We start from the raw sequence: 70,970 nt of genomic DNA on the forward strand, positions 1-70,970 counted from the left end.
TCTCCCTGACATTTCGTCAGCATCTGTGGCTGGCATCTTCAGAGAAATCTCTAATACTCTCTAATACATCTCTAATACTCCCTATCCTCTACTGCTCTGCTTAGGTCCTGCAAGTTCATACCCATAACTTCCCTAATAGAGTTTATCCATCTAGCGTGGGATCTTCCTCTCTATCTACATCCCTCCACCTTTCTGAGCATTATTGTATTTTCCAGTGAGCCGTGCCTTCTCATGATGTGGCCAAAGTATGACAGCCTCAGTTTGATCATCTTGGCTTCTAGAAAGATTTCAGGGTTGGTCTGCTCTAGGACCCATTTGTTTGTCTTTAGGACTGCCTGTGAAATATCTTAGCACTCTTCTCCAGCACCACATCTCAAATCAATTGATTTTCTTCCTATCCGCTTTTGTCACTGTCCAGCTCTTACATCCATACATGATAATAGGGAAAACAGTAATAATAATAATAATAATAATAATAATAACAATAATAAGTTTTATTTATAAACCACTATTCCGAGTTGATCATAGCGGTGTACAGGTAAAAATTGCAATATCAAATACAAAATACAAGAAAAAATTGCAATATATAAATAAAACTTCAATAAAAACATTTCAAAATACAGACTAAAACTATACATCAAATCCATACATCAAATCCAGGCCAGCTAAATGTGCTCGATAATGCTGTACATATAGTTACCAAAAATTTTAATAGCCAGCTAGAATACATAAAATTCTGTAGCAATTCTCAAGGCAACCATTTCCCAAGCAAATCACACAAAGCAGAAATACCCCATCCTGAAGACATATTGTGTATCTTGCTATCTAATGGCAGAATATATTCTTGTGCTTATCATGTATATTTCTCATAGCATGCAAATGCATTTCCTTACTCCTTGGACTTTGCAGTCTAAAATGGACATTTGGACGCTGAGAAGATGGAAGAGAGAAGCAAGGAACAAGAATTATGTGCTAATTTATACATTGTTGTTGCTGCATGCCTTCCACGTTGTTTCTGACTTGTAGTGATCCTAAGGTCAACTTATCATGGCATTTTCTTGGTAAGATTTGCTCAGAGGGGTTTTCCTTTTGCCTTCTTCTGAGTCTGAGAGAATGTGACTTGCCCAAGGCCATCCAGCGAGTTTCTGAGTGGGGATTGAAACCCTGGCCTCAAGCAAAATAGTCTAGTGTTCGAACCACTACATCATGCTGGCTCTCTCATGTATACATATATAAGATGAAATTGAACTCTTAAGTACAGTACCCAGCTGCCAGTAAATCAGTAGCAGCTGGGTAAGTTATCTTGTTTCGATGGGTGTACTCTAATTGGGACAAACCATTGGATTTAGCCATTAGTTTTGTGAAGCCCAACCAACAGTCCCCTGAAACTGTGTTGTGCAAGCAGGTAGATGCTTATGGCAAGTGAGATGTTTTCCAAAGAAGCCTGTGTTGCATTATATCAGGCCTTCTTGGTGATGGCAATCTCCCTCTGAACTGCCTACCAGCCTCTGATACCTATGCTAGCAACTGCCTGGCAACCACAGCGCCTCCCTTAGCAACCTCCCTCCCCTAGCAACTCCCCTAGCAACCATTGCTAAGGAAGATGAAGATGAAGCAGTAAAGATCCCCCTCCTTTCTGGTGCTCTTCCATTAGTCCCTCTTTTCCCTGTGTGCTCAGTCTGACACACCCACCAGCTTCATTTGAAGATAAATATCTCCCACTCTCCACTTTGATAAAAGGGGGCAAGATTTGCCCCCTACTCAGCTTTGAGGTGGAAGAGTCTTTTGAGAAGCCTATAACTGCAGGGAGAGCCCATGGCAAGGGGTGGCTGGGGGGAGAAAAGGAGATGATATACAGATATGGATGCAGGAGTTTGCAAAAAGTGAAATAGCAATTAATGGTTGTTAAGAGGGAGGCAGAAGGAGCTGTTTGCTGAAAGACAATAGAATTTTATATCCATCCCACCCCATAGAAAACACCCCAAAAGGGGAGACAAATAAGTCAGGTGTTGAATAACAGAGATATTTTCCCATCTAGAATATTAAACCATTCAGAAATATAGGAGCATATTGAACTACTTTCCCCAGGAATTTAGGGTCTGCAGTTTGCACAGCTCCATAGTGAAGTGGGAAGATACTGCAATAAAGTACAGAGAAATGTGTGGATCAAATAGAATCTTTACCTGGATGCCTGACTTGAGTTTGCAAGAACAACTACACTCATCCCTCCACATTTGCTAGAGTTAGGGGCGCAGGTCTCCCGTGAATGTGGAAAAACCGCAAATAATGAAAACACTTCATTTTTACCTGAGAGAACACCTCTCTAGGAATCTCTAGGTCCTCCAGAGCAACTCTGTGTCAACATCTGCTAGACATTGACCACAGAATTGTGTTGGAGGAACTACAAATGCCTAGTGGAATGTTCCCTCTAGGAATCTCTAGGTCCTTCAGTGTGACTTTTAGTTAAAGTTGACCATAGAGTTGTGCTTTAGGACCTAGATATTCCTAGAGAGAACATATTAATAAAATCTGTGAATAATCAAAAGCCTCAGAAGTCAAAGCCGCAAATGTGGAGGGACGAGTATACATTAACTTTACAACTCTCCTAAAGATGAAAATCAAGGAGGGCTAGCTGTTGTGTCTTGAACATTTACAATCTGTATTTGTCAAAATCCACATCTTACCAATCAGCAGTATACATACAAAACATAATGGCTAACTTTTTCTTATTTTCTTCATTCTGGCAACAAAATAGGAACATACTTTTGCTTTTGCTCCCATTTCCCTGGTTAATTTCTTTTCTATGCATCAATTAAAAAGAGTTGTCAATTTGTCTGTATTTATTCTTTTGCAAATTGAAAAGGTGGCATTATTAAATAAGGCCTCTGTTCTGCATGAGAGCAGGCAGTGCCTTAATCTTTAACAGGATAAAAAAGGATAAAAATGTGTGTGTGTGTACACACAAACACAAATAAAGAGAGCATTTGCAAATCATATACCTATAGGCATCTGCTAGTGTGGGGGAAGATAATCTATTATATTCTACATTCTGCAAAAGGCTACTGTGGCACTCAGCATAATCTGTAGCTACAAAGCAACATTTCCTTTTCTGAGAACGTGCGGACTGCCATCCGTTGCATTTCATTGTCAAGGGCAGGGTGGGGGTGGCGGAAAAAGAGAGAGGTCCTAAGGTTTTATATTTTTTTTTCACAGCGGCATCCATTCACTGCATCCATCTGGTGTGTGTGTGTGTGTGTGTGTGTGTGTGTGTGTGTGTGTGTGTTTTGTAACCCTCTGAAATGCTTTAGGCAGATTGGGCAGGAAAAAAGTGGATGCCATTGGCAAGAAATGTCAAGTCCTTGTAACATAAGAAATGTATGTGTTACTTTCAAGGAGGCATATGATGTAGGTAGCTTGCTCATAGGTTTAGCTGAAGCGGTTTGGGTTGTGGAAGGGCAGAACTGTCCAGTCCCTTCATCTTGCCAAGAAACCAGGGGAGCCAGTGCCTTTTCATATGCAAAGAAATCCATCTCTCCTTTTCTCTGTCAAAGTGAGCTTAGGTGGCTGCTGCTGTATTCTCTTGCCAAAATCATAAGAGAGAGACAAGACAGGAAAGAGAGAGAGAGGGGTCTTTTGTTAAAAGGGGCCTGGAACTGAAGATGCCCTGCTGACCATCTTAAAGAATTTTATTTAAGGAGGATACCTTTAGCATTTATCTTTAAAGAAGAAGAAAAAGAGAGAGAGAGAGAGAGAATCACACACTGTAGGTTTTCAAACATACACACACAGAGACAGTATCTAGTGTACAGAAACAGAGTGGATAGGTAGAAAACTGCTTATTACCAATATATAAAGCTTGGCTTGCTTTATATATATATATAAATATATAAAATAATAACAGGAATAGCCATTGCAAGGGAATCTACTGCATTTTCATTTGCTAAGCAGGCTCCTGGCTCCACGGCTCCCTTGCCTGGTAGGAGAAGGAAATAGCTAGACTAGGTATTCTGCAGGTCTGAAGAAATCCAAAATGGGCTATTCGGAAAAAGCAGCATCCAAAATGCTGTTTCTTCAGTTGCTTTGCTCCTTGCCTCTTCTACAAGGTAAGAGATAGGGAGAGGAGGGGGGGGGGGGTTGTCAAAACTGGAATGGGTATGCTTCAATTTTGACAGTATTTGTTACTGAAGAAAATGGGATTTAGAACATATAACCACCAGCAGCACCACCCGGGTGCAGATGGCAGGTGGGCATGTTTGTGAATGCCCAGAGTTGCAGGCATTTGAACAGTATTTCTAAATGCACCTTTTTTTTGGGGGGGGGGGACTAAAATGTTTTTCTTTACTGTATGGGGACATACAGTATTAAAACATTTATGGAAATGACATTGTGATAGGAGGGAGGGTAAAAGAAGGGTATCAGGGTTAGAACTGGCTGCAGATGAGATGAAGGAATGGAAAATTGGTGCACAGGACTGGAAGATTTCTGTGTCTCAGCGAGAGAAAAATACTGGGGTGCTGCTCTTTGGGGTTTATAGTGGAGAGAATGGAGATCTCTTGCTGCCTCAATAGCAAGACAATAACTTTGGGGAGATGGAGAGGAAAATTTGTGTATAAAGAGGTCTGGGGGTTACCATTTTTATTTTTAATATGTCCCCAAGCAATATTGAAACAAGGACCATGGATTTCAGGGGAATAATTATTAATAAAGAGAGAGGATGTCAAGCTGGTCACAGAATGCTGCAAGTGAAGCAGGTATTTGGGCTTTGACCCTCGCTGGACAAAAGGCTACTAATATGACTAAAGATTTGGCATTTGGGAGTTGAGCTGAATTTTGCAAAGTGGAGGTCAAAGAAATAGGGACCAAAGAGAAGTGAATGGCTATATTGATGAGAGATAGGAAAAGGAAATAGGAAACTGGGTGGTCTTTTATTCAACACTGGAAAGGAAGACAGATTGAGAATTCACCCATGGTCAAAAGGAGTCACAGTTTTGAACAAGATACAGTAACAAAATAAGCACACAAGTATCTTTTCATTTTTTTTTAAAGGTATCTTTGGAAGGTGAGCAAAGGCATCCCCAAATACTGTATAGGAATGATCGTGGCTGTTGTACACTTTTGCAGGGTATACTATACAATGTTGTAAAGGATGCAAGAGATTTGGGGAACAATGTAAAAGGAGTGGGATTTGTTTGGGTAATTCATTTGCAAAGAGGGCTTGAGTACTCATGCGGCATTGCAAATGCAGCAAAGAAGGAGAACTTAAGTGTTGCTGGACATACTTGGGCTGCTCAACTGGGCCAGAGGAGCAGGGAGCTGCATGTCCAAGGGTATGAGAGGGATCATGGCTGCAAGGAAGGTAGATATGGGAAGACAGAGATTCTGTGGAGAGCAAATGGTGATGGACTAGGCCTAGGATTTAATGGAGGCTGAGGGCTGCTGTCAAGTTATAAGCATAACTCACCAATGATTGGGGTGGGGGTCACAAGCACACATACACAGGTACACTTAGTGGGAAGGTTTGTACTCAGACACCATAGTGATGTCTTCCAGCAAGGATTCTCTTGTGCTGTTTAGCAATGGCTGTCTTGCACCTTAAAGGCAGCTGATTCTGATTTTTGACAGGCATTTGGTTGAGTGGTTTTGGAGGGGAGGAAGACCTCGGTAAACAAGATGGGCAAGACTAGCCTTCCCCTTTCCATAAGGTGGCTGCCGCTTGACAATGGGGCAACCAACGGCAGGGCCCACAAGGCCTGCCAGGCAGCTGGCCTTCTTAATGGAGCGAGTTCAGAGCAATTAATGGCTCGCCAGCAGCTGCCAGGATCTCACACGCTGGCAGTTGCCTGCGGCGGCCACGGCTGTCACTGCCGAACTTGTCACAAAAAGGCAGCGAGAGTGATGTACGGGGGCTCATCCTTCCAGGCTCTTCGGTCCATTGTCTGCAGCAGGCATCTTTCCCTTACTCCCAGCCCTCACAATCCCAATCCTCAGCAATCTCTTGGAGCCTGCCAGCACCCATCAGTCAGCATCCTAGCCACAGTTATTTTTCCCTCCCAGCCAACTCATCCCCCCTCCATTTTCCCAGCACCAAGGCCAAGTTTAATGTGTAAAATATGGAGCTAAATGACGCAGCCTTCTGCAGTAAAACAGGGGGAGGAGGGAAGGAGGCATTCACAAGATCACTTAAAACATATGTTTGCTGCTTCCCTTGGCGTACCTTTTAGCCACCCTTTCAATCCCTGAGATCACGTAACTACAAACAAGCTGGCTCTTGTTGCACTGGAGGGATCCATTTGCCAACAAGGCAGCTTAATCTAGACCAGTTACTTCATCCTCTTAGCATGTTCTAATCACCTCTTTGGTTCCCAGGTTCATCTCACTTCTAATGAGATGCCTCTTGTTCTGAGGATTTAATCATCCAGTTAATTCTTCAGGCCAGAGTAGATAAGGAAAAAGGGGGTATCTCCACCTTCTTGTAATGGCATTTATTGAGTTGATCTGGACCTCTTTTCCCGAGAATGCCCAGGTTACTTCTCCAATGTAGGATTATGAGAAAATATGCCAAATGACTAAACAAACTGCAGCAAGGGGGGGTGTCATTTTAGATAGAAGGTAATATAGCGAGCATTTTCATCCCACCCACATTTGAGAGAACCAAAAGTTAGCCAAACATAAACAGGAATGGTAGAACATAAATTCTTAATGAAGAGGCCAATGTTATATACAGTACGTGTGTTTTATGTTCTGACTGATCAGAGCTGGCTCCAAACATTTTACTGCCTGAAGTGAAGGTGCAAATGGGTGCAAATGTGTGGGTAGGGCAAGATGGCATCATCTTGCCCTACCCACACATTTGCACCCATTACTTCATCATGCTTAATAGCAGGGCCTGTCCTCAAAAGATAGTCTTTGATACCAGTTGTAGGAAGTGGCCATGCTTGTATCACCATAGACTTGAAGTAGACTACTAATAATGCCTATCTATCTAGTGCCTATCTATTTATTTCAATTTTGTTGTTGTTGTGTGCCTTCCAAATTGTTTCTGACTTATGGCGACCCTAAGACGAACCTATCATGGACTTTTCTTGGCGAGTTTCATCAGAGGGGGCCTTCCATTGCCATCCTTTGAAGCTGAGAGTGTGTGACTTGCCAAGGACACACATAAATAAATGTATACCCTGCATTCTAGTGTTTACACCTTACTCAGGGCATTTAACAACTGTTGAAAGCAGTAAAATGCAATAAGATAACAAAATATAATAAATACAGGTAGATTATATAAATAGAACATTACATAAAACTCAAGAAGCAAATGTTTGCCTAAACTGGAAGGACTTTGCCACAGGGAGAAAGGCACTCAAAGTTGTCATTGAGGCCTTCTGTCTCTGTCTGAGATATCATTTAAACCGAGGTGAATTGCCAGGCCTTGTGGCATGACTACAAGGTTTTCTGTTGCTTATTCCTCTTGGTGAAATTATGAAGCCTACTACCACAACATTGCCCAGTCATGTACTTGTCCAGGCCAAACCCAAGGTTGGCTGTTCTTCTTCTTTAACTAAAGGCTGTCCATGTTTCATGTCAGTAGGTAAAAGGGGGCCCACTGGGGTGGCCAGACCAAGTCCCACAGTCCAGACCCTATAAAGTTTATTTGGATCTGTGCTGTGGGAGTGGAACCTAAGGAGGGAGAACATGAACAAAGAATTGCAGTGTCTGGGTTCTGGGTGTGTACTGTATTATTACTTTCCTTCTTGAATTTTTACATGGCTAGAGTTGCCAGAGTGAAAATTGGAGAGGCTTGCTGTACCATTAATAGTTGTGTATTAGGGGAATTTCAGCAGGTGTTGCTTGTTACCTGGCTGTGTACCCATCATCACCTGCTGAAATTCCCACTGATACATACCTATTAACGTTTTCCCTCTAGCAACCCTATGGACTATATTATTATTCAGTCTGAGCGAATGATGTGTGTGTTTGTTGTTAATGTGTGCCTTGTTGCTTCTGACTTATGGCAACCCTAAGGTGAACTATCATGGGTTTTCTTGGCAAGATTTGTTTGCCATTGCCTTCCCTTGAGGCTGAGAGCATGTGACGTGCCCAAGGTCACTCAGTGGGTTTCATGGCGGAGTCGGGAAGTGCGTACGTGCCTTCAAGATTCCTGTTGACTTAGGGTGACTCCCATGAATTTCATAGGGTTTTCATAGGCAAGGGATACTCAGAGGTGGTTTTGCCTGTTCCTTCCACAGACCTACAGCACCTTGATAATATCTGTTGGTGGTCTCTCATCCAAGTACTAACCAGGTCTAACCCTGTTTTCTGAGATCAAATAGGATCTGGTGCCCTTAGGATGTTTATAGGCCTTGTTTGACTCTTTTGTTTCTTCCAGGTCTGCCTCTTTGGGAAAATGATGACGTGGCCCCTGCCACCCCTTCCCTGCCGCTGGAGGCCCTGTCGCCAGAGGCTGTGGGGGACCCAAAGGAGGAGGAAGTGGGGCCCTCAGCTGAAGTGAGGGGATCCTTGCCCCCCAATCCTGAAGGCCTCCCTGAATTGCTGCAGGGAGCATTGCTGAGGAAGGAGTTTCTGGGGAGCGAGTTGTTGGAAGACCCCATCCCTGGTGAGAAAAAAGAAGAGAAAATCTGTGGGGGGGGGGGGGGGGAGAAAATGAGTGGGATGGAATTTGAGAGTGTGTGGGGGAGCAAGGACATGGTGGCAATTCTATGGAAAAAGCTGATGCCGTGGAGCAACATTTGTGGACAGGGATCTCTTGGTGGGGGACTGCTACAAGGCAGTACCTTGATTGTGAATCTACAAACATAATTGCAATATTGTACACACTGGTAATGAATATTTACAATAGCTATGCATGGATTTTCTGCCAGAAGAAAGCCCATAGGGAAGACATTTTGGAAAGAGCCATTTTAGTGGGTTGGGGCAGGTTGTAACAAGTGTACCAGAGCTTTCCTCCTTAATTTTCTGATTCCTTTCCCCCTTTTGTTTTTATTTCTTCTCCCTCCCATCACCTGACTGTCCTAGAAGGTAGCCCTTCCACTCTGCCCCCTTTCCATCCTCCCATCCAGCAGCTGGATGGTGGGATGGTCCCTGAGACCTCTGAAGCTATAGCCACCGGTCCTTCTCCCTTGACCACTGCGGCTCCCCCCACGGGTTTCCTCCTCACAACCCCCCCTGCATCAACAGCGGCCGCTCCTCCCCGTCTTCCCCCTCCACCGGATGAGGTAGGATCAGCCAGCCAACACATCTCTGCCACCACCACCGCTTTCATCCCTGAAGGTGATGAGGAGACCACAACCACACTGATCACAACAACAACCATCACTACAGTGCACACACCTGGTAAGTATGTGGCATGTGAGAAGTTTCCAGAATTGGCACATGTGATCTGCTTAAGAAAGTGCTGTGTGATATAGGAAAAAGTGAATTGAATGTTCACTGTCTTGTGTCTCCTCCTCAAGTGTTTTGCAACAACAACATCACTGATGTGGAAGGCTACGTTGAATCCCCAGATTATGCTGGTGCCACTTTTTATGGAGGCCTGGACTGCACCTACACTATCTCTGTTTACATGGGCTATGGGATAGAAGTACAGGTGAGCTCCATGATCTGGTGAAGATAGAACTGTCTTGTCTGGAACTGGCCATTTCTCATGTGGTTTTTAAAAACCTGAAAAGATTTAAGATAAAACAAGAAGAGCAGATAGCATATTGGCCAACTCTTTCCTGTTACTCTTAGTTTATGTCTTCTCAATAAATTATTGTTTGATTTTTTTGGCCCTGCATACCAAGAAGCAGTAAGCAGCAAACAAGGCGAGTTTCAATTTGTGCTTTATCTGCACTATATCAATTCATATCACTTTAATTTCTGTGGCTCTGTCCTCCAGAATCCTGGTTTTGCAATTTGGATAAGATACGTCTTGGATAGAGTATTCAAGTTCTGTAATTCCCAGGACTTAGAGAAGTCTCTGGCAGTGGATTCTTAGTATGTCACTAAGCTACATATCCCAGGATTTTGTAAAGCTAAGGCAGTTGGAATGGCATGTAACTGATGTAGTATAGATAAACCCAAAATTATAACCCACATTGTTTGCTTCTGACTGCTTCTTGATTCTGGAATTGTTAAAACTGTGGACTGAGTACATTCTCTTGACATAAGGAGCCTGATTGTGAGTGAAATATGCTGCTCCTTTCGAAGAAATGCTGACATGTCATATTCTCACTACTGCCCTTTGATTTTGTTTGTATTCTGATTTTTCCAAGACTGTCTGTTCCCCAGCAAATCTTTGCTTTCAGATCTAACTGAAAAATTTACTCTTAACTTCTGATTCTTAGATTCTTATTAATGGTTGAGATAGCACGATGGTTTCTGGGTGGTTTGAATAATTGTTCTTGAGCTAAATTGAATATTTTTTTTCTTATTTTGGGGAGCCACAGTGGTTTTGTGGTTTGAGTGTTGGACAAAGACTCTGAGAGACAAGAATCTGAATCCCTGCTTGTCCATGAAAACTCACCGGGTAACCTTGGGCAAGTTACATGATCTCAGCCTCAGAGGAAGACAAAGGCAACCCCCCTCTAAACAAATATTGGCAAAAAAACTTTGAAAGTTTCACCTTGGGGTCACCATAAGTCAGAAACAACTTGAAGGCAGACAATAGCAAGAACACTTTGGGTCCTTAGGGGATAAATCCAATTTCTTTTCATTTTTTCATCCTTTTCTTTTTCCCCTCCCAACTGACTCTGTTCATCTTTCACTATTAGGTGCAGAGTTTGAATCTATCCAAAGAGGATTCACTGACAGTGGAAGGTCTAGGGGGTGAGAAGCCTGTTGTCTTGGCCAACGAGTCATTGATGGTTGAGGGGCAAGTGATCCGCAGTCCGACCAACCAGGTGTTGATTCACTTTCAGAGCTACCACACCACCACCCCTGGAATCTTCAAATTCCACTACCAAGGTAAGGAATTGACATATCCCATAATCCATGAATATAAGGGATCAGGTTTCTTTAGCAGTGGTTGCTAGTTCTTTAATGCTTGAAGGTAGTTTTAAAAAAAGACAGAGAGGCTGTACAGACCGGCCATTAAGGCCAGCCTGGGGGCGGAGTCGGGGCATGGCATCCATAAGACACATGCACTGACTTCACACCTAGGCCGACGTGACACTGTGCGCTGCACCACACGGCAGGCAGCATCATGGCGCTCCTCTGGTGCTGCATCTATTTATTTATTTATTATATTTATTTGTATCCTGCTGTTTTCCCAGGACTGGGACTCAGAGCGGCTTCACAGCATTAAAAACAGTACAATTAATAATAATAATAATAATAATAATAATAAGGAATTACATTATTACAATATTAAAACAGATAGTTATTAAAAGAATAAAACATATTTTAATAAGATAAAACTATAAATAAGGGGGGGGAAACCTGTAACAAATTTTTAAAATGGTCCAGCATCCTAGCCTGTCCTTATAGCAATTCCTTAAATGCCTGTGTGAACAGGTAGGTTTTCACCTGCCGGCGGAAGGCCATCAAGGAGGGAGCTGTTCTGATCTGTTCCCTGGGGAGGGAGATCCAGAGTCTAGGGACAGCCACCAAGAAGGCCCTCTCTCGTGTCCCTAGCAACCATGTTTGTGATAATGTTGGGATGGAGAGAAGGGCTTCTCCAGAGGATCTCAGAGCGCCGGTTCATACCAGGAGAAACGGTCTGCCAAATAGTGTGGACCTGAGCCATGTAGGGCTTTATAGGTATGGTAATAACCAGCACCTTGAATTGTGCGTGGAAACAAACTGGCAGCCAATGAAGCTGATTCAACAGGGGTGTTGTATGATTTCTGCAATCTGGTGACTATGGTGCCCTTTCTGCAGTGCAGAAAGGAACCACTTTTGTGGCTCCTTTTTGTGCTGCGGAAAGGTGAGATCGGGGCCATGGCATGCAGTTGTCACACCCCCGATCTGGTACTAAAAGGGGAGGCTGCAGGTTCACTGTAGTAAAGTGTGACCAGACTATCAAAACTTAGTAATAGGAACAGCCAGCCACAGTTGTGGGGAAAAAAGAAAATAGAAGTTTATTAGGAAACATTTAGATAACATATTAACCCTGAGCTATTTAATCACTTACAGCTCCCCGAAACCCTATTCTTTTCTTCACCATGCTGTCTTATCTCTATCTCTCTGTAATCCTTTCCCTAGGCCATCTTTCCCATATCTCTCTCTGCAGTCTTTCCCCTATCTGCCCTGTTAGAGACAAGACTTGGTTTTGAATCCTTTCTTCCACATAGGCCCCCTTTCACAACATTCCCAGAGCTATGCTTAGCTAGCTCTCTAACCAGGCTTACCTATCATCATTTCTCTTCTCAATGGCCACATCATTCTGCTTAATGGTAGGGGCAGCCCCGACATTATGACATGTCATGTCACATATTACAATAATTGTCAGCAAAGAGGATTTATGTGTAATTGAGATAGACTTAGAGAGCCAGTGGGATATAAGTGTTGGACTTTAGGGTTCAAATCCCCACTCAGCTGTGGAAACTACCTGGGTGACTTCACACACTCTCAGCCACCGAGTAAGGCAACAGCAAGCCTCCTCTGAGCAAACCTTGCCAAGAAAACCATGTGATAGGTTTCCCTTAGGGTCTCCATAAGGTGGAAACAACTTGAAGACATACAACAACTGGGATAGATGTATTTGCCTAAACATTTATTCTATTGCAATTATAGATACGGTATGTCCCATTTCTTTAATCTCAGCCAGTGGTGCACAATGTCTGACTTTTAGCAGGGAGTACAGTGTCTGGTGAGGAGAAAAAGTGGTCACCTAAGGGATGAGGGACATCACTTCAAGCAGCTATAGAGACACTACAAATAACAGGCCAGCTCTGTGTTGTGGCCCAGGCCAAGTCCCAGAGATCCTTCTCCAAGTTTTGCACTACAGGGGTTCATAACATGGTGGACATCTTTTTCATTTACATCACATAATGGCTGGCCTGCTGGTGCATAAAATTTGATGTAGTGGTTTGGATGTATACATAAGGCTATTGGTTCTCTGTCATTGTTTGGTCTTCTCCAACAGATGGAGCTGTAGGCTTTTCCCACTGTTTTGTTGCTTTATGTTATGTTATGTTAGTTGTTTTGACCTGAGCATTTCTATCATATTTAAGGAATTTGGGGTTGCTTCTAGATAACATTTGTTTCTGAAAGTAAGTACTTGTTAAGTATCCCTTCTCTGGAATTCCAAAATTTGAAATACTCCAAAATCCCACCTGGGTGGCTGAGACAGTGACACCTTTGTTTTCTGATGTTTCAGTGTACACCAACTTTGTTTCATTCACAACATTATCAAAAATATTGTGTATAAAATTACCATCAGGCAATGTGTATAAGGTGTCTATGAAACATAAATGAATTTTATATATAGACTTGGTCCCATCTCCAAGATTTGCACTTCAGATAAGGGATATTTAACCTGTACTATAGTAGCTAGCAAATTAGAATTACTCCTCAGCCACACATACAACATACTGCTGTAGAATTACTGGAAGCTTATGCAAAACATGGGGATCACAGCATTATTTTTTTAAAGCTGTTTCTAGTTATCATGATTTTGGAAATAAGCCCAAAAATGTCTTGGCAAAAAACTATTAAAGGACTAAAAGGAAGGAATATAATTAGATAAAGGTATTTTTTTAAATGTTTACCATTTTCTAATACAAATATTGTGCCCTTCCCCAACTGATCTCAAATTTGACTTATTCAAGGATAGCAACTTCAGAATAAGAAAGCTGTAACAAAAAGAGAAATGCAGTAGGCCCTTGATATGCACTGGGTTTGGATCCAGGACCCCTGTGGATACCAAAATCCATAGATGCTCAAGTGCCATTAAACACAATGGCATAATGAAATGGTGTCCCTTATATAAAACAACAAAATCAAGGCTTGCTTTTTGGAATTTATATCTTTTTGGAATATTTTAAAGTCGTGGATGGTTGAATCTGTGGATAAAGAATCCATGGATATGGAAGGTCAACTGGATGTCAGTTTAGAAAAATGTTACATAATTTTATTGATGTATTTGTTAAAGGCATTCAACCAACCAACCAACCAGTCAGTGATTGAAATTTTGCCTGCTCTCCTCAGTTCTTATAATTTTTTGGCTTCTTTCATTGATGTGGAAGGAGCTGTCCCCCTTTTGTTTAACCAACTTTATCTTTTCTCCCAAATCTAGCTTTTCTTCTCAGTTGTGGCTTCCCCAGCCGACCTGAGAATGGGGATGTTATGGTTACTGACCTCCATCCTGGTGGTTCTGCCACTTTTAAGTGTGAGTCAGGCTTCCACCTGCGAGGTGAAGAGACGCTCATCTGCCTCAATGTCAGCCGCCCTCGCTGGAGTGGTACCAGCCCTGCATGTGTGGGTGAGTGAAGGGGCAAAGTGATAGGACAATCTAGTCTTGGCAAAAGGCCACAAGAGTATAGGCCAGGAGTGGGGAAAATATGGTACATGGGTTGCATTGTGTTCCTAGGTTTTGGCCCCTAAAGTGAACCACAGATCTCTCCAATGCACCCCATTCAAAAAAAAGTCAGCCCCAAAATTCACCTCAAACCACCCAAACCAGGACAAAAATTGTAGTGGTTTGAGTAAATCCACCCTCTGATGCTCTACTTGCACCCCAAAGCCTCCCAGTGGGGGAAAATTGATAGTGGTGTGATATCACATCTTGTTCAAGCATCCCTGGGATTTGTCAGAAGAATGTGAGAGCAAACATTGGCCCCTTTCCCTAGTACAATTGCCAGTGCTAGGTATAGATCTGTGAATGGAGGTCTTTGACCAAGAGGGAACTCTAGAGGACAAGTTTCATGACAGTTTTAATACAGCAAAGTCACAAGGGCAAGGAACTGATACAGAGGAATGGTAAATAAAAACAATTATCCTTTCTCAAGAGACGAGTTTGCTTTCATTCAGTGTCAGTATGTTCTGATGAAACCTGAAGGAAGTATTTCTTTTCACCAGCAGTGGAGAACCTCAGTACTGGGGCTGAATCTGGTCCTCTTGAAGTCTCAGGGCCCTTTTTCACTGCACAATCATAGCATTATTATTCCAGTATAACTGCCATGGTTATTTCCTATGCAATCCTGGGATTGCCATGTTAGGGAAGGGCATTTAACATTATCAGCCAGAGAGTTTTAAAGCTTCACTATTCACTAAACTATGCTAGTACCCCAGGATTTGATAGGAGGGAAGGTTAAAGTGGAACAAAAGTGGAATAATTATCCAGGGTGAGTGGGCACACAGTCTGGCCCACTGGGCTTTTGCTGATGGCTACAACTCATCTTTAGGGTTGTATCTCAAACTTTGTATGGTTTCAGGCCTTTCTAAGAGACTGAAGTGTCTCTTCCAAGGTTTAATTGCCAGCAATAAAAAGTAAACTAAAATATGATGGTATAAAGCATGCTGGTATTAAGCTAAATTGTGCTAGTACCCTTTTTGTTTTTGTCTGATCCACTATGGAAATTCTGTTCCTGAGAATGTGTCTTTGGGTCTTGTAATGGCTTCATGACCATGAATAGAAAAGACAGATACATACATGGAGGATGTGTTTTTCAATGGCTATTGAGCCATAAGAATAGCTGTTCCATGTTCAGAAGGATTATAGCTTTTGCACCAGGCAAACACTGGGCTATTGTCTTTAAGATGTGCCACTTGTGAGTTTCCCAAGGGCATCAGATTGGTCCCTACTTGAAAAAGAGCTAGACAAGTTGGACTTGCTAGTAAGGTGGAACTGTAGATTAATAAGGGATCAGAACCACTATTCATCACACTCAGGATCACTCCATTTTCAGATGATTACCCAGGACAAGTAAGCTTACCTAAGATTCCCCCACATCCTTAAGTGAAAACCTCTTTGTTGAGTGGGAGCCTGAGAAATCACGAATGTTTGCCTGGCCAGACAAACTTTGGTCTCTTCTCTGTAAAGTATATGCAGTGTTTATCACAAGGTTGTGAGGATGAAGGATCAGGTTGGGGTGATGGGGGAGATACTGTTTTTGAAACACTGAATAATGGTAACAATTGGCCTTTGTCTTCACTAGCTTCCTGTGGAGGAACAGTTCATAATGCCACTCGTGGGCGCATTGTGGCTCCTGAAGCACCTGGTGGGCCTCGTGGTGGTCGGAACCTGACGTGCCGATGGTTGGTGGAGGCACCTGAAGGCCAGCGCTTGCACCTGCATTTTGAGAGAGTGGCTCTGGATGAAGATAATGATAAGTGAGGATGGAACAGGGATACTAAAGGGGAGGGAAAGAGATAAAAGTGCTGAGGCATCAGTGAAGTGGAAGAAGACAGGGGATAAGGAGGAAATAATTATTATGGTTGGAGGTGTGGAATGAACCAGAGGGAGAAAAAGATGAGAAAGGTATTGAGGGGAGGCATGAGATTAATATGGTGAGGAAAAATGATGAAGTAGAATTCAGGAGGAGGCAAGTGAGACTGAAGGCATTAGATACTGTCTGATCTTGGAAGCTAAGCATGGTCAATCCTGGTTAGTACTTGGATGGGAGACCATCAGAGAATACCAGTGGTGTCACCAAGATTGGTGTCACCCCAATGTGGTAACTCAGGCTGTCATCCCAGGGTCAGAACTGCCAAACCAATAATACCTCAGAAATAGATTGAGCCACTATGGAAGAAGAAGGCTCCAGTCTACTTGCTGCCAAAGGCTGGTAGACCAAGACACCTGAAGGGCCTGTCCATTTCATGGATTGTTCTGGTCTACCTGCCTTATTCATAGGTCCTGAAGGGATTCAGTTGCTATTTGGCAATGGAAGAAGCTTCCAAAAGAATGCCATGGTGTGCCAACAGCATCATCTTTGGCTCTGGGTGGATGACTGGGTCCTTCCTAGGACTTTCAGTTTCTGGGAGCCCCAGTTTACCCACAGAGAGGTGCAGCAGTACACTCCACACAGGAAGGCAGGCAGCCCCCTGTAAGGTGAGCTGCTCCCCCCTGCAGCCCCTAGAAATACTCCTGGGGAATGCCAAATGTTGAAGGCTATATTTTAGAAGAAGGCAATGGCAAAGCACCTCTGACTATTCCTTGCCTTAGAAAATCTCATGAAATTAATGTGGCTGCCATAAGTCGACAAGCAACTTGAAGGTGTGCACATGCACATACACACACGCAAGTGAGACAGTGGAAAGTATGGAAGGAAAGAGTCTTCATAGAAGTAGTTGGTCTGCTGAGCACTGAAAGAAAAAAGCAGGAGGCAGAGGTGTAGAGCAGCCCTCTAAAATGAAATTGGAGTTACTAATTGGTTAAGTAAAGAGGCAAGGGATGGTGGGTGTCAGGAGAGTGAGCAAGCTAAGTCACCCTGGTCTATTGTGCCCCTCAGACTAATGATCCGCAGTGGGAGCAGCACATTTTCCCCTATCATCTATGACTCTGACATGGACGATGTCCCAGAACGTGGGTTGCTGAGTGATGCCCAGTCTCTCATTGTGGAGCTGACCAGCGAGGGCCCTGCCACGCCTCTCATCCTTAGCCTGCGCTATGAAGGTAAGAACATAAAGCAACAGAAATAGGCAGGCAGGCATGCAATTATAGTGCTACCCCCACCCAAAGCTTGGAAAAGTTAATTTTTGGGGACTGCAGCTCCCAGAGGTCAGTAACCTTTCCAAACCCTCCCCTTCCCCTTGAACTGCTATTTCTGTTTTGTGCAACTAGGAAAACCCATTGAATCCAGCAGGTTTCATAATGTCTAGTAGTGTTTGTGGGTGCTTATTTAACACTTTAAAAACCACTGTCTTGAATGTTTGGTCAAATCTAAAATACGGTAGTTGGTGAACTAAATATAGTATTTAGTGAACTCATTTAATCCTAAAATACAAGGACTATTCTAAATCTGGTAATCATAGAAATAGGTTAAAATTGTGGAGAAGGGTTTAATCTGCTGATCATACGAGGATTCTGTAGGCTACTTGGGTGAAGACAGTTTTCTTTAACTGCTTTAGGTTGAATAGATTATTGGCGATATTGTAGTAATGGAACCTTTTACACTATGCTAGGCTAGTAAGGCAGCATAGAACGTTGAACTGTTAGTATGGCAGCATAGAACATTGAAGGGAGTTGTCAGTTTGGATGGGATGAAAATGTCACTTGTAGCATGGTTGATGTGGTCCTGAGAGGTGGGGAAATTAATGAACAAAGCCCAGAAGAGAAAGGGTGCAGAGCAGAAAAGAAGGGAAGTCAGGGAATGAGAGACTAATCAGAGAGAGGATTCCGATTAATTTATTTATTTAGAGTATTTATACCCTGCTCTTCAGCCACAAAGGCTCTGTGCCTTACAGATTGCTAATTTGACAGTTCCCTGTCTTTAGCTTTACAATCTAAAAAGGCATGATACAAAAGGAAAAGTGAATGGCAGTGGGGAAAGGGATCAAGTCAAACAGATACTGCTGGTTTTTAGAATCCTAGAATCATAAGAGTTGGAAGAGACCACAAGGGCCATCCAGTCCAACCCCCTATCATGCTGGAACTCACAATCTAAGCCTCACCTACAGATAGCCATCCAGCCTGTGCTTAAAGACCTCCAAAGAAGGAGGTCCAAGGGAGTGCATTCCACCATCGACCAGCTCTTATTGTCATGAAATTCCTCCTAAAGTTGGGTTGGAATCTCTTTTCCTGTAGCTTGCACCCATTGTTCTGTGTTCTAGTCTCTGGAATAGCACAGATTTCTCTCTTTCTAAGACCAGGAAGGTGGCAGTTAGGGTTGGGGGCGGGGTGAAGCTCCATCTGCCTCTGGGTCTAGGCATTGTGAAGCTGTGCCTGCCTCTTCTTCTATTCCTCTGGGGCCAGGGTGGTAGCAGTTAAGATGGAGGGAGGGTCTTCCATCTGCCTCTGGGGCTAAGCATGGTGGAACTGTGCCTGCTTCTCCTTCTCCTTCTCTGAGTCCAGAGTGGTGGGAGTTAAGATGGAGAGATGTCGTTTCATCTGCCTCTGGGTCTAGGCACGGTACAGTTGTACCTACCTCTTTTCTCCCTCTAAGTCCAGAGTGGTAGCAGTTAAGATGAAGGGGGGCTCTTTCATCTGTCTCTGGGGCTATGCATGAATCTGTGTCTGCCCCTTCTTCTCTCCCTTTTCCCAAAGAACTTGCTAAAATGAGGAGGGATTGTACTCTGTAGGTAGAGATGGAGGGGAGTTCCAGGGAGACTGATGAATGGATGGTGGACGCTTGGAGACAGAAAAGGAGGGTTGAAGTTCGAGGTGTAAAGAGATGTGCAGTATTGGCAGGTTGAAAGCAACCAACCAGCCAACCAACAAATTTCTAAACAAGGAAATTCCTCCAGTTGTGATTTTTACTCTCATTGCAACATTGTGATCAGACTAGGATGGACAACAGAACCAAGAAGTGACAATACTGTGGCTGAATCTCACATACTGATTTGACCTAACTGCCAGAAAGTTCTTTGCCTGAAGCTATCTAGTCAGCAATAGATGTATTGTTGCTCCCATCTTCTGGCCAGTGGTGATACTGCACCGAGAGGGACCAAATGTTGTTGCTACAATTGGGGAATAGCTTCTCTAACTCTCTTGCTCCTCCTTCTGGTAGCTTTTGATGAAGACCGATGTTATGAACCATTCCTGGCACATGGTAATTTCAGCACAACAGATCCATTGTATCATATGGGGACTGTAGTTGAGTTTGCCTGCAGTGCTGGATATATGCTTGAACAGGGACCTTCTGCCATTGAATGCATAGATGCAAGAGATCCTCGCTGGAATGAAAGCGAGCCAACCTGCAAAGGTAATCAACCTAGCCCTTAACAAGCTTCTGCTTGTGCAGTTTGTGGCAACTTTCTTTTCTTTGTGCTTGTTCATGCTTTAAGGATCTGCACAGAGTTGTTGTCCTGGTTTAGGGGAACAGAAGACATCTTCTAGCTAGAAGAACCTGGCTGTTACTTTCAGTTCTAATCCAAAGTAGATCTATCTCTAATAAAGATCTATTAAAGTGAATGAGACCTGTTTCCAAGTAAATATCTATTGGATGGATGGATGAATTGATGGATGGTGTGTGTGTGTGTGTGTGTGTGTGTGTGTGTGAGAGAGAGAGAGAGAGAGAGAGAGAGAGAGAGAGAAATTAAGCCAAGCATGGGAGCTATTTGGTCTAATAGCCTAGAGTGAGATTTTTCATAATTTTTGTATTCTGTCATGTCTTTCTGATTTGACCATGGAGTCAGAGGTGGGAATAGTGGGGAAGAAGAGAAGCAGAAAGCAGATTATTTCAGGATTTATGAAAGATGGCTCCATAGCAACAGGAATATCATTGAGAGGCATATGTGTCCCCTGCCAAGAATCTTAAGAACACTGAGGTCTAGCACAAAGTTGAAAACTAAATGGCCATCCAGATGTTGTCAGATGCAACTCCTATCAGTCTGACAACATCAGAGAACCTGCATCTCAACAACACCTAGAGTTACACATTCAGGGAGATTGCCCAAATGTGCTTCTTCCATTATTTTTTTCCAAAAAAAATGTCTTTGCATAGAGGCATCTGGTTGAATGCTGGCTTAGGCTGGTAGCGGAGAGGCATTGTTGGGTTCCATATGTAGTCCTTCTGACAGTATGTCTCTTTTCCTCCAGCGTTGTGTGGAGGGGAACTCTCTGAGTCTACAGGCGTCATACTTTCCCCTGATTGGCCCCAGTCCTATGGAAAAGGCCAGGACTGCGTCTGGGGTATCCGAGTGCAGGAGGAGAAGAGAGTGCTGCTGGACATTGAGATGTAGGTACCCAGGCTATCACCACCATCAACCACAGCTCCTTTGTTGGGGAGGATCCCCATGACTCAGACATCAGCATCCCGTCTTGTCCTCATGGTCTTCTGAATCAACCATCCATCATTAAATTGATTGTTGAAGTCATTCATCTCACCCATTAAACCTGGTAAGGTCCTTGTATACATTTGGGGGAAATCTCCTCTGATAAACAGGAAACCTATTGTAACTCAGGTGATGGCTGACAAAGCCACCCAGCTGGCAAAGCAAGGGTGGGCAAAGAGTAAAATATGAGTCACATTTGGTCCACAGGGCCTCATTATTCCTCCCAGTTTTTTACTTAAAATACCTCCCACCCTCTAGAACAGTGTTGGACAACTATTGGGGGTTGGGATTTTCACTGCACTCCCCCCCAGGAGACCTTGGAGGGCTGCAACACCCCTCACTGTCCCGAAGTCCCTAGACAACATGAAAACAATTTCACAGCATTTTTGGTGCTTTCTGCGCTTTTAAGAGGCCTAAATAGCCTGAAGGCACGAGACCCCATATGATCTTGGAAGCTAAGCAGGGCCAGTCCTAGTTAATACATGTTTGTGAGACTGCCATGACCAGGAGGTGTAGGCTATGGCCCCATTCCCATTGGGCTATAAAGCGAATCAAGAATCGGATTATAGGGATCCTTGTTTAAAGACAATCGTTCCCATTTGAATTCGCTTTCGATCCTACTTTAATCGATTTCTCCAGCGAAAACCCAAATCAGTGGTAGATAACCCGGATTATACTGACTGCACTTTTCCAGCAGTTCTTTTTGCAGCTGCTGTGTCGGATCCAGGGCAAACTAATGGGAACGACAGGGTGTCCTAATCAGTATTTTAGGAGAGGAGGAGCAATGTTCAAGGGGCTGTCCCGGGGGTGTCACCCACTTTGTTCTCTTTCCTGCATTCCCGGCGCCATTTCCCCCCATTTGCGTAGCCTTTCCCCCGGTGGAGCGGGAAGCAAGGCAAGGAGATCACGTGTGTAGACAAATTAGTTTTTTTTTAAATTAAGGTTTCGATCACCTAGGTGCGGTAAGTGCATGACGCCCCCCTGCCAAACCCCCTGCTCCACATAGATTGATGTGTGAGGAGACCCACTGCACACCCTTTTTATAACTATTATTTCTTCTTTTTCCTTTTTCTGTTTTTGCTGAGCACCTAAGCACCTCAGCGCTCCAGCGTCTGGGTGGCAATCACATGACACCTAGCTGCCCAAGTGCTCAGGCACTTCAGTGATCCATTGACCACACACACACACACACACACACACACACACACACACACACAAACACCAGAAAAACAGGTTTGAAAGACGCAAATGGAAACAGGGAACAAAAATAGCCCGTGTCAAAATGCATTGAAGTAACTGATGTCACTGTGACGTCTAATCACCTAAGCGTTTGATTGACAGCTTAAAAAAGGAAAAAATGGTTCCAGATAGGCAATGGGAACGGGGAACAAAAATGTCCGCATCAACATACAATGGAGAAATATCAATGGGAACGAGAACATGACTCAAGAAAAACCGAGTCTGTTTGCTCCCTTTTGTAATGGGAACGATGGACGTGATTTGAATACGACTTGGGAATTCGCTCCGAGTCTGACTCACAGCAAGATTAATTGCTTTATAGCCCAGTGGGAATGGGGCCTATATTTCAGACAAAAGAACTGGTGTGTTATAGTGGTTTGAATGTTAGACTACAATTGTAGGAGCCCAAGGTTCGGAATTCCACTTGGCCATGGAAACCAAACTGGATATCTTTGGGCAAGCCACACTCTCCCAGTCTTAGAGGGAGGCAATGGCAAACCTTCTCTGAATAAACTTAATAAGAAAATGCTCTAATAGGTTGGCCTGAGGGTTTCCGTAAGTCAAAAACCACTGGAATACATGCAACAACAAAGTGTTTGCCCCATGAAGATTACAAGAGATAGAAAAAAGATGGATAGGACTAACATGATCGAAAAAAAATAAGAATACGGGTCTTATTTAAATGTGGAAAAGTCTGGGTATTATTTATTTATTTATTATTCTACTCGCTTTTTCTCCTTCAATCTAACTAAATAAAATCTGGAGGCCTGAGGAAGTTTACAGGAAAAAAAAAACCAACTTATTATGCCTGCAGCCACATAATGAAATAATTCTGTGAACCACTCTGAGTAGAATGCAGACGCCGTCTCAGTCAGTAAAACTAATGATGATTGCATTAATAAGCAGAACAGCTATCTATTTGAGCAGGTTCTGATATTTCCTGGCTTGAAAGTGGCTATCCCTATTTTTGAAATGCACTCCCCAGTGTTCACTTCATTTTTACCAAGCTGAATTATGTAAAAAGATTCCTCTTTCTGTGTTAAAAGCCAAATTCCCTTAAAAGACTCAGCTTAATGTAACATTCCAAGAAGGGCTTTGATTCGCTTTTCATCCATCCATTCATTTGTTTATCCATCCACACAATGATGTTTATCACACTATGCTCTTAAAGAGCTACTATTCCAGTGTGACTCCTCTAGCAGCCTCCTGTTGCATGCTGGGATTGGCAGTTTTAAGGAGCTGAACTTCTCTGCCTGAGAATTCTAAATACCCCTCCTTAAAACTGCCAATCCCAGCATGCAACAGGAGGCAGCTAGAGGAGTCACACTGGAATAGTACCTCTTTAAGAGCATAGTGTGATAAACATCATTGACTCATAAATATGGATGAGAGAGACGTATTAGAGCCATTTAAGTGGTCCCAATCATGTCCCATTGTTCTTTATAGTTCCTGCTTATACGTTTCCCTTTTCTTCCCAGCCTCAACATCCGCAAGTCTGATGTGTTGACAATCTTTGATGGAGGGGACTTAACTGCTCGGATCCTTGGCCAGTATTTGGGCCCACACCCTCGCTTCAGCCTGTATTCCTCTGGCCCAGCAGTCACTCTTCAGTTCCAGTCAGACCCCGGGGACCCTCTCTTTGGCCTCAGCCAGGGTTTCCTGGTGCGGTACAAGGGTATGCAAAAGAAACTGTGCATGGGAGGTGGGAAACAACCTGTTGAAAACCAGCATCTTTGTGACACATTTGTGGAAAGCAATTTATGATGCCAGGCAAAAAAAACACACAGAGAGAAGACATGTGGAAGTTGCAGGTGATAACATATCCTCCCAGTTTGGCAGGAACAGTCCTGATTCATCCTCTGTTGTCCTACTTTTTCAACTACTTTAAATATGTCCCATGTTCTTCCTCTTCTTCCCACTTCTCTACATTGTCCTCAGTTTACTTCAGTTGCTGCAAAGTCAGTTCAAATTTCAAAACACTCAACTAGCTCAGCAGGGGGAGGACAAAATAAAGGAGGGAATCTTGCTCTTTCTCGTAGGTTCAGGCAAAAGCACATTGCTTCTGCTGCAGCTTCTCCTAGCTTGTGCTTTCTTCCTTATTAATAAATATTGCCATCTTGACCACACTCTGATGTTGGTTGCCTACAAGTGTCCCAGTTTTCATTTGTGAAATGTTGCCGAAGTTTATTTCTTTAGAACACACTGAATTTGAAAGAAATATTTACAACATAAATATTGGCTTCTGGGATGGAGGTCTAATTTGACCACCTTATTTGAGATTTTCCATTTGATATGAAAGGAAAGCCAAATGAATAGGCTGATAAGGGGGAGAATGAAAATACTGAAAAATCAAGGGGTAGTTTTTACTCAGTTTTAATTTCAGTCAGATTCTCTTTCTTCTAACACCAGTTCTGCTTCCAGCTCAGCCTAGAGTTCTGCAAAGTACAAGATGCAGATTCAGCATTTGTTTTCCCCAGTATTATTACAGAGGTCTTAACACTGAGATATAATCCTTGTCTACAGGAACAAGGAGTTCAGTGATGTTCCAGCTGTTATCTTCATGCTGTCTTTTTAAAATTAATTCACATGTCACTGTTTCTCTTTGGGACAGTACAGTCACCTGGAAAAAAAAACCTCCTGGAGTTGTTTACTTATCCTTGATCTGAGATTTCTCTCATCATTTTATGTATCTTTTATTTACCCTTTGAGTGTAAACAAAAAGAAAATGGATGCTAAAGTGGGTTCAGGAATTAAGATGGCCTTTTTTGCAGATGAGCCTATAGAACTGTCAGCATACAATGGGAAAGTGGAAAAAGAAAAGCCTAGCTGGGAGGTGGGAGGACTTGTTGCTCCAGGATGTGAGAAAAGGCATCCCCTAATTCCTTCCTTCTTTTCTCTCTTGGACAGAGGTTCCACGAAATGACACTTGCCCAGAGCTGCCAGAAGTGGAGTTTGGCTGGCGCACAGCTTCTCATGCTGCTGTCATCCGTGGCACAGTTGTGACCTACCAGTGTGAGCCAGGTTATGACATTGTGGGATCTGACATACTCACTTGCCAATGGGATCTATCCTGGAGCAACAGCCCTCCCACATGCCAGAAGAGTAAGTCTTCCTGCTGCTAACACCAACATGATGGATACTTTGCAAATAGTAGTCTTTTTCTTCTTTCTGGATTCCCAGCGCATCAGCTGGGCCTGGGGAAATAAAAAGGTGAAGAAATTGGGTAAATAGAATCTGTTGAAAGGAGACCACTTAATGGCCTAGAAAGCAGGAATTATTTGCCTTGTTTTGTGGAAAAAATCGCTCAAGATTCTATTTTGTCTTGGTCCTTTCAAACAGATGTAGGCCAAGATAGCATAGTACAAATATGCACTGATGGAGTAACATTATGTAACTTCTATACTGGATACAACTGTAGAACAATGGATGTGGATCCATGACTGACAAACTGGGGTGCAATTGAGGTTTGAAATAAGTAAAGGTGATACATAGAAGCAGTGCACATTCACATGCTACTTTATGTACTTTAATGTATTGGTGCATGTACATTGGTCCCACATGTACAACTTGGCTTATGCCTCTGTTGGCTGGATATAAACATTATGTAGTGCCTACATGTGTCACTAACAGGTTGTCAGCTGTAGTTTGTACTTATGGCTTATGGTTACCTCATGAATTTCATAGGGTCTTCTTAGGCAAGGAATACTCAGAGGTGGTTTTCCCATTTTTTTCTTCAGAAATATAACCTGTAGTACCTTGGGTGTCTCCCATCCAAGTACTAACCAGCTCTGAATCTTCTTACCTTCCAAGAATCTGCTGCCTGTAATTTATTTAGCTGTCTTTCTTCATAGCAATGGGAAGAATATTAGTTCCTGCATTGTCAGACATGATACTTTCAAGGAGGGAGAGAGGGAGGGGGACATGAGAAAGATACACAGATCATTCTTTTAAAACTCATTTTATTTTCTCTGTCTGCCTTTCCTTCTACAACAGTTGTGAACTGTGCTGATCCTGGGGAAATCAGCAATGGCAAACGCAGCGTCTCGGATCGACGTTTCTCCATTGGTTCCCACGTCCAGTATTTTTGTCATGAGGGCTACGTGGTGGAAGGGAGCAGCACACTGACTTGTTACAACCGGGACACTGGCACCCCTAAATGGAGTGACCGAGTGCCCAAATGTGTCTGTGAGTAAAATGGGCAAGAGAGGGCTGTAGTGAAGGGAGGGAACCTTGCTATGTGAAACAAGACAAAGCCATAAAGTAATCACCAGCTCTCAGGGCATGAATATAAAGTTTGGCAGCCATAGGAATTGAGAATGATACTTTGGGCAGGTCAGCTTATTTAGCAGCCCTGATGGGTTTTTTTGCTTGCTTGCCTGGCCTTTTGGCAGACTTCTCTAAATTTGTGCACTCCAGATAAATTGGACTGCAGCTTCCATAATTCCTTAACGAGGTTTGCAGGATTATGGCCTGGTGACGCAGTGGTTAAATGCCTGTACTGCAGCAACTCACTCACAAACCATAAGGTTGTGAGTTCAATACCACAAAAAGGGATCAAGCTCAACTCAGGCTTGCATCCTTCTGAGGTCGCTAAAATGAATACCCAGATTGTTGGGGGCAATTAGCTTACAGTTGTAAACTGCTTAGACACTGTTAGTTCAGTATGAAGCGGTATATAAATGAAGCTGTTTGAGTTTTTTTGTTTGTTTGCTTGTTTATGGGAGATGCAGGCCAATGCATCTGGAAGGCTCCAGTTTAGGGACCACTGGCACATAGAATGGTTGCTCACTGGAGCCCATGGCTTATTAATGATTAATATGGACAATAAAACCCCTTTTATAAGTATCAGAAGCAGTAGACATGTGCATGAGGGAACTGACTGAAGAAGGAGTAATATGGAGCAGTTTTTCCTCCAAAGTCATGGTACATATTCCCAAGAACAATCAAGTTATTTTGGCATGTGAGACAGAAAAATCTCATGAGCTCCTCTCTCCATCATGACCATATAGGTAGAATAAACAAATATCATAACATTTTCTGTGATGTCATGGTAACCAAAATTTGCTGTCTGCAGAGGCTTGCCTCTCCCTGCCTAATATTTGGTCGGGCCCTGAGTTGAACCAAATATTTTGAAAGGATTTTTGGAGAGGATGAAGGGATTGCAGAGCAGCTGAGTGACTTCTTTGTTGAGAGGTATTCAAGTGCAAAAACAATTAGTAATGTTTCCAGAGCTGCTTTGTGGAAATGATGATGCAGCACCATATTTCCTTATTAATCTCATTGGTCTATGCCCCTGAAGACATCCAGCAGTCCTTTTGCAATCCATAAAGCTCACATAATTGTATAATAATTATCTTATTTGTGTAGTTTAATCCCAATCAGAAAATAGAAACGGAATACTTAGGAAATTGTCACCATATCTACCCAGATTTAACTGCGTCCATAGGGTGCCATCTCTGCAGCCAGTAAGAGATGATGGTAGGGGATGGTCATACTGGTTGAGTGATAATGGGAATTGTTTCCTAATACATGTGAATGACACTATGCTGGAGAAAGTTGTTTTAACATATTGGCCTTAATTTTGGATCACAGTTGTCCTTGAATTGGTAAAATGAGAATTAATAATAGTCATGTATATTCTATGCCAGTCTGGTATAGTATTTGCATCAGGGTGGCCAACTTGTGGTCACTTCTTGTAAGACAGCAGCTCCTGCCAGCCCCAGCCAACACAGTCAAATAAATGGTGAGAGATGCTGGATGTTAAAAAAAAAAAAGCAGTGATTGGGAATATCTAATGGAGTCCATGGGAGAAACAGGAGATGTTTGTTTTATTATAGCAATACTGCTTACCGATGTGCTAAGCGGTTTACAAAGTGTAAACTTATTGCCCCAATAAGCTGGGTACTCATTTTAGCGACCTATAGAAGGATGCCAGGCTGAATCGACTCAGAGCCCTGGCTGGTATTGAACTCACAACACAAAAACCTTGTGGTTTGTGAGTGAGTGGCTAAAATACAGGCATTTAACCACTGTGTTACCAGGGTTCCTAGTTAAAATGTTATCAGTTAACATTTTTTTAAAAAATCCAAAACTAATAAAACAGCCATCCTTTGAGCATCTTGAAACATGTCTCCAATTTCTTCTAAGGATACTGGATGGCCACAAGCTGCCCATCCCAGGGTTAAAGTGCTGAAGTGAGACTTGAAGGACCCAGGTTCAATTCTCCACTAACCTGTGAAACTCACTGGCTGACCCACTGTGTCTCACTCTGACCTGTCTTACAGGGTTGTTGTGGGGATGAAGGAATGAGGGAGGAAGCCATATAAGTTTTCTGGAGTTTATTTGAAAATATATAGTTAGGGTATAAATACAGTCAGCCCTTGGTCACTCTTATTTTTCTCCTGGATCTTCACATTTCAGTAAAAGCTTTTAGCCATCTTGTTCTCATCTTGAAGGTGTTATTACAAAACAACAATCAATGATAATCTATTTTAAAAAGATTCTGCTAGGAAAAAACAGTGATAAATAGCATGTCCTTCAGGAAACAGGACCACCCACAACAGGAGAGATTTCGGACTCGGATATCAAGGTAAAGGTTGACACATTTTACCATGGACAACTTTCTTTAAATCTCAAATATAAAACTGTTTATTTTTAGACTACAGAATTCTCCCAGAATTCCATGCAAGTTCAGGTATTATGGGGGGTTTTCTAACCCCCCCCCCCCCCCGTGACTTTCCCAAGCTGTGCAGCAGATAAAGATGAGGTGGCTTCATGAATCCATTTGCATTTCTGCCTTCTCATTTGCCAACCTCCCTGCCCTTTTCTGCTTTTGGTGGTGATGGTGGTAACCATCTCATGGTGGCAGTCTCACAGCAAGGAACTTACATTCAGGGCTGGGAGACTTAAGGCCTCTTTTGTCTTTGACAGTGAAATATGAGCCCTGCCTGAACCCTGGTGTTCCAGAGAATGGCTATCAAACCCTTTACAAGCATCACTACCAGGCGGGAGAATCCCTGCGCTTCTTCTGCTATGAGGGGTTTGAACTAATAGGTGAAGTGACCATCACTTGCATACCGGGACATCCATCCCAGTGGACCAGCCAACCCCCACTGTGTAAAGGTATGGTGTCTCCATCCCTGCTTTCCCTTATCCCATCTTACTTTGTTGTGCTTGCCTAGTTGTCATTCTTTAAATGCTTCCCATTGGTTTCTTTTCCCCTCACCAGTGGCCTATGAGGAGTTATTGGACAGCCGGAAACTAGAAGGTGAGAATGGTAGACAGATGAGGGATATTGTGACTGGAAAGAGATGTTGGGGAGATGTTTTGCAGGTTGTTTGAATGACTGAGGTTGGGAAGTCTACTTTTTTTGAACAATTCTGAGAACTTCCTCTTTCAAGTCACGTATCATGCTGGCTGGGGGATTCTGGAAGTTGTAGTAAAAAAAAAAATTACAAGTTATGGTGTGATAGCTCTCGCACGTTTGTACAATTAACTGTTCTCTGTTTTCTCAGTCACCCAGACAACAGACCCTTCCCACCAGATGGAAGGGGGCAACATTGCCCTGGCGATTTTCCTTCCCATCATCCTTGTCATCCTTCTAATTGGTGGAATCTATGTCTACTACACCAAGTGAGCAAGCATCTCATACATTGGTGGGTGGGGTGAGTTGAACCTTTGAAAGGCAGCATCTTTGGTCAGTCGGTGTCAGTGTGAATAGATATAGTTGGGTGTCGTGTGCCAGGTTAGGCTCCTGTATGAAAGCAGAAGTCCTTTGTTCTTTTTTTACATTGAAGGTTGGCAAGACTTGGATTTGCCTGGGAGTCACAACGTCAACCTGCACTAATCCCAAATACCAAGTATGTAGAGACAGAGTGCAGCTATTCTGTGATGACAGAAATGTAGTCTGTATATGATTAGAAGCATTTTCTTTGTGCTTTCTGTTCTAAGAGACAGGAAAGCTGCTGATGAAGAAAAACTTCATCTGTTGATTTTTCATGTGTTGTAGTGATTTCTCCTCTTTCTGGCCATGTGGGTACTGGGAGATTCTTAATGTCCAGGAAATAAACTTTAAATTCCATTAGCCAGACAAAAAGCCATTGCCTTTGAAATCCAGTTTGTCTCAATTCCTTTGTGAGGTTACAATCCTCTTTGTTAGGAAGAGAACACTGAATTTCTCCGGAAGCCTTCATACTTTTGCATGAATCTCCCAGTACCCACATGGCCAGAAGGAAGAGGGGCCTGCCTGCATGAATACTCGTCCTTACCATCTGAACTGATGACAACAGCCACAACATCTTGACAAAATGCAGGTCTATGATGAACAGCATCAATTTTTTTCTTTCACTTGTATGATTTTTCATACCTTTGCCTGATGAAGAAGCCAGTGGAGCTTTGAAAGCTTGCAACATGTATAATGTGCATTTTGGTTGGCCCAATAAAGGAACCACTATTTTGTGGATTTTAGATGATAATGTTTATTGTTCTTAGGGTTGTCAAAAAGAAAACTGGAGAAGGCTCCTGTGCCTTTAATGGCAATGTAGAATAGGGAGTTTCAGCAGGTATTGCTAAACCATGCAACTGGGTAAGAAACAACAAAGAAAGTGTTGCTTTACCCAACAGCCCTGCTGCCTGCTTGCTTTTATCTGTCCTCTTTTTTCACCTCCTGTAGGTTCCAAGGAAAGACCCTCTTTGGTTTCTCTTTCTCCAGCTCCCATAGCTACAGCCCGATCACTGTGGAGTCTGACTTTAACAACCCTCTCTATGAGGCTGGGGTGAGTTGCACATGCTAACTACTTGGTCATTCCTCAGCCATTGCTCTACAGTTGGGCATTTTCAAAAAGAACAGCAGCGACATTTGAGTCTGAGTACATCTTGATGAACATTCCCCACTTTCCAAGCAGTGAGAAGTTCCAGGGGGTAGTACAACAGGATTTAATTACTTTTCTATGAGGGTGACCCTTGAAAATTCATTCTGGTTTTGTAAAAGAAGGGTTTTATACTCATCTTACACAAACCAAAGCAAACAGGCATTCATTCATTCAAGGCAGCAGACCTGCTACCATTTCTCAGATCTTGATGGAGTTCAACTATTGGTTAATTACCATCAAGTTAGCTTCAGCTGATCGGGACCCTATGGACGAGACACCTCCAGGTCACCCTGGTATTAAGAGGCCCTGCTCAGGTCTTGTAATGCTGGCTTCCTTGATTGTGTCCACCTATAAAGAGTTCTTCCTCTTTTCATCCTCCCTTCCACTTTATTGAGCATTATTTTCTATTCTAGTCAGTCATGCCACCTCATGGTATAGCTACAGTATGATAGAGTCAGTTTGGTTATTTTGTCTCTTAGGGAGAGTTCAGACTTGAATTGCTGTAGGACTCATTTATTTGTTTGTTTTGCCAGTCTGTGGTAGAAATCTTTTTCATTGTTTGTGTGCATGTGCCTTCAAGTTGCCTGTCCAATATGCATTTCATAGGATTTTTTCAGGTAAGGAATACTTTGTCACATTTCAACTGAGTTGATTAATTCATTAATAGCCGCCTTGGATCACATTTTGGGAGAAAACGGGATATAAGTGCAATAAATTAAATGAATAAGTAATTTTTAAAACTATATACTATGCTAAATTCGTGGCATGCAGCTGATCCTCCTTTATTGCTGACAAGCAAGGGAGGCGGGTGGTTAAGACATTAGCCACTCTGGGTTTGAAGTTTACCTTTAGCTGTCCAATGTGCTGAACTCCATCTCCGAAAAAATATTGAGCATCTTAGCTCTTCAGAGAAGACCTATCTTCTCTATACTCTAAGTCCAGAGAAAACTTAGAGTACATTCACCACTCTGGTAACACTGGGGCCTCCTGCCTTCACTGCTTACAAGAAAGAACACAGTGACCTGATCCAGAATGGGATCTCCATGCATGGCTAGGGCAGGTTTAAACCTTCACATAAGGGCACACTCCCACCAACACATACACACAAAACAACAGTGGTTGAAAGTTTCAAAGATCCCTGTTTCCTTTTCACCAGAAGGCAATTAAGTTTTTATTCAAGCAGGCTTTTATTGTATAATTGTAAAAACAGTTCCAAAGAAGTCATTGCTTTTGTTCCAGGGTTTTGTGTGTGTGTGGGGGGGGAGTTCAGAATCAAAAAAGGAGAGGAAAAGGTTAAATCATCACCTGCTAGATAACTGCCCCCCCCATAGTGTTACTTACCTTTCAAACAAGCACATGCATCTTAACATCATGTGCTGTTTGACTCTTGAGTGTCAGACTAATATGGTTCTCTTTACATACAATGCAACAAAAGAGGAACAGTACTCAAGCAGGTGAAGTCCCCTGATGTCTGAAATAGTTAAGGATAGAACTTGGCATAGTAGTTTGTGTGTTGGACTGTGATTCTAGAGAACAAGGTTGGATTTCCAGCTCAGCTATGAAACCCGCTGGGTGACCTTGGGCAAGTCACAGTTTCTCAGCCTCAGGGGAAGGCCATGTCAAACCTTCTCTGGACAAATCTTTCCAAGAAAACCCCATGATAGGTTTGCCTTAGGGTTTCCATAAGTTGGAAACGACTTGAAGGCACACAACATCAAACAACACCATGGTAAAGAAATAGGGTTAGCAAAAGTCTACCCCTCTCAGTAATAACAATATGGTCTCTTCTTTTTCTACTTCTGTCTAGGACACCAGAGAATATGAAGTTTCAATCTAGAAGAAGTTACGTGATCTGCATTCTTCCCCCAACCCAAGCGGGTTTGAGGATCAGCGACTGAGAACGATTCCTATTTAGGAGGGAATAGCAGAAGGTGGTTTTTGGAGGGGCTAGGGGGAAATGGAGGGGGAAGAGGGAGTTTCTTCTCTCTGCCCCACAGATTGAGCTTTCTCCCTTCCTCTCCATGTTGCTGCCTCACTGTCCACTCTCCCAGCTTTGGACACCATCTACTCCCCTCGCCCTTGTAAATACTCTCTTCAGTGTGCCAAACGCGTTTCTCTCACACACAAACACACACGCACACACTTTTCCGGCTTTATCTGTTGGTTTACTTATATTTATTTCTCAGTTTGTTGACTTACTTTTTTCTTTCCCTCTGTTGATTTATTAAATCCTTAGGGACTGATGCAGAAGGAGTGGTTGCACCTTACTCCTTTCTTCCTTGCCTTGTCCCTGAGTCCTTTTTTTTTATTTTAAAGGAAGTGGATACCAATTATCGGTGCTGCCATTTAAATAAAGTTCTCTGTATAGTATTATCACTAAAAAGCAGGACAAGTGCTTTGTACAAGACCTTCCTCTAACAAGCTGTATTTCATCCTAAAAGTAAATGGCAAACAAATATCTACAAGGATAAAAGAGAAATAGAACAAGTAAATGCTCTGGCAAAGAAGCCAAAATGTGGGTCCTCTAATGTTAAAACATGTTACACAGAAGAAAAGACCCAATGGTTTGAGCAGCATGAACTTCCACTAAATTTTTGGGGAACTGGAAATATATAAGATCCTCCAAAAGAAAACCAGTGCTTCATATTTGAGAGGAAAAATTGTAGGGTGGTAGAGCCTTGGGCTTCCTCCTGAACAACCCATTCATGGGCTGGGTAGGTGTGGTAGAATGAATTTTAAGTTGCCCTATAGGAAATAAAAGCCAGCATATGTAATTTTGAGTAGGTTTGAAGAAGCAGTAGTGCACTCTACCATCTGGAACAGGCACCAATCCGCCCTGTAATGGTCCATTGGGAGAATATGCCACAAACCTCTTGAGAGGTCCTGAAAATAAGCAAGGCACTCTGCTAGTAGCTTTATGGGGAAAGCTTATACCTGTACATAGTTACTTGGAATGAAGTCGCACTGCATTCAGTGGCGCTAATTCCCAGGTAAGTGGGCACAGGATTGGAGGCTTAATGATTAAGAGCTGCCTGCCAAGGGCTTTCTGATTACACTTCTGCTGTTCTTCTGACCTTCTAATCCCCTTCCCAACTCATTCCAAAGGAAGAGAAAGTTAAAACAAAAGTTCCTATGGCCTTCAAAAAGAGGCTTGTTAGAACTTATTTCTAAGTTGGTCCGAATGTTAAGCAACATAGGCTAACATGGCCAATTATTTTGTTTATACCAGTTTTATCAGTTTAGGGACGAAAGAATCATCAGTTTCAGTTTGAGGCGTGAAAATGTTTTGCCTCTACTTCTAAATAAAAATAAAATGTAATAATAGTATCTTAGAATAAGTACTTCTCTGAACAAATTCAGGAAACTGGCTGGGATTCCTTAAAAAATGATTTTGGGAATTATAAATATAGGGTGCAATAAATGGGGAAGCCTTCTGGAACAAGTCCTATTGATTCAGTCTTGTCCATCTTTTGTTCGTTTTAGTGATTGCTAGTGCAGGAGAACTTCCCAGTGGGTTGTACAATATGTCCTTCCTTTCTGGCTCCTAAATATTTAATGTCTGCTCCTAAAGAATTATCCCCCCCCCCACCAGTCCTGCCTTTCAAAGTGAAAATGTAGGATGATCATTCATCTTGAACATTTCATTTAAAGAATGAAAAAGGAGGTGGCTACCTTTTTGGTTCTGAGCAAGTTCTCTTAATAGTAAAATTTTGGAGCGTAATGATGAAGGGATTTCGGTATGTTTTTATGGATAAAATATAGGCAGATGATAATGTTTGTTGTCAAAAATAATACATCATTAAGAGACATTAATAATTTCACATGTTTTTAAAAACAACTGTGCCAATATTATTTTTATGTTAGTTTCCAGCCTTTAAAAAAACAATTGTTTCTTTATTTGTCTAGTGTGTTTTAAAAATGATAATAAAATAACTGGAGGCTTTGTAGCTTCTGCTTCTTCATAGAGTCCCTTGAATGATAAGGCAGAGAAAATTATTTACTTTTGGAAAATTATATTAATACTTTTGAAGGCTGATTTTCTTTTAACGTGGCGATCTTCACCCTATCCCTTGTTTCAGGAAAATTCCATGTGCACTTAGTATTAAGAATACTGCTTTGTGAGTTAAGTACAGAAGGGTATCTGTTCTTTCAGGATGCAGACACAAAAGTGTTTTTATTGACAGCTTCAGCTATCAGAACAGAAAGCTGCTCAGTGTTTTGTGGCTTCCTTTTTAAAAATGCTGGAGAGGCATTTTATGTGGCGTCTTAAGTAAAAAAAAAAGGAGGTTCTATGTGTAGTGCCAAAATGTATTAAAATACCTTTTAAGGAATCCATTGTTGGGGAGAGACCTCATCCCTGCTACATGGAATAAGCCCGATGGAATGGCTTATCACCCACCCCAAAAGAAAAGAATTCATAATGTCCCAAGGATGGATGGGGTTGTCCCCATTTAGAACTAAACCCAGTCATCTACCTCCAATATGGGGTTGGATAAGAAAAAAAGGCCTCCCCAGCTGTCCATTCCTGAGCTTTCTTGTTCTTAAACCGATTTGTCAGATCAAACCTTCCCTTGTTGCAGGCCATTCTCCACCATTCTGGAAAAGGGGGGGGGGGGATTAATTGCTCACCCACCCCTGTTTTTCCCATCTGTAAACAACCTGTTACCCCTGCTGGTTCCATTCATGTTGGGAGGGGGAAAATTTATGTGGCATCTCCCAAAGAAATGCAGTTTCTAGGGAATGCATCATTACCCCATCACAACCCTATTTTTCAGCCCATGGGTATTTCTCCCCCCCATTTGCTTTTATTTTGGAGCAATAAATAAAACGCACCATTTGTAAAAGCTGTGGCATCTGTACCTCTATAATGCTGCAAAAGGAAGAGAAGTTTGTGTGTGTGTATGCAGGCATGTGTGTTGGGAGTAGGATGTAGTTTGGCTATCTAACCCAGCAATGTCATTTTGTGTGTGTGTGTGTGTATGCATGTGTGTATGTCTCTGTGTTTAAGGAACTGGGAGAAGGGAGAGTGGTCATCTGCACAGACATGAATACTTGGAATTTGGAATAGTTGCTTTTTTGAACGACAAAACCCAGAGTGCTGTGGCTGTGATTATAAGGTGTTCACCAGCACAGTGTGGTATTCACTGCTGTGTGGAATGAGGTAAGTGTGTTCATACTACACAATTACAGCACTTCAGTACCACTTCAACTGTGATGGTTTCATCCTATGAAATCTTGGAATGCAAGATCTTGGAATGGTGGCGCAGTGGTTAAATGCTGGTACTGAAGCCATACGGTTATGAGTTCGATCCCAGGGGCTCCAAGGTCCACTCAGCCTTGCATCCTTCCATAGGTCACTGAAATAAGTACCCAGCTTGTTGGGGGCAATTGGCTTACAAATTGTAAACTGCTTAGGGAGTGCCTTAAGTGCACTGATAAGCAGTACAGAAATGTACTTGCTATTGCTATGAGGTAGTTAGAAAGCTCTCCCAGAGAGTGCTAGTTAATATACATCATGGAAGGATACAGTATCTCCTCAAACAAAAATATGATTTCTAAGGATGACACCATGGCAATTAATGTTATCAAACTAATGAAACTGCTGTGTGGATATACCCTATAGTTAGAATTCTACTTTGAATGGGTAGTCCAAAGATGCCACAATAGTATATTTTATTTGTTATTTCAAGGATTTATTTCCTGCCTTTCTCCCACAAAGGGATTCATTGATAGCATCCACTTTTACCAAACAAAAGACCCCCCAGCACAGTGTTTTTTCCCTTTGGTTTTGTCAAATTAGGCCCTTTTCATAAACAAAGTAAGTCTTGGGCCTCTCCTCTTCACAGCAGCAAAAAATTACATTAGCTAATGGGTTTCCAAGTAGCCAGAAACAAAGGCCGCCTCTACTACATTTAACACAAGTCTCAGATGCAGACATTAGTTTTAAGATCTGGAGATTAACATAATCACCTGTGAATGATTGTGCAAGAAAAAATGGTGTTAAAGGCACAACTACACATTCCATTATAAACATTGACAATCCAGATTGGGTGCACCCCTTCAGTTACTACAATCTGTTGAGTGCGAATTTGGTACTAATTTGAGGTCAATAAGTATTGCTCAGGGTTTTGTAAGAGAGCCAATGTGGTGTGGTTTGAGCATTGAACTACTATTCTGGAGATCAGAGTTCGATTTCCTGCTCGAGCATAAAAACCCACTGGGCAAGTCATACTCTCAGATGATGGCAATGGCAAACCACCTTTGAAGAAAGCTTGTCAAGCATAAGTCAAAAATGACTTGGAGGCACACAACAATAACAATTTGCAAACAGCCACCTTCATTGCATTTATTCATCTTGACGCTCATTTTCACCACATAATTATAGTGCTAAGATTCCACTTTAACTGCCATTGAAACTTCCTATGGAATCCTGGGATTTGCAGTTTAGGGATGAATATTTAGAATAGCTTTGAAGACCAGGGTTCAAATCCTGACTCAGCCAGGGAAACTCATTGGGTGACCTTAGCACACTCATAGGAGATTCCAGTGTAGATAAGCATACACAGTCACACTAATATTGGCTAGAGTAGAATCCCATTCTTTCCCAGCTCAAGCTTTGTTGCATTGTTTACTGCAGACATGTTTCTGCAGTACAGCACCAGAAGTCAGCATTTCTCCATCCATCCCTCCTTCACCACTCTCCCAATGCCAATGCTGATTTAAAAATCCTGCTAAATAAAGGATGAGGAGCAAAGTAGGGCCTGGGTAGCTACAACAATAGTTTGTAAAAAGGAGCTTCCCTGTTAATGGTTTCAGCTGCTGCAACCTTGCAAAATTAATGCAGTTTGACACTGCTTTTTAACTGTCACAGCTGCATCCTATGGAACACTGGGATTTTATGGTTTGTTGTGGCCCTCAAGATCTCTGATAGAAAAGAAAAAAAAATTAGTGTAGGCTCAATATCTCACAAAACTAAAAATCGCATAATTTCACAGTATTGAGCCATGACAGTTAAAGTAGTGTCAAACTGCATTATTTATGCTGTGTAGATGCAGTGTTTGTCAACTGAGGTTAGGCTTGCCATATCCTGGTTTCAGCCAGGACAATCCCGGTTTTGGGGCCTTGGGATTGTCCTGGTCCGTTTTTGGCAAGCGGTCCCGGGTCCCGGGTCCACAAGCTCCCACCCGCCTCCGCCGCAGGCCTGCAGCTCCTCCTCCTGCTCTTGGCTGGGCCACAGGAGGAGCTGAAAGCTCACCCGCTGCAGCCTCTCAACTGCCCACAAGGCCAGGGGCAGTGGCCCAGAGGAGCAGGAGCAGGTAGGCCAGTTGGGAGGGCTGTGCTGGGGGAAGGCCTAGGCCTCCACCATTGCTTCCATGGTTTCGGCGCAGTGGCAGGAGGCCTAGGCCTTTGGCTCTCTCTCCACTGGTGGGGAGGGAGGTTGGGGAAGGCTTAGGCCTCTGCCATCGCTTGCCGCAGTTTCAGCACCGTTGGTGGGGGGTTTGGGGCCTCCGTCACCGTTTGCCGCAATTTTGGAGCGGCAATGGAAAAAGGTTGGTGTGTGTGTGTTAGGTTTGTGTTTGTGGAGGGTTGACTTTGCCTTCCTCTGAGGCTGAGAGAGTGCGATTTGCTCAAGGGTTTTCTTTTGTTTTGTTGAGAGAGGGTTTGCCTTTGCCTTCCCTTGAGGCTGAGAGAGTGTGACTAGCCCAGTGGGTTTTTTAATGCCCAAGGAAGGGATCGAACCCTGCTCCTCCTCCACCGCTGCCTTCTGCTGCGCTGCGCTTCCTCAGATGCATTTCGTCTCAAAGGTAAGGCAAAATCTGTGTCTTTGAATTCTATTATTATTATTATTAACTGAAAGAAAGAAGTTGGCAGCATGAGCTTTCCTAAAGTCTGCTTCCTCAAATGCATTTGGTCTTAGAGGTGCAATAAGATCTCTGTAATATAAGCATTTATATTAATGGTTTTTTAAACAAAATATTAATGTTTTTGGCTTCTAGTTGATTGTGTCCTGCATTTTCCCAAAATGTCCTACATTTGTCCTATATTTTGGCCTAATTTTTGTCCTACATTTTCTCCCAGTTTGGTGGTAGCAAATTATGGCAACCCTAACTGAGGTATGCCTGTATTTACATATCAAATGTGGCCTTTAGTCAGACTCACATAGGTGTTTATCAGACGAGCTCTTAAAGAGGTACAGTACTATTCCAGTGTGACTCCTCTAGCTGCCTCCTGTTGCATTCTGGGATTGGCAGTTTTAAGGAGGGGTATTTAGAATTCTCAGGCAGAGAAGTTCAACTCCTTAAAACTGCCAATCCCAGCATGCAACAGGAGGCTGCTAGAGGAGTCACACTGGAATAGTAGCTCTTTAAGAGCATAGTGTGATAAACATCATAGTAATGCTGCATTATGCTGTGCATCCAGTTCAGTAAAGAAGGCGCCATCATTTCCAAAGCATGAGCTGCATTGAACATGTGGAGGAGCTTGAAACAGGAGGACTATGTCAGCAATGGCTGGATTTATAATTTAGGATGGAGAAATCCAGTGTTATTGTCTATCTTCTTGCAGTATTATGATGTCAACTATCAGCGAGGCAGAAATTTAAAGTTTCCTCCCCTACCTCATATAGGCCCATTACAGATGGGCCTTAAAGTGCGCACTCTGCGCGTGCTAGGGTTAGAAAGGGGCGTCCTTTCCAGACGCCCCCAACCCTAACATGCGCAGAGCGCGCACAAAATGGCAGCGGCCGTTCCACACGGCCGCTGCCATTACGATGTCACGACCGAGCCGCCTCTATATGGGGCGGCGCGGATGTGACGTTGTCACGCCGCGCCAGGGCGAATAGTGCGACCCTTCCCCGGCCGCTTCAGATGGCTGTGCCCAGCAACCCAGAGGAGAAAGGGGCCAAGTGGCCCCTTTCTCCTCCTCCCCGCCGCCGCGGGGTGTCCTTGGGGCTTGAAGCCCCAAGGACACCCCTTTCCAGGCTGCGAGGAAGCGGCATTTTGCCGCTTCCCTGCAGCCTGGAAAGCGGCGGATTGGGGCCTCAGCGGCTGCCGCTCTGGCCACTGAGGCCCCGATCTGCCGGAGAAAGGGGGGGTGCAGGCCACCGCTTTTCGGCGGTCTGTAACTTGCCATAAGATGTTTCACTTGCTACTGTGATGCTAAGACAGCTGTTAAAAGCCCTTCTGTCCTGTTGGTCAAAAGATTGACAAGCCTGTTTCAAAAGAGCAGGCAGCAGGTTAACTAATCTGGAAAAGGAAAAATTTGTGTTACTATGACAACTAAAATGTTTTCACTCCAGGAGATCAGAAAGGTATAATTGTGCTGACTGTCTAAATCCAAGTAAGGGAATGGTAGCGGGTCAGGCTCAGGCAGCCTGGAATGCCCACTATTTTTGCACTTTGAACTCAGTTTGCATCAATTGAAGTAAGTTGAGGGAAAAGGAGAAAAGTGGGATCAGGAAAAAAAAAACTGAGACATTTTAAAAGCAGCTTAAAAGTGGGACACCAGAGGATTAACCAGAACTATCCCTGCTAACCAACAGTTGGATGGTTAAATATTTTTTTAAACCCCCCAAAAGCAATCTTTGCTGTTCACCATTTTATATAAGGGATATCATTTTATTATGCCATTAATGGGACTTGAGCATCCATGGATTTTGGTATCCATGAGGGGTCTTGGAACCAAAGCCCAGTGGACACCTTTTCTGGAGATGTAATTTTTTAGACACTAAAATGTCAATATTCCATGTCTTTTTGATTCAGAGAACCTATTTAATTTCCCCCCATTAAATATAGCTACATTGGCATACGCTGTTTTCATATCCTCTAACTATCCCGGCTTGTCAGGGGCAGTCTCAAGAATTACTGAGTGACTTTGAGCAAGTCACACTCTCTCAGCTTCAGAGGATGGCAATGGCAAAACCTCCTCCAAATAAATTCTGCCAAGAAAACCCCATGATATGTTCGCCTTAGGGTCACTATAAGTCAGAAACTACTTGATGGACCCAGGTTTAGTGATTTTTGGTCAAGTGTGTGGATTCGCACAGAGTAGACAGCGTGGTGTAGTGGTTTGACTGTGACTCTGGATACTAGGGTTCGAATCACGGCTCTGCCATGTAAACTCACATTGGGCAAGTCATACTCTCTCCGCCTCAGAGGATAGCAATGGCAAACTTCCTCTGAACAAATTTTGCCAAGAAAACCCCATGATAGGATGCTTTGGGGATGCTGTAAGTTGGAAACAACCTGGAAGGTACAAGTCACACTCTCTCAGCCTCAGATGTTGGTAGCATGGGCTTTGTTGGGCTTTGGCAGGCTTGAGCCTAGTTCCTCAGATGCATGTGGTGGAGTGGAAAGCCTTGGGGCAGAACAAAGTTTAGTGGTCAACCCTGCCGATTTCTAGAGAGTAACAGACAAAGCGAAATTTTGAAATGATAGGTTAGCTAAGAGGCATGGCTCATCATTTGAGCCATTACGGTAGCAGTGATGTAGAAACCAGAGAAATCCAAGACTGTGGAAAATAAGGTAGAGGCGAGCTGAGTCACGCTTACCGTAGTAACCCAGATAGATGTGCACTGCGCACCCATGAGTCCACACCAAAGCTGGATGTGCAAATCTGATGACGGCTATTGCCTCTACACTGAGTCAGCCTTGACCACAAAGCCATATAAGCTACGATTAGCCTTTCTTTGCAAGGAATTTCTGCCTAATGACGGAAATGAGAGAAAGAACAAGCCTAAAAATACAGCCATTCCCTGGGTGGGTGGGGGTCAGCAATTTGCATACTGTCAGTTGCCATCTGGAGAGAAAGTGGTTTCCTTTAGTTGCAAAAGGTGCTTCGAAGAGGCGGGGCGAGACCCAAAAGAACCTACAAAAGAGCCCAGCTGGACCAGAGCAAAGTCCTTTGGACCGTTTCCTGCAGTGGATGGACAGATCGGATGCCTCCCAGGAGCAAGGTACACAAGCAAACCTAGCATCAGGTAGACTGCCTCTCTGCAGGGAGGTTCCATTGAGCTGCCTTGACTTTAAAAAAGCCGCTTTCTGTGAAGGAAAAAGAAATTAATGTGGTCAGGGCAAAGGAAACATTAGGGACATGAGATGACAATGTACAGTGTGGGAACTCTTTATTTGCATTTAATAAATAAATGCATTTAATAAAGGAAATGCACTAAATGCATTTAATGAAAGAAGTACATTAAATGTATTTAACAAAGGAAATGCATTAAACGAATTTAATAAAGGAAAGGCATTTACTAAAATAAATACATTTAAATAAATACATAAATTTAGTAAAATAAACAAAGGGAGTGCAATAAATGCATTCAATAATGGAAATGCACCAAATGCATCTAATAAAGGAAATGCACTAAATGCATTTATTAGAGGAAATGCATTAGATAAAAGAAATGCATTAAAAGAAAAGAAATGCACTAAACGCACAAAATTAAAGAAGTGTGTTAAATGCATTAAATAAAGGAAGTGTATGGAATGCATTGAATAAGGAAATGCACTAAATGGATTTAGTAAAGGAAATGCATTTTATAAATGAAGTGTATTAATGCATTTAACAAAGGAAATGTATTAAATGGATGTAATAAAGGAAATGCATTTAATAATGGAGTGGAATAAATGCATTTAATAAAAGTAATGCACTAAATGCATTTAGTAAAAGAAATGCATTAGATAAAAGAAATGCATCAAATGCATTGAAGAAATGCATGAAATGCTATTAATAAAGGAAGCGCATAAATGCATTTAATAAAGGAAATGCAATTAATGAAATGAATGCATTTAATAAAGGAAATACACTAAATGGATTCAGCAAAGGAAATGCACTAAATGCATTTAGTAAAGGAAATACACTTAACAGTGGAAGTTCCATTAGAGAAAAGAAATGCATCACACACATTAAAGAAATGAGAGAAAAGAAATGCACTAAGTGCACTGAATAAAGGAAATGCATTCAATGTGGTCCATAAAGGAAGTGCATGAAAAGCATTAAATAAAAGAAATGCATTAAATGCAGTTCATAAAGAAAGTGCATGAAAAGCATTAAATAAAGGAAGTGCATTGAAGGCATTACAGAAAGGAAATGCATTAAACAAAAGAAAGGCATTCAATGCATTTTTTTGCATTTAATAATAATTCTGTGGCTGCATCCTAAATCGTGACAGTTCTACATTCTGCTTCATCCTCCTCTTCCTCCTTTTTTGTGCTCCATTGACTACTATCTTCTCTGTTCCAGGGGCAAAGTGTGGGGGGATCTTGGTGCATTTGTGGCGTGACTGAGCCACGCGTGTCCCCTTCCCACCTCCCTCCCTCCCTCCAGGAGCCTGAGAGTGGGGTGAGTGAGGAGGACCTGAGGCTGTGACGCAGATCTGCTGGGGAGGGAAGAAGAGGGGAGAGACTGTCCCTAAAATAGCCATCAGAAGAGGAGCCTCTTCCTTTCCCATCTTCGGTGCCTGCCCCAGAGCAACGGGGGCCGCCCAAGCAATTTTGCTGCCCGAGGCTAAGCAGCCAAAGCATCCCTCCCATTGGAATACCTAAAGAGCTGCATCATTTGTTACATAGAAATCAATTAGGAAATAATAATAATAATAATAATAATAATAATAATCCTACAAGCACGTCCGACCCAACCCTGGAAGTATACATTATTCAAATATATATTCATATGTTCATATAAATCACTGGTAATTCATTAATATTCAAATTCATATATTAACTGGTAATTCATATATATTCAACTATACTATATATACTTGCAATATATATACTGGTGTATTGAGTATTGGACTATATAAAACACACGCACGCACACACACCAAGGTGGCCCTCATATATATTCAAATATACTATATATACTTGCAATGTATATATTGGTGTAGTGGTTTGACTGTTGGACTGCGTGTGTGTGTGTGTGATAAAACACACACATGCACACCAAGGTGCCTCATATACTATACTGTATGTACTTGTTTTATATATATATATATATATATATAGGTATTGTGGTTTGAGTCTTGGACTATATATACCAGGTGTGTGAATATATAATATATATATATAACACACCCAAGGTGGCCCTCATATACTATATTGGTGTAGTGGTTTGAGTCTTGGACATACTGTTGTATAATATACCATATATATATATATAATATATATATATATATAATAAAACAACACACACATGCCACCAAGGTGGTCCCATAACTATACTGTATGTACTTGTTATATATATAATTGGTATTGTGGTTTGGTCTTGGACTATATATACAGGTGTGTGAATATATATATATAATATATATTTAAGATAACACACACCAGGTGGCCCTCAATACTATATTGGTGTAGTGGTTTGAGTCTTGGACATACTGTGTATAAATACCATATATATATATATATATATATTAAAAACAGACACACACACACATACCAAGTGGCCCTCATATACTATATATATTTGAGATTTATATATTTGATGTAGTGGTTTGAGCGTTGGACTATGCCCAAGTATACATACAGTATATTTGAATGAATTTGGGGATCATTGCTGATGGAATTATGTGTGTGTGAATGAATCTGATAGCCCTGATGTCTCTAGGGCAGCGCCTGGGTTGAATCAGGTTCCCATTTGCAACCAGGGGAAGGAAGAGAATCTGTGCCGGAAGCGGAGGAGGGAGGGAGGGGGAAATCCATGGGTCTTTTTCCCCCCAGTCCCTCCTCCTCCTCCTGCTTTGCTCCTGCCCCCGCCTTCTCTTCCTCCTCTTGCCTTGTGTCAGCAGCGCTGACGACAGCATCCTCCTCCTCCTCCGCATCCCGTCGCCATGGCAACCCTTTGTTACCTCCAACGTTGGAGTGGTCCAGCCGGGGAGGGGGCTGCCAGGCCTGGTATATAGGCGATGCTGGGGGGAGCTGGGGAAGGAAACTCCCGATTCCCAGCCAGGAGACCGAGAGAGGTTGAGAGAAGCCCGGCCACCAGGAGAGAAGGAGACATATAGTCCTATTGCATTTGATATTATATTTTATATATACCAAGATAAGAAGGAGAGAGCTGCTTGGAAGCAGAGAAAGTGGAAGAAGACAAACAGATCTCGAATTGGGAAGGAGAGACATTCAAACCCCCTTCTCTCTCTCTCTCTTGGCCTGCTTCTCAAAAAAGGCGTTTTTAGGTGGGCCCAAGGGGGTTCCTTTGCAGGAAAGACTTTTTGAGACCCATCCTCAGAGCCTTCACTGAAAGACAACCCCGACTGGTAATTTCTTTAAAAATCATACTATCATGATCATTATGGGTGAATGTCTGGTGAGGGCAGTGGAGGGGTAAAGGTTTCAATGGGGCGGCTGTGGGGAGAATTAGGGTTGGCGTTTGAGGCAATGGTTTAGGGGATTTTTAAAGCTGATAAAACAAGTAGGTTTGGCCAAAGGGAGGGACTCTTGGAGACATGAAGATTGTTTAAAAATGGTATTTATTAAGGTTTTTAAATTTATTAAGGTTCAGTTTAATAATAAATTTATTTTTTAAAGTTATTAAGGTTTTTAAATGTAAAAGAAAAAAAAATAGAATCATATACATAACACATCCTAATAACCATTCCCAATCACACACAACATTAACATTACAGTACATTATTTTCATTCAAAACCTTAGACATCCATTACATCCACAAAAACAATCACACTTAAGATCAGTTTGGGTCCTGACATCCAACGCTGCATTGTTCCTTAACTTTCTCATCTGCAGTCTTTTGAGTGTTATCTCAGTTCCTTTTTTACTTTTTTATGCTGTCGCTTCTTGGCTATATGCTGTTCTTCTGTGCCTTTGTCTATTAATATACTATGCCTTAAGGTAATTTCTAGTCTTTAATTAGTAAGCAGATAGGCAATTTTTTAGTTACTTAATTAAGTCTGTTACTATTACATTTTTCCACTCCTGTTTCATATGTAGCAATACCTTGTCCCAGTCTTGGAAGCATGAGGATTGGAAGGGGCTGGTAAAAGGCTTGTTTTAAGTCTCAGGACATCTGATGTGTTAACAGAAAGTGTGTTTTTGTGGGGAGTGCTGCTTACTGCTGACAGATATTTTGGCATGCTGAGAAATGAGGCAGACAAGTGCAGGAACACCGCTTTGGTTCAGAGTCAGTGTGCGGCCAGAAATAACTGCCCCACCCTGATCAGAGTCATGACTACAGGCACATAACAAAATGTGAGCAGAGAAGAATGATGTTGATGTAGGTTTTCTACTAGAGGTGCAGCACAGAGAGGTTTGGTCTTGAGCGGAAGAGGTTTGAGGCAGAGAGAATTTGGAATTGCACATTTTTCCAGGGCAGGATAGAGACAGGGTGGTTGGTGACAATTGCTGCATTTGAGAGCAGTGGGATTAAAATGGAGTGGATGCGGACCATTGTATTCTCAAGTTACATTCTGGAGCCTGGGGCTGAATGGTGTGAACTTGACTGGGGGTTAGACCTTTGGCATGTCTAAGCTAACTGAAAGAGTTAGTGTATACTCGGCTATAAGTCGAGACCTCATGTAAAAGTCGAGGGCGGGTTTTGGGGGCAAAAGTATGGATTTTGATATGACTCATGGATAAGTCGAGGGTAAAACCTAGGGGCATGTAGCAAAGGATCTAAAGGATGAAGGAAAGGAAAACAGTGCCAAAGAACTTACAAAATTCCAGCAGGGATAATAGTTTGTGCTCACCCTAAAAGCTGAGGAGGTGAGAGAGCTGAGGGAAGGCCAGTACTTCCTAAATAGATTATATTTCTGCCTTTTACCTGGAGATGGTTCCTTTTTTTTTTTTAAATATGAGTTAAAGTACAGTACTTATATTGACCCATGGATAAGGTTTTTTTGGGTCAATTTGTGACTAAAATTTTTAGATTTAATACGTGAGTATGTATAGTAAATACAGGTACAAGAAATTATTCATATTTTGAAGTACAGGTCATTTATATATGTTCATTTCTGAGAACCCAGAAAGAGATATCAGAATGCACTTGTATTTTGAAGCTTAAAATGGGAGCATGATTCAGCACTTTGCCTATGTATGGTGAAAACATTTTGGAAGTGAGAAGATACTGAGAGGAATGGACCTCACAGAAGGCCGATGGAGGTGTAATTACGATTCTTATACAGTAAGGTCATCCAGACTGGAACATACAACCTGAATTAAGTGGGAACATCTTGGAAGTTAAAGGACATATTTACCAGATCATCTTTTCTTATTTAGAGTATAAATTCACAGCACTTTTTTACTTCCCAAGGTTAACATATGCTAGATCTACTAAATGTAAGAAGCATGGAGTGATAAAGGGAGAAACTTCCCCCCCAAAATCCAGCCATTTATCTGACTATGATGTAAAAGAGCAATTAAAAAAAAAAGCATTTTAAGGGGTACCAATCTGTATTAAATGGTATGTGCTCTCTTTGGACCTATGGGCCCAGCTTCCATTTAGCTAGGATGATTGCCTGTAGTTGTACAACACACCACAATAATGATTGTATTGCCACATGACTAAGGAAATGAGATTGAATTGTAACCCCTGTCAATTGTTGTGTGGGGATGTTTAAGGTAAATTGGGGTGATATCACTGCACAGTATGGCATATCTGAACTGACTTCCCTGCATTTTAAAGGTAATAAAACTAAGTAGCAGCCTGCTCTCAAATGCCCTAGGAAGGGCCAATGTTGTTTCTCCAAGATGTAATATATCCAGCTGAGCACCAGCACATCACACTGGCCTGGCACTTCGAGGCAGGAACATAATATACCGATCAATAATTATGATGATGGTGCATACCTTCTTGTGAAGGTATGATGGTAGGATTGCATAGCTAAATGAGAGAATCAGTGCTGCAGATGGGACAGTAAAACTGTAGGAAATTATGAATTCAAAGAGAGGATCTGGAGAAACTCCAGTATAAAAACTGTCTCTTTCCCTATGCATCAGTAATCACAAAGTATGCGTCACACAAATGTGCATCAGAACTTCCTCCTCCCCAACCCATTTTGAGCTCATGGCTGTGATGGTGAAGAAGGTGGGATGGTAAAGAGTGTTGGAAGCATGCAGTGGTAAGGCAGGGTAGGGAGTGTCCAGTTGCAAACACAGAGGCCACTGGCCCTTTAAGAGGCTGTCCACTCCCGCCTGTATTCCTCCATTTTCCCATCGTCTATTCTACATCATCCCCCTCCTGCGCAGCATTCCTGCAGCATCACACTTTCTAGTTCCTTCCCTCCCTGCATCTAACCCTCAGAAGCAGAGGTCTCCTTTGCCGGATGAGAGCAGCTGCTAGGTTTACAAGGAAATGACTGAGGTAGGGTATTGGGAGACATTTGACTTTGCATAGAGGTTGAACTTGCTGATTTATGTGTTGCTGTCTTATGCCTAAATTTTCTTACTTATCACTTTACTTTGCTCTGTCTGAGCATCCATCTGTCTTGTTCTCCTGTTTCATAATTATTTCCATTAATTGGATATGTTCTTTCTACTCTTGAAAGTATTGCCTGACTCCTACTTTACCCCGTCTCCCTAAATCCAGTATCCACAGTTAACTTAGTTTCCTGTTTGTTTAGTACAGGGATATCTTGAAGAGGGAACAGAATTTGGGCATGGAGGCTTTTGCTCTCTGGAGCATGCAAACTGTAAGAACTAACTGCTTAAATCAGAGACTTAGAAAATGGTATTGTGCCCCATTAACTCTGCTTAAAGTGCACCTCTTAAGACTTTTGCCTCTTTTCTTCTCCCCATAGCTGTTATGTATGCTGAACCATCCACCATGAATTTCCGGAACCATGGGTTCTTCCGCCGTTCTCCACCCCCTTCTGTGGCAAAACCATCACCTACTGCTGGGAATAGTTTGTCCGTTTTAGGAGGCATTGCTCAAATCTCCCCATGCCTCTATCTCTGCTCTGGCAATGCTGCTTCCAATAGGCATTTGGTCTACTCCAGGGCTGTAACGTGCGTAGTGAATGCCACCATGGAAATCCCCAATGCCAACTGGCCAGATATTGACTACATCAAGGTACCTGTTCCTGATCTTCCACATGCTCCACTCTCCTTGTACTTTGACTCTGTGGCTGACAGGATACATCAGACAGGGAAGAAGAATGGAAGAACCCTTGTCCATTGTGTAGCAGGTGTCAGTAGGTCTGCCTCTCTTTGTATAGCCTACTTAATGAAGTATCACCGGCTGAGTCTCTTGGATGCCCATGAGTGGGTGAAGAGCAGACGACCCGTTGTAAGGCCCAACGTAGGCTTTTGGAGACAGCTCATTGAATATGAACGCAAGCTGTTTGGCAAGAACACTGTCAAGATGGTGCCCTCACCAATTGGGTTGATCCCAGATGTATATGAAAAGGAAACCCGTGGCCTGGTCCCCTTGTGGAACTTAAGATAGACACTGGGCAACTTTGGGAAGATGGTTGGGTGGTGGGCTTCTTGGATTTAGGGTCAGAATATTCCACCCTGTTAGGACCACTAATAAGACCTTGTGACAGGGTGGACCTTGATGAGAAATTCTGTTATGATAGTCTTTTTGTAAGACCTTGCAATATAAGTAGATTATGGAAAAGATATGAGTCACTTGAGCTGTTCAATGTCTTTGATGTTTGGTTCTGCCATGTCAGATGTTGCTAAGAATTTATATCTCGCTTATATTCTGAGAAGATGGTTCAAAACAAAGTACAAGGAGTATTTCTAATGAAAACAGGAGCTCCAAGGTCTTACTAAATTGATGCTTTCTTTGCAAGGAGAAAGGAAAAAAAGCATCTGTAGTTAGGAATTAATGTAGTTAGGAATTTAAAGCTTTGGGGTTACAGAAGGAACAACAGCAACTAAAAGGTAATTGTGCTATGGTTAGAAGCAAAATTTTATAGTACAAGAGAAAGATAGTTTCCAGTTGAAAATTTCTAAGATTACCATGGTTGGAAGAGTAAGGTACTGTATATCCAGAGGTGGTACAAATTTTCAGATCAGTCACAAGAAAATCTATTCAGTATTTCAAAGTGGAGTGAGTAGCTGGGGACCTTAAAGCCCTGAAGTTTTCCCCATTACCTTATGAAGTGTGGGGAAATTGTGGGGAGAGAAAGAGCTCAATTGAGGATGAAAGTTTGCTTTGGAGGTACAACTGCTCCAGCATTTTAAGTCCCCACTTACCAAGAAATTTAGTAAATTAAGAGACCCCTTGTTATAAGTTTCTGCTGTGAAGTAATCCACCTTGAAAGGACTTAACCATCTGCACTCACCAGACCCTTTGTTTCCAAAAAGGAGCCATCTTGTACATGGTAATTTTTAGCACTCTCATTATTATTACCATTTTTGGTGACTATACAAGGAGTGGGTAACAATTTCACAATAGCATTTTCATTCCAGATCAAGGAATGTGTTTCATCCCCACTTTTGGCGGTTTCGGCCTATGTGTACCTTTCAGAGCAATTTCCTACTAGACCTCTCTGCATATAAAGCAGGCCTAGCTAGAAAGTTCTAGAAGCTTAAGAGATCACAGTTTAAAGTGGTTGGTAAACCAGTCTGGGTTTTGGGAAAGGATTGTTTATTGGCAGAAGAATGTTTTATGGTTTTTCTGAGAACTGTGACTTATGTGCACATTTGAAGATGGGATTGTCGATCTCCTCATTCTCACAGAAAACCTCTACTCAAAAAGTCGCTTTTAGTTTCTTGAAGAAAAGAAGAAACCTTGAAGAGAGGCTCTAGGGCCCTTGCCGCACAATATTATCTCTACAGACCAAGCACTTTCAGGAATGATTGAGGTATTTGAAGATAGAAAGCTGTTTCTTTTCATCATACCATGAATAAACAAGTGGAGCATTTCAGGGGTGGCACTCATGTGGCCTTCAAGATGATGGATTGCAGCTCCCAGCATTCCTTAGCATTAGTTGTGCTGGTTATGTGAGGACCACAGTCCAACAACATCTGGAAGGCCACATGATTTCCACTCTGAAAGATTAAATTCAATGTGTGTGTTGAGGGAGGGATGTCATCTGGTACAGACACTTATGTAGCAGTTTGGAGCTTTTATTCAGTTATTAGGCAATAACCCATCTCCTCCATCTACACTTTCAGCTTGTGACTTGTAATTTGGTGACAATGAAAAGTGTTTTGAAAATATAGAAGTACTATTTGTTGGGGTGCAGGGGGCACTTTTTTTGGAACATTTAGGGACCTTTTAGGTTTACTTATTAGGCAGATTATTATTTCAGTAGTTTCTTGTGTGAAATTTATCAGCTGCTAAAAGTTCACTTAATGAAGATAGAAACCAATAGCACCTGCAAAAATATATTGAAATTTTGAACAAAACTTTACACTTACACCTTAGGACAAGTGTGGAAATCACATAGCTCTCCAGATGTTGTTGGTTTGCAATTCCCACCAGTAATAGCCACCAATGGTGGTGAATGCTTGGACTCAGTCCAACAACATCCTAGAGGATGAACACAATTCCCAGCTCCTGCTTTAGACTGAAAAAATACTCAATTCAAAAGCAAGATTAGGATGTTCTTGAGTGAAAGGTTATTATATGGGCCTTCTTCCATCCAAAACAAAGCTTTCAGTCACACCTTTACTTTATGCATTCTCAGGACTAATTTTTGCATTGCCTATTTTCCAGCTGTTTAAGCAGTAGGATTACACTGAGGAAAGAGCTGAAGTGATGTCAAGAATCATAATGCCAGAAGTCTCATTCTTCAAAATTAGGCACAAAACTATCAAGGTTGAAAAGGGCCTCCAAATCTCCTCAAACTGCCAGCATCATAGTGGGTGTCTAACCAATAAGAGAAAGAGTGGGAGGGAGACCTTTTCAGACCGAATGTAACCCATGCTAACTCAAGGGTCACGCAAACATTTCTATGGGTTAGGCCCACAAGTAGAACTGCAGCTATCACTAAGGAACTTATTATAGGGCTCGGAGCATAAGCTGGTCTTCCTTTCAAATGGTATATATGTGTATATATAAATATTTAAAGCTGCTCCAGTTCTGTAAACTTTATACATACTAGAGGATTAAAAGGGGGGAAAGTCTCTATATTAATTAAAAGTTAGGATTTCATATGGCTTCAGTTCAATCACAAAATATATTAATAAAAATAAAAAAAACAATTTGGTTCCTGTTTTTTGGTTTGGCTTGCTTGCCTTTATGAAATAATGGCATATTTGAGAGCGTGGAAAGATGAAATATATGAGTCAGAGGTATTGCTATGGTACCGATTCAGATTCCCAATTAAAATGTTCTTCCAGTCTCCAAATTTCTAGCATTGCAGAGTGAGATACTGAAACTTATTCATGCCTTATATTTGCTGCATCATCCCCTTGGACTGTCCCTTGTAACCTTGCCTGGCCCTTTACTTTAAATGTCTAAACTGTGCTTCTAAATGCTTGTCTGGAGTTTTAAGTTACTTCAGTGCTGGAAATCTGAGCAATGCCTTTGTGTCTCCTTTTAGCTGCATCCCTGGTAGGTCTCAGAGGAAAGAGTGGTTCTACCTTTTCATCTACAGATAAAAAAAGTTATTTACCTGAGATCCAATTAAACTGCTATCAAATATGGTAAATACATTACGGAGCTAGAGCCATCAACTGTACCTAATGTAATATGTCTTTCTGTGAGGCCCAGGGAGGGGACTTGGGCAGAGTGCTGCCTTTCAAAATAATTAATTCTGGACTAAATGGATGTAATGAGACAACTTTGCATAAATCAGCTCAACACACTGGGCACCACCTGCTCTGCCATCAGGCCCCAATCTTGCATTTCATTTATGCTGAGCTTTCAGTCAACAAACTTTTCATCTATATGGTTGAGTTTAACTGCAGACTTCATAGTCACAACAATGAACCCTTCCCCTCCATGTGCCAACTACAGTAACTGGATGGACATGTTTGGGAAACTCAAAAACTTGATCTTGAGTTAATAAAGGTATTACCCCAGCCTCAGGATTACATTTGGACCAGGGTTTGAATCCCCGTTTAGCCATGGAAACCCACCTGGTCTCTGACTTTGAAGTGCAAACATTTATGTGGGAGATATGTATAAAAATCAAATCTTTTCCAGTAACGTAACAACTCTCTGCCTCAGGAAGGCAATGAAAAATCTCAGTGGAATATAAAGTTTGCCAAGAAAACCCTAAGATAGAGTGGCCATGAGTCAGAATTAACTTAAAGGCATATAACAACCTTAAGCTTTGTCAGAAATTATGGAATCCTCTCCCATAAATACCTAAGTATAGTATGTAATGTAACAATGTAAGTTAGAGAACAAACTGTGTGGAGAACTTGGTAGTTAAGGAATCTGGTTTGGATAACATATGCAGAGGCTAGAAGGGAAGACACAAAAGACCTTTTCATATGTACCTCCAGCACCACAAAACTACATCCTGGTGGAGTGACCCATTCTGAGGGGAAAAAGTGTGTGAATGTATTCAACTGCACAAACAATCTCATGTCCCATGTGTATAATTCGTTGTGTAGCATCATCTCACTTAAATGTGCTCATCTGCAGCATGGGATCATGCCAAAGAGAAGCAGCTGTAGTTGTGGGTCGCACAAACTCCACTCCCTACATGATGGTGATTTTGTTTCATCAGATCTAGAAACTAACACTTTTAAAATAAGGAACCATTGTGGTTAGTGGGTTGAGCATTTGACTATGCTTTGGAGACTAGGATTCAAATCTCTGTTCAGCCAGTGAAATCCACTGGGTAACCTTGGGCAAGTAAAGTCCTTTCAGCCTCAGGGAGGCAAAGGCATCCCCCCCAGAACAAAGAAAACCCCATGATAGGTTCACCTTAGAATAACCATAATCAGAAATGACTTGAAGGTACAAAACAGCAAACAGGACTTTTCCAGGGATCCAGATTCTGTGCTGGATACTTGATTACACTGAATTAAATGCTATGAGAGGCCAGCATGTTTAGGAAGAATGTAGTGGTGTAAGACGAATGAGTGAGCTCTGACTTAAACCCAGAGCTGAAGAACCGAAGAACCAAGGAATTGTGCTTTAAACATAGCTAAAGGAACAAACAAGATGGTTCCGCGCAAAGCACTGATGTGACGAAGGTATTTGGCAACCGAGGCGAGGAAAGTTTAAAACTTGGAAGCTGAAGCGGGGTGCCGTCCAGGTGTGACGAACCATGACCGGGAAGAACCTTATCTCCTGAGTCGCCATGATGAGGAACTGACAGGACAATGGAGAACTTTGAACAGAACGAGTAGCTTTGAACACGGACGGATCTGAACAACCTGTCTGTCCTCCCAGAAGAGGAAGTTGAGTAATGGGCTGCAATATTGCAAGATTCCAGCAGCCAAGAGTGAGAGAGAAGGAAAAGTATAAAGATCCTGGACTTTCATCTCCATTTTGTTGGCACCATCCGCGGCAACGGTGTCATCCCCAGCCTTCGAGAACAACTGATCAATGTTCGGCGGAAGGGAAGTGTGTGTGAGTATTGTATGAATGTGTGAGTGAAAGAGCTCTTGATAATCAATGTTTGTGTTACTTGTGTGATTCAATAAATGTTACATGCATGGTGTTTAAAACCAAATTTGGTGTCTCAATGTCTTTCTTAGCCTTGCTGTGAATAGGTCCACGGAGGGAGAGGTTCTCATTACACGCTCTCAGGATAAACAGGTTGCCCTTACAATCTTGGGCATAACAGTGGTACAAAAAGAGGATGAGCTTTATCAGAAACGTCTCTGGAATAGAAGTCCAAAAGAGATTTTATTTAAGGGATATATAAAAAACATTTCAAATTTTTTTCAGTCATATAAAATTTCCAACTCACAACATTTACAACAATAGGTAAACATGTTACATGTTCCAAAGGCACACCAGTCCCCATCAAAACCTGTGACATTTAGTCCACAATGAATCATTCTCCTTTAGACTGTGCCAAAAGAAAGGGCAAAAATATGCCTCTGAGACATAGACTCATGGGCTAACATGGAATAAAAAAACAACCAAACCGAAACCTCACCTCTTCCAATACACGCTTGCACTCCTGTTTAGGAAATGTTCAGTCTTGGGAAGAAAACTGATGGGAAAAAATGACGAAACCAACATCAATAATGGTATCTGAAGAGCTCAGGTATTTTTCAAGGAACTGAGTATCTCCATCCTTCTGCATCTCTTCCCTCAAAAGTAGGTATGTTTTCAAATAAATATAAGTATTTGCCTTTAACAGACAATCATGCCCCCTCTTCTTTTGCTGATAACCGAAGATAGCAAGAGTGACAAAATGTTGACAGCTTTCTTCTAGCTTATATTTGGAATGTATCTCAGCCTTCCTGGTTGTCCAATCCATCAGACTCTCGCTTCTCCTCACAACCAGGATGGTTGCCCCATCAAGGCCCCCTGCTTGCCCCAAGTCAGCTGCTTTCCCCATCAGAACTGATGACTCCACGAAGGTGGGACCAGTCTGTCACATGGCGACGGATAGGTGGTTCTTCTGGTGAACTGGGGGGCTCCTCAGGCTTGCTGTAGAGACTCCAGACATTGCGACGCCTGGGACGGCCTGTGGGAAAGAAGGGGAGAGTTTTTCATTAAAAGTCAAGCTTACTTTTCTGCCTACCTCATAAAATATAAGAACATACTTTCAGAACAAGTGGACTCTTGGCATTCCCAAAACTTACTAGGCAATGCCTATTCCATTCCTAGAGAGCCAGTATGGTGTCGCTTGGGGTGGACTACAACTCTGGAGACTGGGGTCTGAATCCCCACTGAGTGACCTTGGGCAAGTCACACTCTCTCAGCCACAGAGAAAGACAAAGGCAAACCTCTTCTCTCTTGCTGCCCCTCATTCCTGGAACCTTTTTCCCCTGCATGCACGGCTCATGACTTCCCTAACCAGCTTTAAGGCTGAGCTGAAAACCATATTGTTTAGCGAAGCGTTCTCAGGGAATTTGTGATTGTCATCTGGCTGTCTGACAATATTTGATGTGATGTGATTTGTTTTATATTTGATGTTTTTAATTTGTTTTTTCTTTTCTACATGGTAATTTTATCTATTTTTCTTTTATTGTTATTATCTTAGAATGTACGCCTTGGGCAGGCTTTTATATACTCTTTAATTTTACCGACTTTGTACAGCGCTGTGTATAATTACAGTGCTTTAGAAATAAAGTTTAATAATAATAATAATAATAATAATAATAAACCTCATCTGAATAAATCTTGCCAATAAAACCCTGTGATAGGTTCACCTTAGGCTATCATAATTTGCAAAATACCTAAAGGCATACAACAACAAAAGTTCCACCCCTTCCCTTTATATACATATATATCTATATATCTATATCTCAATGGTTCCAAAATTTGGGTCTCCAGAAGTCAGTTTCCAGCCAGCAGGGCTAGTGAGTCAGAGATTCTACAAGATGAAGCTCAACAACATTTGGATGCAAAGAGGTCTAGTAGCACCTTTGCAACAAAATGAAAGAAAAAAGCTGGTAGCATGAGCTTTCATAGACTTGAGCCTACTTCCTAACAACTTTTTGAGATCAACATTTTGGGAACCACTGATTTCAGTTTCCTCCCATCAAGATTTGGAGTAAGTAGAACTCAGAATCTAATTTGGTAGTAGTTTTTAAACTAGAAAGCTCAGACATACCATTAGATATAGATACAAAATTATACTATAGGTGTGAGCAAACATACACTAAATTATTTAGTATGGTACCATGACCCTGTATCCCCTACTTAGTTAACTACTTAGTTAGATATGCTTAAGCAAGCATACTTAAGCATATCTAACTAAGGCGTGTTACAAACGGCCATAAGGGACGTCCTCAGGACGTCCTAGGTTTAAAAAGGGGCGTCACTTCTTGACGCCCCCAAGCCTAATATGTCCTGAGGATGTACAAGATGGCGGCGCCCAATCTACATGGGGGCCGCCATGATGGCATCACAAACATGCCGCCTCCAAATGAGGCGGCGCGGACGTGACGCCATCGTGCCATGCGAGGGCACTTAATGTGCCCTTTCGTCTGCGCAGGAAGGAGCTCCGAAATGGAGCTCCTTCCTGGTCTTGCGTCGCTGGGCGCAGCCTTTAGATGGCTGCGCCCAGCGACGCAAGGGAGAAAGAGGCCAAGTGGCCCCTTTCTCCTTCTCCCCGCCACCGTGGGGTGTCCTTGGCGCTTGAAGCCCCAAGGACACCCCTTTCCAGGTCTCGGGAAGGGGCCTTTTGCCGCTTCTCCGCGGCCTGGAAAGCGGCGGATTGGGGCCTCAGCGGCTGCCGCTCTGGGCATTTAGGCCCCGATCCGGTGGGGAAAGGGGTGGGTGCAGGCTGCTGCTTTTCGGCGGTCTGTAACGCGCCTAAGTGACCTCTCCAGGCTTGACCTCTCTCAAAATTGACAGAAACATCATTCACCCATGCTGTCATCACTGGTAGAGTGGATATCTTTCTCTCCATGCAGCTGATGCCCAATAAAGTAGGGTGGTGAGGGTTATGATTGTGACAATAGTGTCAACATTGTGACTAAGTAGTGTTTATGAATATTAAACTGTTATTCTCAATCACTACTTAGTCATGATTATAACGCTTGTTATCATCAACCTACTTTATTGGGCATCAACTGCATGGGGAGAATGTCCTTTTATGCTGCCAATTAGAGCATAGCTGAATGTTTCTGTCAAGTTTGGGATGGAGCAAGAGAAGTTACTTAGTTAAGTAGCTGACAGAGAATACAGGCCACAGTATTTTTCTTTTAGGATGACCTACTGTAAATCACAGAGATCTACCAGTAAATCCTGATCTACCTTCTGCTCACACTCCTAAAATGCAGCCTTCATCTGTGCTCTCCAGCTATTCTCTTGTGTAAGTAAAAATAATGAAATATGAAGAACAAAGTGGAATATCTGTAATATTTACTTTGTTAACCATAATAATGGTTTTTATTATTTGGTCTCAAAAATAAACACACACACACACACACACACACACACACACACACACACACAAACTCAAACTGTCCTGATATCAGTACAGGATAAAGAAAAAGCACTTGAAAGCAAGTGGAAAGCTAATGTATTTCAATCTTGATTGGGAAGAAGTATATCACAAATAATTCCTCTGATTTCCATTTCCCCACATTAATGTGTGACTAGAGTAGAGGCTAAGCACACACAAACAAAATTAAAACAGAAAAACTATCAGTTTGCTACTGAATGTTCCCACGTTCCCACCCACTAACCAAGACTGTTATACCACTAGCTAGATCCTCTATTTCCTCCCATCACATCACCTTTACCTTCTGTGGAGATAATGTTGCTGAGATCAAGTGAAGCCACCTCAGCTGCTTCTTCACGCTTCAGCTTCAAGGCCTTGCACTTGGCTAGAGTTGGTGCTCCTGTGGAAATTGAGGGGAAAGTGCAGGCTGAGAAGTGTGGTACATAGCAAATGTTCCCCACCACACAAAATTCTGAGACCCAGAAATGACCATGGTCTGAAATAGGGCTATCCCTATTTCCTTGATGGTGGTCCAGTGACTCTGAAAAGTGCACAATAGGCAAAAGTCCAGCAGTGGCAGCTTCTCTCTGTCATGAAGGGATCAGAAAAGCCAATCCATTTAGTGTAGGAATACACAAAACAGTCAAAGGTCTGTGCTCTGTTCATACCTTGCAAATCAGAGAAGCCTGATACCTAACCTGACAGGGTTGAAAATATAGCCGAACAAACTATTTGATAGGAAAAGGTGTAGCGTTGGGTTTAATTGGTTTTACTCAATCCCTGTTATCTTCAGGTAGGCCGATCCAAGACCCCTGTCTGAAATCCTTTGAGAACCACTGACAGAATACACAGCACTGAACAAGAGGAACCTAGGGCGGGTTACAGACCGCCATGAAAGTACGCGACGAGCACGTACTAGGGTTAGGAAGGGACGGTGCTTCCGCACCCCCTAACCCTAGCACGCGCTCTGCGCGCACAAAATGGCAGCGGCCGTTCCACACAGCCGCCGCCACAATGGCATGACGAACGCGCCGCCATGACGCCATCGCTCCGCACGAGGGTGCTTAACGCACCCTTTCCGCAGAGCAGGAAGGAGCTCCGAAACGGAGCTCCTTCCTGGTTTGCGTCGCTGGGCACAGCCTTCTGACGGCTGCGCCCAGCAACACAAGGGAGAAAGGGGCCAAGTGGCCCCTTTCTCCTCCTCCTCGCCGCCGCGGGGTGTCCTTGGGGCTTGAAGCCCCAAGGACACCCCTTTCCAGGCTGCGGGGAAGCGGCCTTTTGCCCGGAAAGTGGCGGATCGGGGCCTTGGAGGCTGCCGGTCTGGCTGCTGAGGCCCCGATACACCGGGGAAAGGCGTGCCTACAGGCCGCCCCAAAGGGGCGGTCTGTAACGCGCCAATGGTAACAGTATAAAAACAGCTTCTTGTGTTCCTATAATACATCTCTAGATTATTCCAAATGTTTCAATAACAAACATCTAGCTGGCCCTGCAAGAAAAGAACAAGATAATTTACTGAAATGGCCTGTACATGTAAAATTCTCATAGGCTGCAGAACACACACCTTTTTGGGACTGGACATGAATCACAAAATTGTGGATCTTTGAACTACTACTTTAGTAGCCATGCTGCCATCCTAATAAATCCTGGGATTGTAATGTGATGAGATACAGTCGGCTCTTCTTATACACGGATTCAAGCATAAACGGTTTGAAAATGTTCCAAAAAAGTATAAATTTCAAATATCAAACCTTGATTTTCCATTTTTTATAAGGGACTCCATTTTGCTATGTCATTATATTTAATGAGACTTGAGCATACACGGATTTTGTTATACACAGGGGATCTTGGAACCAAACCCCAGCGTATAACAAGGGTCCACTGTACTTAGAAGGCCAGTGTATTGCTATGTATTTTATATGTATTATCCTACTAGAGAGGCCCCCTCCCCACCATCTTTCCCTTCTCCTTTTGTGTCATGTCTTTTTCAATTGTAAGCCCGAGGGCAGGGAACCGTCCAATTAAAAAGATTGTATGTACAGTGCTGTGTAAATTTACAGCGCTTTATAAATAAAGCTTAATAATAATAATAATAGTGTAGTGTAGAAGTCTGAATGTTCAACTCTGGAGTCCAGGGTTTGAATCCCAGTTCAGCCATGGAAACCCACTGGCTGACCCTGGGAAAGTCACATTCCCTCAGCCTCAGATGATGGCAATGGCATATCCCCTCTGAGGAAACGTGCCAAGAAAACCTCTTAATATGGTCACCTTAGGGTTGCCATAAATTAGAAACAACTTGAAGGCATAGAACAACAACCATTCAGAAGGTACCAAGGTATTCTTAGAAGAGAAGAACTGAGGATTAAATCAGTGGAGTGAAAGAGTTAACTTATATTAGTGCCCTTGTTGGTTATATTATATTAGTTATTATAATTATTATATAAGTAGCAGTAGTAATAGTAATGTTAATAATAATATAATAACAATATGTTATTTTAGTGCCCCCTTTTTTATTTGCTTTGCAGTTTGAGACTGGGAAAAGATATGAAGACTGAGAACCAATTGAGGGAGTTAATTTTTCTCTGTTGCTGTTCATACAGTTCTCATAACTATTGTGCACTCTGATCTTCTTTGTCTGCTTCTGAATTATATAACCTTTCAAAATTCATCTCCCATTGGGTCTTACCAATGGAACCCCAGCCTAAGGGTTCCCAGTGTGTCCAGCAATGGGGATATGATCTGATTGCCGGCTGAGTGACAACTCTGAGTAGAATCTGTTTAGGTATCCAGTTCTACCACTGGTTGTGAGGGATCCTGGAACCTGTCAGCAAAATGGCTGGAATGCTTCTCTGATGTATCCCATCTGTTGCATCATTTATTATCATAAAACCTTATGCTAGAACAGTAATGTGTATCAGTATTTGGCAAAAAAGAAAAAAAGACCCTTGGAGAGACCTAGAACTATGGCCAGTTCTGGAGCAAGACATACTTATTATACACTCCAAACCCTCTCTTATTCAGTTTCCTAGACCTGTCCAGCTTTGTTTCTGCCTGGCTCCTGTGACCAAACTTTACTTACCTTTTATGCCAAGGTCTTCTAGCTCCCGTTTGAGGATCTCCACCTGTGTTTTCCGGGATCGGCAACCCTCAAACAATTTCTTGTAATTCCGACGAACCCCACATTCCCGGATGTAGCGCTTCAGGCGTCTGATAGAGGGGTGCTCCTCATTCTTCCCAGAATGATGGTCTTTGTCCTGCAGAGGTCAAGAATTTAGGAAAGAGGGGAAGATTAGAGCATTTCCCCCCATGGAATGTGAAACACATTCCTTATAGGTTGATCTATTCACTGATGGAAGTCTGAAGTAATGCAGAGTGGTCAAGGGCAACAAGTCATAATGGCTGCACCAGAGATGGGAAAACTAGTTAAAAAAAAGAAGCTTGACACATTGAGTTAGAGACTGTGCAGACCACCCCTAAGGGGTGGCCTACAGCCACCTCCAGCTGCTCCGGACTAGGGCTGCGGCAACCGCACACTATGGCTCCAATCTGGCCTTTCCAGGGCGCAAAAACCCACAAAAAGCAGCTCCTTTTTGCACCCTGGAAAGAGTGTGATAGCCATGGCTTTACGGCACCTCTTTGGCACCACATTATGTAGATGCAGTGCCAGAGGAGTGCAGTGATGCCACACACCATGTGGAGCACATCATCACACTGACATGGGGACAGAGTCGGAGCATGCGTTGTATGGATGCCATGCCCTGACTCTGCCCCCAGGCCAGCCTTAATGACCAGTCTGTACAGTCCCTTAATTGTTAACATATTTAAAAAATCTAATTCACTTATGTTTAAAATTAATTTAATTTTAAATTGGCATTTATATTTATGTTACATTAGTATGCTGAAAGTCTTCCCAGAACGAAAGTATTTTGTCTAATCCCTGTTTTGAGCAATGGAGAGAAGGAAACAGGTGCATTAATTTTTAAAGACCTATTTTCTCACTCATTCCACCTTTTCCTACTTTCAATTTTTCCCTCCCTTGTTCTCCCTTTTTCTTTAACTTAATGTTTCCCACATGCCACCAAAAGACTCAAAATATAAGCGCTTTAAATGCCTTATTACTTGTTGGATCAAAAGCATTTAATATTGGAATTATCTATAAATAAGAAGTTACATAATAAGGAACAACTCATATATTCATTTGCATGTAGTAAAATGTTAGATGGTGAAATTAACAATTAGGAATACAAACATGTAACATTTCTTAACTATACAGTATCTATTGCATTTTTAATCCCCGCTTGGATAGAGTGAGGTGCATTTATAATTGCTACAGTGCTAAAATCCTTTTTTAATTGCTTTGTGGGGAAAACACTGCTGGCGCACTCACACTGCCAAACCAATGCAATCATGTACACATTGTGCCATCATTGAGAACAGGACTTGGGGTCTCGCAGTATTTGCCATCCGCACAATGTGTGTGCTTCCAAAATGGAACCTCTGTATATACGAAGGGCCGACTGTATTTCCTTGTGCAATGCACAACCATCCTATCAAATGCTGGAGTGCACCCCCCATGGCCAACTTAGTGGTAGGGGAAGAGTGGTTCACCTAGAGATCATCTGGCTATGCCTCCACAGCAGGAACTCAGAAAATACATTATCTCCCTGGATCACCAAAAATACAACTGGATGCTCCCCACCCGTGATGAGAGGAAGGGGACAAAGGTAAACTGGTTTATGGTCATACTGAATTTTTCAGAAGACTTAGCTTCTTGTGTCTTAGATATTATTAACTCAAATGCAAACCCTTGACTAAATCATGAGAAAATCTTAAGAAAACATCTAGGGGGAGGATTAGGGGAAAGCAAATGGCTTCTGTGAATTGTAGTGAACTGTACATGCCTGGAGTCACCAAGCCCATCATCTTACCTTTCCTTGATGCCGTTGTTTAGAAGAAGTGGGGTTATCTTCATCTCCTGAGTGGGAGGATTCTTCCTCCTCAACAGATCCGATCTCTGATTCTTCCTTGCTGTTCTGCCTTCTTTTGGGCGCCTGTATTTCTTTCTTTTGCTGGCCTTGACTTTTTTTCCTTCTTGCCAAATCACTTTCAGAGTCATCAGACTCAGACTCCGATTCAGTGTCTCTAGCCCTCTGGTACTTCTCCACTCTTCTCTTTCCCTGCTTCGCTTCCTCTTGGCTAGATTCACTCCCAGACATGCTGTTGCTCTTTTTAAGGGCCATTTTCTTCCTCTGAATCCTATTTTCATATTCTTCTGGTCCACTCTCCCATTTGTAGCTGCTCAGAGTCATCTTCCGGCACTTGCCTTTGTTCTTTTCTCTCTCTTCTGCCTCACTCTGTGATTCATTTTCACTACTACTGGGTTTCTGCATTCCCTTCTTGCTTTGTTTCAAGTCCTTATGCTTGTCTGACTCACTTTCATTATCTTCACTGCTTACACTCCTCCTGGGCTTATGCATGCCTTGCTTCTTCCCCTCTTGTTCTTCCACCAGTTTCTTTCTGCTTACATTCCTCTTCTGTGTCCTTTTCAATCCTCCTTTTTCAGGCTGCCTCTTGTCTTCTGAATCACTCTCTGATTCAGGGCTCCATTTTTCTTCATTTGCCTTGCCTTTCTGTGTTGCCACCCTCATTTGACTTTTACCCTCACTCTTTTCTGAATCACTATCCAGTTTTTCTACACACATACCTTTTGTCCTTTCTTTAATATTTACCATCTTTTTCTGACTCCTGGTTGTCTCCTCTGACTCACTCTCCAAGTCATCTTCACTCTTGGTCCCCACTTGAGACTTCTGAGCTCTCTGTCTTGCCTTGTCTTCACCCTTATTGTGGCTAACACTTTTCTTTCCCTCTTCACTCTCACTCCAGTCAGTTCTTTTCTTCCCGTGAATTTTCCCCACCTTAGATGGCTCACTGTCCTCTTCCGACTCATTCTTCTTTTTTCTCCTTTGCTCATTCACCTTTTGATTCTCTCTCTTGGCAGCAGTCTGTTTCTGTTCTTTTCCCCCCTGGAACTCCTGTTCAGAGTCATTCTCTGATTCAGTGCTTTCGCTTTTTGCTGACTTTGTTTGTTCTCCAACTTCTTCTTCTTCATCCATATTACTCTGTTGCTCGTCTGTGGTTTCCTCAAACTCACTCTCCGATCTGTCTCTTCGTTTTCTGCCACCTGGCCCACTGAATCTCTTGCTACCTTTTTGCTTCTCATTTCTTGCCCTCTGGGGTGTTTGCTTTCCCTTGCTTTTAGCAATTCCATCACTCTCTGATCCATCTGTATGACCTTCTGCCCCACTGTCTTCTTGTTCAGAAGAGCCTGAGGACTTCTCATGTCTTGAGCCATCACAGAGTGGTATCTTCTTAGAATCAATCCCAGAATCTTCTTCATCAGAACTTGTTTCTGGAGGAGAAATTAAGATGTGAAACATGCAACATGTCTTGGGAGAGTACAGCGCTTGCTTAACCCGCTCTGTTTAGCATGTTAGTATTACTCTCTGGCCACCAGACCAAACAGTAAGTGTCTGTAGACAACCAGGGAATCCCAACTCTGGCATAAAAAAAACAATTATGTTTGCCCATTTAGCTTCTACAGTGCTGTCATCAATGCAGAACAACCCACTGTAACAATTATGCTCTTGTTTTTATCTTGTATTTCATGATTGAAATTGTATCTGCTTTTTAATTAGTCAATGTCTAATAATAAAAACAACACTCAGGAAAAGAAAACAACAATCTGAGAAACCATCAATAAAAGTGCAATGCAGAGTGTAGGGGGTCAAAATGAAGGCACTGCTCCCTCCCAAATAATATTCAGTCTCCAAATGATTTCCTCTCCCCCACTCTCATTCCCAAATTTCTAGCTTTGCAGTAATTTAAAACTTTCATTGGGCATTTAGAAATACAGTTTAAGTAGACAAAGAAAAGGAGCAAGCAAAGGTATCCAGGGAAAGCAATTAGAAGACTCTCTAGGCATGAACAATTTCCAATGTTTCATGTTCTGCAATGCTTAAAATTTGGGGAGTGATAGAAAATTCAATTTGAGTGGGCAGAATTCTTCTTTGTGGGGCAATGCCCTCATTTTGTCTCTCCATAGGTACAGCAGAAATACAAAAGAGTGGAAGTTGTTGTTATTAAAAGCTCCAGCAAATAAAATGGTTTGTATGTGATACTTACAACTTAAAATGGAAAAGGGAGAAAAATAAAGGAATCAAGCAGCATGTTTTAGACTCAGCTAATTAAGTGGGAATTAATATTTCTAATGCATGGCTTTAAATACTGCTTTTACACTTAAGATCTACACACCAGCTGCTCATCAGAGCTTACTGTTTTACACTCCCTTAAAGTTTCCTAATTTGCGTCACAATTTCCATTGTTTCAATCCTATTATACTCTGATCCCACCCTTCAGTCATAGAATCCTATCTACTTGTAGTCTGTACTTCCAACTGCATCAATGCCTCTGACAAAGTGGACTGATCCTCATGAAAACTCATGCTAAAATAAATCTATTATTTTCAAAATTGCTCCCTGATTCCTTAATCTCACCCACTTCTCATTTTATGTGGGAACAGACTAACAGGGCTATCCCTTTTAAAACAACTTAAAGCGTAGTAATGCCACGTGCCAGTATCTCTAAGACAGACATTCCATCATTTCATGTTAGCAGCACTGATGTGAGGGGAGGGGAAACTGTGGTTGAGGATTGTATATAATTCAACCATGTTTTGCTATCTCACTCCTCCAACCCCCTACCTCCATGAGTCATTTACACCTCTAGGAGTTGGGGATTTATTCAAAATACCTTCCCTCAACTTCTTGAAAGCTTCTCCTCAACCCAGAAATACAAACACAAGTGACTTGGGGGCAATGGAGCTTGATACTTTAATAATAATAATAATAATAATAATAATAATAATAATAATAATAATAATATCTTGTTATTATACTGGAAAATGGAACACTGACGTATGCTACAGGGGCAAAAAACTTCCCCTGCAATGGCCCACCTCTGTAGTACACCAACAGTGTACTTTTAGGCAAATCTGATTTCAGAGAAGTTTTCAGGGGCTGGATTTCATTGGTGGGTACGGTCAAAGGCAAAAGGGTGGGATCCAAAATACCAGCATCTCTTCATCAACCTAGTTAGAATGGGACAGCCATGCAAAAACTGGGAAACCACCAACTAGATGGTATTATAGAGAAGGGTGCATTGCTATCTGGGGAACACCAGATTGGCACTGGCAGGAGTCTCATCCCATGTTGCAGGCCCAGCTGCTACTGTACAAGTGTAGCATTGCCACACTATATTCTTCCTTTCCCTCTCACCTTCCCTCAACAGGTGCAGAAGGAAGGAAAAGAAACTAGGTGAGCAGAGATGGCCTTGGGTGGTGATTTTGGCTCCTTGAGCCTAGGGGTAGACAGCATCATGGAACTTCGCTTCCAAACAGCTTCAAGAGAGTAAATGGAGTCCCTTTACTCTCTGGGCTGATAGGAAGCCTCCCTCTCTTCACACCAGCTAGGGGGAAAAAGAAGAAAAAAGAGCTATTATCTTGATATTGGTACAGAGGCTGAAACATAATGTCAGAAAAAGGGCAATGATGAATGTGTTGAATTTGCATAATGAGAATGAAAATTAATAATATGCACAAATATATTAATTTGAATAATATGCAAATTAGATGTCTGGAATATGGCAACCCCATACGTGTCCCATCCAAAAGAGGACTTCTGTATGTATAAACTAGGTGTATAAGCTGCACTGTACCCTAAAGGCAGCAGATCCCATCTGATGCTGGACACTAAGAAGGGCCAGCCCAAGTTAGTACTTGGATGAGAGACCACCAACAAAGATCAAGTGTTGTAGCCTATATTTCAGAGGACAGAACTGGCAAAATCATCTCCGAGTATTGCTTACCTAAGAAAACCTTATGAAATTCAACAAGTGACTTGAAGGAACATACACATATTCAGCAAGTTGCACTTATGTATGTGTTAGTCACAAATAGAATGCTGGCCAGTGTGCACCAATGTAAAGCCACATGACTTACCCATTTCCTTTCTAGTCCGTTGTTTCTTCTGCTCTTGTTTGCTTTTGACTTCATCTCCAGAGGAGTCGGAGGAGCAACGGGATCGTTTGTGGCCTCCTGATTTGACTGAAGAATGAACTTCTTCACTATCTGGGGAATCATCAACCTGTGAAGATTTTTAAATACAGGTTTTCAGCTTCAGCCTTATCTCTCCCTTGACCTGCTTCCCATAATGCAACATTGCTTTCTCCTCTGCCCCAAAATCTCCTAGAGGAGAAAGGTTGCCCATCCCTTTAACTTTGCTTGCACCTTCATCTGGATAAGTTCCACTTCCACCAGCTGTTTAAGTTGCTCCTTTTCCTCTCTTGTTAGGCTCTCCTTCCCAGCATGGGTACGGTACTTCTCTCGGATAATGGTGTGAGTGAGGACACTGTAAGAAAATGTGACACAATGGCGAGGCTGGTAGCATTTACAAAATGTATTAAACCAGCAGAGACAAAGACATCAAGACATAGCTACTGTATTGTCATAAAAAGCACGGACAGGAAGCATGCCCAGGATTCCTTAACCAGACACCAATATTCCTCCCTTGCTTAATGAAACCCCTCTACCAGAGAGGAAATTTTAAATTTCTAACACATTTCTGTTTTGTTTGCAGCCTAGGGAATATGTGCAAATAGTGGACTCATACGCCTTTGAATCCAACCCATGTATACCTAATCAATTTTAATAGTAGTATAAATAACAACAATATATACAATAATGGTAAAAAGGTTTAATTCTATCACCATAGATAGGATCACAACAGCACAATTACAAAACCGACAGTGTGTGGAATGTGTCATTTTTGGAGGATCTTTCATAGATTCCTAGATTCTTGAAAAAAATCAAAATCATTTATGGTCCAAAATTTCATAGAATCATAGAGTTGGAAGAGACCACAAGGGCCACCCAGTCCAACCCCATTCTGCCATGCAGGAACTCTCAATCAAAGCATCCCCGGCAGATGGCCATCCAGCCTCTGCTTAAAGACCTCCAAAGAAGGAGACTCCACCACTCTCTGAGGGAGTGTGTTCCACTGTCAAACTGCCCTTACTGTCAGGAAATTCCTCCTAATGTTGAGCTGGAATCTCTTTTCCTGCAGTTTGCGTTCTAGTCTGTGGAACAGCAGAAAACAAGCTTGCTCCCTCCTCAATATGACATCCCTTCAAATATTTAAACAGGGCTATCATATCACCTCTTAACCTTCTCTTCTCCAGCTGGTAATACCTGGTAGACCATTAATGAGGGGGACAGACTCTGAAACCATGATAATAATACAGAGTTGGAAGTGGACTCAAGCCTTTTGAGTCTAGCTTTCTGCTCAATGCAGGATCTCCAGTTAAAGCATCCCCAGCAGGTAGGTGTCCAACCTCTTTATGAAGTCGTCCCAAGAAAGAGAACCCAGCACCTCTCTTGGCAATTGCTTACTGTCAAATTGTTCCTTCTAATGCTCAATTGAAATCTACTCTCTTGTAACCTCAAACAATTAGACCTGTTCCTAACCCCCCAGAGCAGCAGAGAACAAACCTGAACCTTTCTCTCTGTGACAGCCCTTGAAGTATTTAAAGAAAGCAATCATGTCATCTCTCAGCCTTCCCTTCACTAAGCCAAACAAGCCCAGCTTCTTCAAACTTTCCTCCTGTGTTTTGTTCTCCACAAAATGAGGCAATCAGAAATGAATGCAGTGGGGTCAAGCTTCTCATGGAAGTCACACAGCCTGACAAAAGTCTGTACTTCTCAGTCTGGTGTAGTTAAACAGCAACTTTCCTCCTCAGTTTCCCCGTGATGTGTACTGTGTTTATGCCATTAGCTGTATTTCCTTCTTTCTTTGAAACCTGCTGTAAACAGGTGGTCCATGGCCTGGGGACCGGCACTAGTCCTTAGACAACCACTTTTTAGTAGGCCGGACTACTAAATAGGTTTATTCATCACCACTCCAAATACTGAGAGTCAGCATGGTGTAGAGACTTGAGTGCTGGACTAGGACTGCAGGACACCAGGGTCTGAATCACTGCTCAGCCACAGGAATGCATTGGGTGACCTTGGGCAAATCACACTCTCTCAGCTTCAGAGAAAGGCAATTGCAAGCCCTCTCCAAATACTGCCAAGAAAACCCCGTGACAGGTTCGCCTTAGGGTTATCCTAAATCAGGAACAACCTGAAGGCAAACAACCAACACCATCAACTTGAACCTCCTTTCCCCGCGAGCAAGAGCCATCACTTCTTTAACCAGCTTCAAAACGGAGTTGAAGACCATCCTGTTCAGAGAAGCGTTCCCAGGCATTGCATAATTGTCACTTGCTATTTGATGCTCTTTTGTTGCCTGTTTTATTGAATCATTTCCTGTATTGTTATGTATTTTATATGTATTATCCTACTAGAGAGGCAGGCTAGCTCCAACAGGCCTCCCTGGAAGAAGATTACTCATCCATTAAGAAGCCAAGCCCTCCCTCCAGTTCATCTCCCTTGGTCCAGGCCTTGGAGGTAGAGAAGAACTGCTGGCCCTCATCCCCTTCCCCACCACCACTCCCTTCTCCTTTTGTATCATGCCTTTTTAGATTGTAAGTCTGAGGGAAGGGAACCGTCCAATTAAAAAGATTGTATGCACAGCGCTGCGTAAATTTACAGCGCTTTATACATAAAGGTTAATAATAATAATAATAATAATAATAAAAAACACTCTGTGTATGCCCAAAGTCATACACATACACAAAGTCATTATAAAAAACACTCTGTGTATGCCCAAAGAGCCCTGGTGGCGCAGTGGTTAAATGCCTGTACTACAGCCACTCACTCACAAACCACAAGATTGTGAGTTCAATCCCAAGCTGAGAGAGTGTGATTTGCCCAAGGCTCAGGGTTGACTTAGCCTGGCATCCTTCTGAAGTTGCTAAAATGAGTACACAGCTTGTTGGGGGAAATTGGCTTACACATTGTAAACGGCTTAGGGAGTGCTGAAGTGCACTGATAAGTGGTATAGAAATGTACCGGCTATTGCTACTAAGATCTTTGTTACTCATCAGTGACTCAGAATATATCGACACTGCAGCAATAAAGCAGTCTGACACTACTTTAACTGTCACGGCTGCACCCTGTGATTTGTAGTTTGGTGAGGCATTCAGCCTGGTCTGTCAGAGAGCTCTAGTGCCTCACCATACTACAAATCCCCAGGATTCTGTAGGATAGAGTTATGGCAATTAAAGTGGTGCCAAACTACTTTATTGCTGAAGTGTGGATACACCATTACAACTCCAAACTCAGGCACTGCAAACATGCCAGACCATTAGGACTGCCAGAGTTAAAACTAAAGAGGCTTCCTGTCCTTTCAATGGCTGTGTAGAAGAGTGAAATTCAGTAGATGTTGCTTGTTGCCTGGTTATGTGACAAACTTTGTTGGTGTTAACTGCCCTAGAGCTGACCTTGGCTCATGACGATCCTGTGGATGAGACTTCTCCAAGCCCCGCTGTCCTCAGCCTCTCTGCGCAAGTCCTGCAAATCCATGCCCATGGCCTCTCTGATTGGGTCTATCCATCTGGTATGTGCTAATCCTTCCTTTCTACTAACCTCCATCTTTCCTAGCATTATTGTCTTTTCTATTGAGCCATGTCTTCTCATGATGGGACCAAAGTATGACAGCCTCAATTTAGTCATCTTGGGTTCCAGGGATTGCTCAGCTTGATCTGTTCTAGGACCCATTTGTTTATCTTTTTGGCCATCCATGGTATCCTCAGCACTCTTCTCCAGCCCCACATCTCAAATGAGTTGAATGTCTTTCTGTTCGCTTGCTTCACTGTCCAGCTCTCACAGTCACAGACGGTGATGGGGAATACGGTGACTTGGGCAATCTTCACTTAAGTATTCAGTGCTACATCTTTGCCCTTTAGGATCTTGTCCATTTTTTCAGAGCTGCCCTTTGCATTCCTAGTCTCCTTCTGGTTTCTTAGCTGCAGCCTCTGTTCTGATCAATATGTGTGA

The 70,970-nt window shown here is 42.4% G+C and overlaps 3 protein-coding genes across 10 annotated transcripts in view; 2 read left to right on the plus strand and 1 right to left on the minus strand.

Annotated features, from left to right (window-relative positions):
• The first annotated feature begins 3,349 nt into the window (after nt 1-3,349).
• Nucleotides 3,350-35,117, plus strand: SEZ6L2 (seizure related 6 homolog like 2). 2 transcript variants are annotated; one of them, XM_042471631.1, is made up of 18 exons: nt 3,350-4,103; nt 8,381-8,608; nt 9,031-9,345; nt 9,465-9,598; nt 10,764-10,956; nt 14,231-14,416; nt 16,092-16,266; nt 17,388-17,551; nt 19,605-19,799; nt 20,636-20,774; nt 23,589-23,785; nt 25,018-25,212; nt 26,104-26,295; nt 29,041-29,232; nt 29,339-29,377; nt 29,625-29,742; nt 30,782-30,884; nt 32,788-35,117. In XM_042471631.1, the coding sequence occupies exons 1-18, from the start codon at nt 4,031-4,033 to the stop codon at nt 32,815-32,817; spliced, it is 2,868 nt and encodes a 955-aa protein (XP_042327565.1). In that variant the 5' UTR covers nt 3,350-4,030; the 3' UTR covers nt 32,818-35,117. The 2 variants fall into 2 exon arrangements, with proteins under 2 accessions (XP_042327565.1, XP_042327564.1); XM_042471630.1 differs by having other exon boundaries at nt 3,351-4,103; nt 9,028-9,345.
• Nucleotides 35,118-36,125: 1,008 nt separating this feature from the next.
• Nucleotides 36,126-52,081, plus strand: LOC121932756 (dual specificity protein phosphatase 14-like). 6 transcript variants are annotated; one of them, XM_042471712.1, is made up of 3 exons: nt 36,126-36,141; nt 41,803-41,934; nt 48,731-52,081. In XM_042471712.1, the coding sequence occupies exons 2-3, from the start codon at nt 41,904-41,906 to the stop codon at nt 49,375-49,377; spliced, it is 678 nt and encodes a 225-aa protein (XP_042327646.1). In that variant the 5' UTR covers nt 36,126-36,141; nt 41,803-41,903; the 3' UTR covers nt 49,378-52,081. The 6 variants fall into 6 exon arrangements, with proteins under 6 accessions (XP_042327646.1, XP_042327643.1, XP_042327644.1 ...); XM_042471709.1 differs by lacking the exon at nt 36,126-36,141 and adding an exon at nt 38,223-38,296; XM_042471710.1 differs by lacking the exon at nt 36,126-36,141 and adding an exon at nt 38,769-38,785.
• Nucleotides 52,082-54,682: 2,601 nt separating this feature from the next.
• HIRIP3 (HIRA interacting protein 3) overlaps nt 54,683-70,970 on the minus strand; it is a 17,276-nt gene continuing 988 nt past the window's right edge. For both annotated transcript variants that reach the window (XM_042471641.1, XM_042471642.1), the window contains exons 2-7: nt 67,263-67,383; nt 66,975-67,119; nt 62,848-64,328; nt 60,999-61,173; nt 58,224-58,322; nt 54,683-55,492 (exon numbers count right to left, since the gene is read on the minus strand). In XM_042471641.1, coding sequence (XP_042327575.1) covers nt 55,347-55,492; nt 58,224-58,322; nt 60,999-61,173; nt 62,848-64,328; nt 66,975-67,119; nt 67,263-67,383 — 2,167 coding nt within the window. In that variant the 3' untranslated portion in view covers nt 54,683-55,346. The remainder of the gene's footprint in view (nt 55,493-58,223; nt 58,323-60,998; nt 61,174-62,847; nt 64,329-66,974; nt 67,120-67,262; nt 67,384-70,970) is intronic.

Source organism: Sceloporus undulatus, chromosome 6, assembly GCF_019175285.1.
Source record: "Sceloporus undulatus isolate JIND9_A2432 ecotype Alabama chromosome 6, SceUnd_v1.1, whole genome shotgun sequence".
NCBI lineage: Eukaryota > Metazoa > Chordata > Lepidosauria > Squamata > Phrynosomatidae > Sceloporus > Sceloporus undulatus.

Bases quoted from the DNA above. Each gene is read 5' to 3' on its own strand.
- LOC121932756 (XM_042471708.1), top strand. From the start codon at position 41,688: ATGACGGAAATGAGAGAAAGAACAAGCCTAAAAATACAGCCATTCCCT. The intron at 41,935-48,730 runs GTACACAAGCAA...TTCTCCCCATAG, and splicing joins GGATGCCTCCCAGGAGCAAG to CTGTTATGTATGCTGAACCA.
- SEZ6L2 (XM_042471630.1), top strand. From the start codon at position 4,031: ATGGGCTATTCGGAAAAAGCAGCATCCAAAATGCTGTTTCTTCAGTTG. The intron at 25,213-26,103 runs GTAAGTCTTCCT...CTTCTACAACAG, and splicing joins CCCTCCCACATGCCAGAAGA to TTGTGAACTGTGCTGATCCT. The intron at 29,378-29,624 runs GTGAGAATGGTA...CTGTTTTCTCAG, and splicing joins GGACAGCCGGAAACTAGAAG to TCACCCAGACAACAGACCCT.